At 49.0% G+C, this 72,089-nt stretch overlaps 5 non-coding genes across 5 annotated transcripts; all 5 read right to left on the bottom strand.

Moving 5' to 3' along the window:
• Positions 1-7,048: 7,048 nt before the first annotated feature.
• Trnaa-ggc (transfer RNA alanine (anticodon GGC)) lies at positions 7,049-7,121 on the bottom strand. The gene has a single exon. It is a non-coding gene; the product is annotated as a tRNA-Ala (tRNA).
• A 5,350-nt stretch (positions 7,122-12,471) lies between these two features.
• Positions 12,472-12,545, bottom strand: Trnat-agu (transfer RNA threonine (anticodon AGU)). Its single transcript has one exon. It is a non-coding gene; the product is annotated as a tRNA-Thr (tRNA).
• A 4,251-nt stretch (positions 12,546-16,796) lies between these two features.
• Positions 16,797-16,870, bottom strand: Trnat-agu (transfer RNA threonine (anticodon AGU)). Its single transcript has one exon. It is a non-coding gene; the product is annotated as a tRNA-Thr (tRNA).
• Positions 16,871-43,336: 26,466 nt separating this feature from the next.
• On the bottom strand, positions 43,337-43,409 carry Trnaa-ggc (transfer RNA alanine (anticodon GGC)). Its single transcript has one exon. It is a non-coding gene; the product is annotated as a tRNA-Ala (tRNA).
• A 10,977-nt stretch (positions 43,410-54,386) lies between these two features.
• On the bottom strand, positions 54,387-54,459 carry Trnaa-ggc (transfer RNA alanine (anticodon GGC)). The gene has a single exon. It is a non-coding gene; the product is annotated as a tRNA-Ala (tRNA).
• Between the last annotated feature and the right edge of the window lie 17,630 nt (positions 54,460-72,089).

A 72,089-nucleotide genomic window follows, 5' to 3' on the forward strand; every position in this document is an offset into this window, starting at 1 on the left:
GTTTCCGCGTCTCCATTGCACTGCGCATACTACGAAACGCTCCCCAAACTTGGCACTCACCCTCGCAGCCGACTTTTCCGACTTTCCACGACGCTCACGCAACGCTCACGCTAGTGACAGCATTATTTATAGTTCGGCGTCGCGCCAAAGCGAATGAGCACAATTCGCCTACGGCTTAGGCCGCCCTCCTAGTGTGGCTGCTCGGTGTCTGCAGGCAGCGAGGTTCTGCAAGCTTCCTGTGTTCGCACCTATGTCACCTGTGCTTGCTTGTCAGAGACAGACTATCGCAAAACATACAACTCACTCCATGAATTGATTGCTACGGCATCTGTTATCAGCAGTCACAACTAGCGACACCAGTAGCAGCTGACTGCACGCAAAGAATAGGAATGTGCAGTGGGATTTACGTGAACTCGGCGCAAGCTTGTATCTTCCTAGACACATCTGCTGGCTGTGAATTATTCCACTTGCATATCGAGGTGCGCATGTAGGTGTGTTAAAAATTCTGGAGGCACTAGGTATTGATCCCAGTACCTCTCGCATACTAGGCGAGCGCTATACCATCTGAGCTACGCCCGCCCCCCCGAAGACTGATGGTGCTACATACAGCCATATAGACGACACAGACCCTTGCACTCCCATTATTCAGCAGACAAACACTACTCTCTATGTATCCGTTAGGGTGCTTTCAGGTTTCGTGCATTCTGTATCAAATCGTAGTTGGCCACAATGAAAGTGGCACGTATAACGTCGAAAATAGAATTCGGACACCGCTCTGAGTGAGACCAACGTGTTGTCCACCCTCTAGACTTCAATGAGGTTAAGCCGCGATACCTAAGACAGAACTGCACTCGGTGACACCTCGATAACAGCCGGTCCCTCACTTACATCTTGCTCTCCTTACGTCAGTATACATCATATCAGTCTGTGACGCTGGCTTTGCAACATCTTGCGTGCCTTTAGGTTCGCCGCGACCAACACTTACCATGCACTGACCACAAAAAATGGAGGCGCCGCGGCTTGAACCCTGGACCTTTCACATGCCAAGCGAACGCTCTACCAACTGAGCTACGCCCCATGCACGAGCAAACTGCGCTATTCCCCATTCTTTGCGACTCAGATGCGCACGGACACGATGGTTGGTTGGTTTGTAGCGGTGAAGGGAGCAGAGTACAAAGGCGCGGACCCGTTCATATACACAAAAGTTCCAAGTAGTTTCGATGCTCTAGTATTACAAATGCAAATTCCGTCTGTTTTTAACGTCTTAAATTGAAAGAGCCGTCACAAATTGCTCCGTTTTCACTCATTGTAGACAATTATACAGCACCTGAGGTAACAAACACATCTCGAGCCCCATTGTGCACTACATTATTTATGCCAACTCAGTGCCTCGCTCTTTCCTACTGTCTACCAATCTTGTCGTCCAACTGCAAAACACTGGGCCACAACAAGTTTCCGCGTCTCCATTGCACTGCGCATACTACGAAACGCTCCCCAAACTTGGCACTCACCCTCGCAGCCGACTTTTCCGACTTTCCACGACGCTCACGCTAGTGACAGCATTATTTATAGTTCGACGTCGCGCCAAAGCGAATGAGTACATTTCGCCTACGGCTTAGGCCGCCCTCCTAGTGTGGCTGCTCGGTGTCTGCAGGCAGCGAGGGTCTGCAAGCTTCCTGTGTTCGCACCTATGTCACCTGTGCTTGCTTGTCAGAGACAGACTATCGCAAAACATACAACTCACTCCATGAATTGATTGCTACGGCATCTGTTATCAGCAGTCACAACTAGCAACACCAGTAGCAGCTGACTGCACGCAAAGAATAGGAATGTGCAGTGGGATTTACGTGAACTCGGCGCAAGGCAGATCTTTCCGACATAGGCTTGAGAATCTTACGGGAACACTTGTACTGTTTCTAAATTAAGTGTAGGCGTGGGAGGAGGGTGCTTCCTGCGCACTAATAACAGCACGCTTGTCAATTGTGGATGCTAATCATTCGCTTGTATCTTCCTAGACACATCTGCTGGTTGTGAATTATTCCACTTGCATATCAAGGTGCGCATGTAGGTGTGTTAAAAATTCTGGAGGCACTGGGTATTTATCCCAGTACCTCTCGGATACTAAGCGAGCGCTCTACCATCTGAGCTACGACCGCCCCCCCGAAGACTATTGGTGCTACATACAGCCATATAGACGACACAGACCCTTGCACTCCCATTATTCAGCAGACAAACACTACTCTCTATGTATCCGTTTGGGTGTCTTTCAGGTTTCGTGCATTCTGTATCGAATCGTAGTTGGCCAAAATGAAAGTGGCACGTATAACGTCGAAAATAGAATTCGGACACCGCTCTTAGTAAGACCAACGTGTTGTCCACCCTCTAGACTTCAATGAGGTTAAGCCGCGATACCTAAGACAGATCTGCACTCGATGACACCTCGATAACAGCCGGTCCCCACACTTACATCTTGCTCTCCTTACGTCAGTATACATCATATCAGTCTGTGACGCTGGCTTTGCAACATCTTGCGTGCCTTTAGGTTCGCCGCGACCAACACTTACCATGCACTGACCACAAAAAAAGGAGGCGCCGCCGCTTGAACCCTGGACCTTTCACATGCCAAGCGAACGCTCTACCAACTGAGCTACGCCCCATGCACGAGCAAACTGCGCTATTCCCTATTCTTTGCGACTCAGTTGCGCACGGACACGATGGTTGGTTGGTTTGTAGCGGTGAAGGGAGCAGAGTACAAAGGCGCGGACCCGTTCATATACACAAAAGTTCCAAGTAGTTTCGATGCTCTGGTATTACAAATGCAAATTCCGTCTGTTTTGTAACGTCTTAAATTGAAAGAGCCGTCACAAATTGCTCCGTTTTCACTCCTTGTCGACAATTATACAGCACCTGAGGTAACAAACACATCTCGAGCCCCATTGTGCACTACATTATTTATGCCAACTCAGTGCCTCGCTCTTTACTACTGTGTACCAATCTTGTCGTCCAACTGCAAAACACTGGGCCACAACAAGTTTCCGCGTCTCCATTGCACTGCGCATACTACGAAACGCTCCCCAAACTTGGCACTCACCCTCGCAGCCGACTTTTCCGACTTTCCACGACGCTCACGCTAGTGACAGCATTATTTATAGTTCGACGTCGCGCCAAAGCGAATGAGCACAATTCGCCTACGGCTTAGGCCGCCCTCCTAGTGTGGCTGCTCGGTGTCTGCAGGCAGCGAGGGTCTGCAAGCTTCCTGTGTTCGCACCTATGTCACCTGTGCTTGCTTGTCAGAGACAGACTATCGCAAAACATACAACTCACTCCATGAATTGATTGCTACGGCATCTGTTATCAGCAGTCACAACTAGCAACACCAGTAGCAGCTGACTGCACGCAAAGAATAGGAATGTGCAGTGGGATTTACGTGAACTCGGCGCAAGGCAGATCTTTCCGACATAGGCTTGAGAATCTTACGGGAACACTTGTACTGTTTCTAAATTAAGTGTAGGCGTGGGAGGAGGGTGCTTCCTGCGCACTAATAACAGCACGCTTGTCAATTGTGGATGCTAATCATTCGCTTGTATCTTCCTAGACACATCTGCTGGTTGTGAATTATTCCACTTGCATATCAAGGTGCGCATGTAGGTGTGTTAAAAATTCTGGAGGCACTGGGTATTTATCCCAGTACCTCTCGGATACTAAGCGAGCGCTCTACCATCTGAGCTACGACCGCCCCCCCGAAGACTATTGGTGCTACATACAGCCATATAGACGACACAGACCCTTGCACTCCCATTATTCAGCAGACAAACACTACTCTCTATGTATCCGTTTGGGTGTCTTTCAGGTTTCGTGCATTCTGTATCGAATCGTAGTTGGCCAAAATGAAAGTGGCACGTATAACGTCGAAAATAGAATTCGGACACCGCTCTTAGTAAGACCAACGTGTTGTCCACCCTCTAGACTTCAATGAGGTTAAGCCGCGATACCTAAGACAGATCTGCACTCGATGACACCTCGATAACAGCCGGTCCCCACACTTACATCTTGCTCTCCTTACGTCAGTATACATCATATCAGTCTGTGACGCTGGCTTTGCAACATCTTGCGTGCCTTTAGGTTCGCCGCGACCAACACTTACCATGCACTGACCACAAAAAAAGGAGGCGCCGCCGCTTGAACCCTGGACCTTTCACATGCCAAGCGAACGCTCTACCAACTGAGCTACGCCCCATGCACGAGCAAACTGCGCTATTCCCTATTCTTTGCGACTCAGTTGCGCACGGACACGATGGTTGGTTGGTTTGTAGCGGTGAAGGGAGCAGAGTACAAAGGCGCGGACCCGTTCATATACACAAAAGTTCCAAGTAGTTTCGATGCTCTGGTATTACAAATGCAAATTCCGTCTGTTTTGTAACGTCTTAAATTGAAAGAGCCGTCACAAATTGCTCCGTTTTCACTCCTTGTCGACAATTATACAGCACCTGAGGTAACAAACACATCTCGAGCCCCATTGTGCACTACATTATTTATGCCAACTCAGTGCCTCGCTCTTTACTACTGTGTACCAATCTTGTCGTCCAACTGCAAAACACTGGGCCACAACAAGTTTCCGCGTCTCCATTGCACTGCGCATACTACGAAACGCTCCCCAAACTTGGCACTCACCCTCGCAGCCGACTTTTCCGACTTTCCACGACGCTCACGCTAGTGACAGCATTATTTATAGTTCGACGTCGCGCCAAAGCGAATGAGCACAATTCGCCTACGGCTTAGGCCGCCCTCCTAGTGTGGCTGCTCGGTGTCTGCAGGCAGCGAGGGTCTGCAAGCTTCCTGTGTTCGCACCTATGTCACCTGTGCTTGCTTGTCAGAGACAGACTATCGCAAAACATACAACTCACTCCATGAATTGATTGCTACGGCATCTGTTATCAGCAGTCACAACTAGCAACACCAGTAGCAGCTGACTGCACGCAAAGAATAGGAATGTGCAGTGGGATTTACGTGAACTCGGCGCAAGCTTGTATCTTCCTAGACACATCTGCTGGCTGTGAATTATTCCACTTGCATATCGAGGTGCGCATGTAGGTGTGTTAAAAATTCTGGAGGCACTGGGTATTGATCCCAGTACCTCTCGCATACTAAGCGAGCGCTCTACCATCTGAGCTACGCCCGCCCCCCCGAAGACTGATGGTGCTACATACAGCCATATAGACGACACTGACCCTTGCACTCCCATTATTCAGCAGACAAACACTACTCTCTATGTATCCGTTAGGGTGCTTTCAGGTTTCGTGCATTCTGTATCGAATCGTAGTTGGCCACAATGAAAGTGGCACGTATAACGTCGAAAATAGAATTCGGACACCGCTCTGAGTAAGACCAACGTGTTGTCCACCCTCTAGACTTCAATGAGGTTAAGCCGCGATACCTAAGACAGAACTGCACTCGGTGACACCTCGATAACAGCCGGTCCCCACACTTACATCTTGCTCTCCTTACGTCAGTATACATCATATCAGTCTGTGACGCTGGCTTTGCAACATCTTGCGTGCCTTTAGGTTCGCCGCGACCAACACTTACCATGCACTGACCACAAAAAATGGAGGCGCCGCGGCTTGAACCCTGGACCTTTCACATGCCAAGCGAACGCTCTACCAACTGAGCTTCGCCCCATGCACGAGCAAACTGCGCTATTCCCCATTCTTTGCGACTCAGATGCGCACGGACACGATGGTTGGTTGGTTTGTAGCGGTGAAGGGAGCAGAGTACAAAGGCGCGGACCCGTTCATATACACAAAAGTTCCAAGTAGTTTCGATGCTCTAGTATTACAAATGCAAATTCCGTCTGTTTTTAACGTCTTAAATTGAAAGAGCCGTCACAAATTGCTCCGTTTTCACTCCTTGTAGACAATTATACAGCACCTGAGGTAACAAACACATTTCGAGCCCCATTGTGCACTACATTATTTATGCCAACTCAGTGCCTCGCTCTTTACTACTGTGTACCAATCTTGTCGTCCAACTGCAAAACACTGGGCCACAACAAGTTTCCGCGTCTCCATTGCACTGCGCATACTACGAAACGCTCCCCAAACTTGGCACTCACCCTCGCAGCCGAGTTTTCCGACTTTCCACGACGCTCACGCTAGTGACAGCATTATTTATAGTTCGACGTCGCGCCAAAGCGAATGAGTACATTTCGCCTACGGCTTAGGCCGCCCTCCTAGTGTGGCTGCTCGGTGTCTGCAGGCAGCGAGGGTCTGCAAGCTTCCTGTGTTCGCACCTATGTCACCTGTGCTTGCTTGTCAGAGACAGACTATCGCAAAACATACAACTCACTCCATGAATTGATTGCTACGGCATCTGTTATCAGCAGTCACAACTAGCAACACCAGTAGCAGCTGACTGCACGCAAAGAATAGGAATGTGCAGTGGGATTTACGTGAACTCGGCGCAAGCTTGTATCTTCCTAGACACATCTGCTGGCTGTGAATTATTCCACTTGCATATCAAGGTGCGCATGTAGGTGTGTTAAAAAGTCTGGAGGCACTGGGTATTGATCCCAGTACCTCTCGCATACTAAGCGAGCGCTCTACCATCTGAGCTACGCCCGCCCCCCCGAAGACTGATGGTGCTACATACAGCCATATAGACGACACAGCCCCCTTGCACTCCCATTATTCAGCAGTCAAACACTACTCTCTATGTATCCGTTAGGGTGCTTTCAGGTTTCGTGCATTCTGTATCGAATCGTAGTTGGCCACAATGAAAGTGGCACGTATAACGTCGAAAATAGAATTCGGACACCGCTCTGAGTAAGACCAACGTGTTGTCCACCCTCTAGACTTCAATGAGCTTAAGCCGCGATACCTAAGACAGTACTGCACTCGGTGACACCTCGATAACAGCCGGTCCCCACACTTACATCTTGCTCTCCTTACGTCAGTATACATCATATCAGTCTGTGACGCTGGCTTTGCAACATCTTGCGTGCCTTTAGGTTCGCCGCGACCAACACTTACCATGCACTGACCACAAAAAATGGAGGCGCCGCGGCTTGAACCCTGGACCTTTCACATGCCAAGCGAACGCTCTACCAACTGAGCTACGCCCCTTGCACGAGCAAACTGCGCTATTCCCCATTCTTTGCGACTCAGATGCGCACGGACACGATGGTTGGTTGGTTTGTAGCGGTGATGGGAGCAGAGTACAAAGGCGCGGACCCGTTCATATACACAAAAGTTCCAAGTAGTTTCGATGCTCTAGTATTACAAATGCAAATTCCGTCTGTTTTTAACGTCTTAAATTGAAAGAGCCGTCACAAATTGCTCCGTTTTCACTCCTTGTCGACAATTATACAGCACCTGAGGTAACAAACACATCTCGAGCCCCATTGTGCACTACATTATTTATGCCAACTCAGTGCCTCGCTCTTTACTACTGTGTACCAATCTTGTCGTCCAACTGCAAAACACTGGGCCACAACAAGTTTCCGCGTCTCCATTGCACTGCGCATACTACGAAACGCTCCCCAAACTTGGCACTCACCCTCGCAGCCGACATTTCCGACTTTCCACGACGCTCACGCTAGTGACAGCATTATTTATAGTTCGACGTCGCGCCAAAGCGAATGAGTACATTTCGCCTACGGCTTAGGCCGCCCTCCTAGTGTGGCTGCTCGGTGTCTGCAGGCAGCGAGGGTCTGCAAGCTTCCTGTGTTCGCACCTATGTCACCTGTGCTTGCTTGTCAGAGACAGACTATCGCAAAACATACAACTCACTCCATGAATTGATTGCTACGGCATCTGTTATCAGCAGTCACAACTAGCAACACCAGTTGCAGCTGACTGCACGCAAAGAATAGGAATGTGCAGTGGGATTTACGTGAACTCGGCGCAAGCTTGTATCTTCCTAGACACATCTGCTGGCTGTGAATTATTCCACTTGCATATCAAGGTGCGCATGTAGGTGTGTTAAAAATTATGGAGGCACTGGGTATTGATCCCAGTACCTCTCGCATACTAAGCGAGCGCTCTACCATCTGAGCTACGCCCGCCCCCCCGAAGGCTGATGGTGCTACATACAGCCATATAGACGACACAGACCCTTGCACTCCCATTATTCAGCAGACAAACACTACTCTCTATGTATCCGTTAGGGTGCTTTCAGGTTTCGTGCATTCTGTATCGAATCGTAGTTGGCCACAATGAAAGTGGCACGTATAACGTCGAAAATAGAATTCGGACACCGCTCTGAGTAAGACCAACGTGTTGTCCACCCTCTAGACTTCAATGAGGTTAAGCCGCGATACCTAAGACAGAACTGCACTCGGTGACACCTCGATAACAGCCGGTCCCCACACTTACATCTTGCTCTCCTTACGTCAGTATACATCATATCAGTCTGTGACGCTGGCTTTGCAACATCTTGCGTGCCTTTAGGTTCGCCGCGACCAACACTTACCATGCACTGACCACAAAAAATGGAGGCGCCGCGGCTTGAACCCTGGACCTTTCACATGCCAAGCGAACGCTCTACCAACTGAGCTACGCCCCATGCACGAGCAAACTGCGCTATTCCCCATTCTTTGCGACTCAGATGCGCACGGACACGATGGTTGGTTGGTTTGTAGCGGTGAAGGGAGCAGAGTACAAAGGCGCGGACCCGTTCATATACACAAAAGTTCCAAGTAGTTTCGATGCTCTAGTATTACAAATGCAAATTCCGTCTGTTTTTAACGTCTTAAATTGAAAGAGCCGTCACAAATTGCTCCGTTTTCACTCCTTGTCGACAATTATACAGCACCTGAGGTAACAAACACATCTCGAGCCCCATTGTGCACTACATTATTTATGCCAACTCAGTGCCTCGCTCTTTACTACTGTGTACCAATCTTGTCGTCCAACTGCAAAACACTGGGCCACAACAAGTTTCCGCGTCTCCATTGCACTGCGCATACTACGAAACGCTCCCCAAACTTGGCACTCACCCTCGCAGCCGACTTTTCCGACTTTCCACGACGCTCACGCTAGTGACAGCATTATTTATAGTTCGACGTCGCGCCAAAGCGAATGAGTACATTTCGCCTACGGCTTAGGCCGCCCTCCTAGTGTGGCTGCTCGGTGTCTGCAGGCAGCGAGGGTCTGCAAGCTTCCTGTGTTCGCACCTATGTCACCTGTGCTTGCTTGTCAGAGACAGACTATCGCAAAACATACAACTCACTCCATGAATTGATTGCTACGGCATCTGTTATCAGCAGTCACAACTAGCAACACCAGTAGCAGCTGACTGCACGCAAAGAATAGGAATGTGCAGTGGGATTTACGTGAACTCGGCGCAAGGCAGATCTTTCCGACATAGGCTTGAGAATCTTACGGGAACACTTGTACTGTTTCTAAATTAAGTGTAGGCGTGGGAGGAGGGTGCTTCCTGCGCACTAATAACAGCACGCTTGTCAATTGTGGATGCTAATCATTTGCTTGTATCTTCCTAGACACATCTGCTGGTTGTGAATTATTCCACTTGCATATCAAGGTGCGCATGTAGGTGTGTTAAAAATTCTGGAGGCACTGGGTATTGATCCCAGTACCTCTCGCATACTAAGCGAGCGCTCTACCATCTGAGCTACGACCGCCCCCCCGAAGACTATTGGTGCTACATACAGCCATATAGACGACACAGACCCTTGCACTCCCATTATTCAGCAGACAAACACTACTCTCTATGTATCCGTTTGGGTGTCTTTCAGGTTTCGTGCATTCTGTATCGAATCGTAGTTGGCCAAAATGAAAGTGGCACGTAAAACGTCGAAAATAGAATTCGGACACCGCTCTTAGTAAGACCAACGTGTTGTCCACCCTATAGACTTCAATGAGGTTAAGCCGCGATACCTAAGACAGATCTGCACTCGATGACTCCTCGATAACAGCCGGTCCCCACACTTACATCTTGCTCTCCTTACGTCAGTATACATCATATCAGTCTGTGACGCTGGCTTTGCAACATCTTGCGTGCCTTTAGGTTCGCCGCGACCAACACTTACCATGCACTGACCACAAAAAATGGAGGCGCCGCCGCTTGAACCCTGGACCTTTCACATGCCAAGCGAACGCTCTACCAACTGAGCTACGCCCCATGCACGAGCAAACTGCGCTATTCCCCATTCTTTGCGACTCAGATGCGCACGGACATTATGGTTGGTTGGTTTGTAGCGGTGAAGGGAGCAGAGTACAAAGGCGCGGACCCGTTCATATACCCAAAATTCCAAGTAGTTTCGATGCTCTGGTATTACAAATGCAAATTCCGTCTGTTTTTAACGTCTTAAATTGAAAGAGCCGTCACAAATTGCTCCGTTTTCACTCCTTGTCGACAATTATACAGCACCTGAGGTAACAAACACATCTCGAGCCCCATTGTGCACTACATTATTTATGCCAACTCAGTGCCTCGCTCTTTACTACTGTGTACCAATCTTGTCGTCCAACTGCAAAACACTGGGCCACAACAAGTTTCCGCGTCTCCATTGCACTGCGCATACTACGAAACGCTCCCCAAACTTGGCACTCACCCTCGCAGCCGACTTTTCCGACTTTCCACGACGCTCACGCAACGCTCACGCTAGTGACAGCATTATTTATAGTTAGACGTCGCGCCAAAGCGAATGAGCACAATTCGCCTACGGCTTAGGCCGCCCTCCTAGTGTGGCTGCTCGGTGTCTGCAGGCAGCGAGGGTCTGCAAGCTTCCTGTGTTCGCACCTATGTCACCTGTGCTTGCTTGTCAGAGACAGACTATCGCAAAACATACAACTCACTCCATGAATTGATTGCTACGGCATCTGTTATCAGCAGTCACAACTAGTAACACCAGTAGCAGCTGACTGCACGCAAAGAATAGGAATGTGCAGTGGGATTTACGTGAACTCGGCGCAAGCTTGTATCTTCCTAGACACATCTGCTGGCTGTGAATTATTCCACTTGCATATCAAGGTGCGCATGTAGGTGTGTTAAAAATTATGGAGGCACTGGGTACTGTTCCCAGTACCTAACGCATACTAAGCGAGCGCTCTACCATCTGAGCTAAGCCCGCCCCCCCGAAGGCTGATGGTGCTACATACAGCCATATAGACGACACAGACCCTTGCACTCCCATTATTCAGCAGACAAACACTACTCTCTATGTATCCGTTAGGGTGCTTTCAGGTTTCGTGCATTCTGTATCGAATCGTAGTTGGCCACAATGAAAGTGGCACGTATAACGTCGAAAATAGAATTCGGACACCGCTCTGAGTAAGACCAATGTGTTGTCCACCCTCTAGACTTCAATGAGGTAAAGCTGCGATACCTAAGACAGAACTGCACTCGGTGACACCTCGATAACAGCCGGTCCCCACACTTACATCTTGCTCTCCTTACGTCAGTATACATCATATCAGTCTGTGACGCTGGCTTTGCAACATCTTGCGTGCCTTTAGGTTCGCCGCGACTAACACTTACCATGCACTGACCACAAAAAATGGAGGCGCCGCGGCTTGAACACTGGACCTTTCACATGCCAAGCGAACGCTCTACCAACTGAGCTACGCTCCATGCACGAGCAAACTGCGCTAATCCCCATTATTTGCGACTCAGATGCGCACGGACACGATGGTTGGTTGGTTTGTAGCGGTGAAGGGAGCAGAGTACAAAGGCGCGGACCCGTTCATATACACAAAAGTTCCAAGTAGTTTCGATGCTCTGGTATTACAAATGCAAATTCCGTCTGTTTTTAACGTCTTAAATTCAAAGAGCCGTCACAAATTGCTCCGTTTTCACTCCTTGTCGACAATTATACAGCACCTGAGGTAACAAACACATCTCGAGCCCCATTGTGCACTACATTATTTATGCCAACTCAGTGCCTCGCTCTTTACTACTGTGTACCAATCTTGTCGTCCAGCTGCAAAACACTGGGCCACAACAAGTTTCCGCGTCTCCATTGCACTGCGCATACTACGAAACGCTCCCCAAACTTGGCACTCACCCTCGCAGCCGACTTTTCCGACTTTCCACGACGCTCACGCAACGCTCACGCTAGTGACAGCATTATTTATAGTTAGACGTCGCGCCAAAGCGAATGAGCACAATTCGCCTACGGCTTAGGCCGCCCTCCTAGTGTGGCTGCTCGGTGTCTGCAGGCAGCGAGGGTCTGCAAGCTTCCTGTGTTCGCACCTATGTCACCTGTGCTTGCTTGTCAGAGACAGACTATCGCAAAACATACAACTCACTCCATGAATTGATTGCTACGGCATCTGTTATCAGCAGTCACAACTAGTAACACCAGTAGCAGCTGACTGCACGCAAAGAATAGGAATGTGCAGTGGGATTTACGTGAACTCGGCGCAAGCTTGTATCTTCCTAGACACATCTGCTGGCTGTGAATTATTCCACTTGCATATCAAGGTGCGCATGTAGGTGTGTTAAAATTTATGGCGGCACTGGGTATTGATCCCAGTACCTCTCGCATACTAAGCGAGCGCTCTACCATCTGAGCTACGCCCGCCCCCCCCGAAGGCTTATGGTGCTACATACAGCCATATAGACGACACAGACCCTTGCACTCCCATTATTCAGCAGACAAACACTACTCTCTATGTATCTGTTAGGGTGCTTTCAGGTTTCGTGCATTCTGTATCGAATCGTAGTTGGCCACAATGAAAGTGGCACGTATAACGTCGAAAATAGAATTCGGACACCGCTCTGAGTAAGACCAACGTGTTGTCCACCCTCTAGACTTCAATGAGGTTAAGCCGCGATACCTAAGACAGAACTGCACTCGGTGACACCTCGATAACAGCCGGTCCCCACACTTACATCTTGCTCTCCTTACGTCAGTATACATCATATCAGTCTGTGACGCTGGCTTTGCAACATCTTGCGTGCCTTTAGGTTCGCCGCGACCAACACTTACCATGCACTGACCACAAAAAATGGAGGCGCCGCCGCTTGAACCCTGGACCTTTCACATGCCAAGCGAACGCTCTACCAACTGAGCTACGCCCCATGCACGAGCATACTGCGCTATTCCCCATTCTTTGCGACTCAGATGCGCACGGACACGATGGTTGGTTGGTTTGTAGCGGTGAAGGGAGCAAAGTACAAAGGCGCGGACCCGTTCATATACACAAAAGTTCCAAGTAGTTTCGATGCTCTGGTATTACAAATGCAAATTCCGTATGTTTTTAACGTCTTAAATTGAAAGAGCCGTCACAAATTGCTCCGTTTTCACTCCTTGTCGACAATTATACAGCACCTGAGGTAACAAACACATCTCGAGCCCCATTGTGCACTACATTATTTATGCCAACTCAGTGCCTCGCTCTTTACTACTGTGTACCAATCTTGTCGTCCAACTGCAAAACACTGGGCCACAACAAGTTTCCGCGTCTCCATTGCACTGCGCATACTACGAAACGCTCCCCAAACTTGGCACTCACCCTCGCAGCCGACTTTTCCGACTTTCCACGACGCTCACGCTAGTGACAGCATTATTTATAGTTCGACGTCGCGCCAAAGCGAATGAGCACATTTCGCCTACGGCTTAGGCCGCCCTCCTAGTGTGGCTGCTCGGTGTCTGCAGGCAGCGAGGGTCTGCAAGCTTCCTGTGTTCGCACCTATGTCACCTGTGCTTGCTTGTCAGAGACAGACTATCGCAAAACATACAACTCACTCCATGAATTGATTGCTACGGCATCTGTTATCAGCAGTCACAACTAGCAACACCAGTAGCAGCTGACTGCACGCAAAGAATAGGAATGTGCAGTGGGATTTACGTGAACTCGGCGCAAGCTTGTATCTTCCTAGACACATCTACTGGCTGTGAATTATTCCACTTGCATATCAAGGTGCGCATGTAGGTGTGTTAAAAATTATGGAGGCACTGGGTACTGTTCCCAGTACCAAACGCATACTAAGCGAGCGCTCTACCATCTGAGCTACGCCCGCCCCCCCGAAAGCTGATGGTGCTACATACAGCCATATAGACGACACAGACCCTTGCACTCCCATTATTCAGCAGACAAACACTACTCTCTATGTATCTGTTAGGGTGCTTTCAGGTTTCGTGCATTCTGTATCGAATCGTAGTTGGCCACAATGAAAGTGGCACGTATAACGTCGAAAATAGAATTCGGACACCGCTCTGAGTAAGACCAACGTGTTGTCCACCCTCTAGACTTCAATGAGGTTAAGCCGCGATACCTAAGACAGAACTGCACTCGGTGACACCTCGATAACAGCCGGTCCCCACACTTACATCTTGCTCTCCTTACGTCAGTATACATCATATCAGTCTGTGACGCTGGCTTTGCAACATCTTGCGTGCCTTTAGGTTCGCCGCGACCAACACTTACCATGCACTGACCACAAAAAATGGAGGCGCCGCCGCTTGAACACTGGACCTTTCACAGGCCAAGCGAACGCTCTACCAACTGAGCTACGCCCCATGCACGAGCAAACTGCGCTATTCCCCATTATTTGCGACTCAGATGCGCACGGACACGATGGTTGGTTGGTTTGTAGCGGTGAAGGGAGCAGAGTACAAAGGCGCGGACCCGTTCATATACACAAAAGTTCCAAGTAGTTTCGATGCTCTGGTATTACAAATGCAAATTCCGTCTGTTTTTAACGTCTTAAATTGAAAGAGCCGTCACAAATTGCTCCGTTTTCACTCCTTGTCGACAATTATACAGCACCTGAGGTAACAAACACATCTCGAGCCCCATTGTGCACTACATTATTTATGCCAACTCAGTGCCTCGCTCTTTACTACTGTGTACCAATCTTGTCGTCCAACTGCAAAACACTGGGCCACAACAAGTTTCCGCGTCTCCATTGCACTGCGCATACTACGAAACGCTCCCCAAACTTGGCACTCACCCTCGCAGCCGACTTTTCCGACTTTCCACGACGCTCACGCTAGTGACAGCATTATTTATAGTTCGACGTCGCGCCAAAGCGAATGAGCACAATTCGCCTACGGCTTAGGCCGCACACCTAGTGTGGCTGCTCGGTGTCTGCAGGCAGCGAGGGTCTGCAAGCTTCCTGTGTTCGCACCTATGTCACCTGTGCTTGCTTGTCAGAGACAGACTATCGCAAAACATACAACTCACTCCATGAATTGATTGCTACGGCATCTGTTATCAGCAGTCACAACTAGCCACACCAGTAGCAGCTGACTGCACGCAAAGAGTAGGAATGTGCAGTGGGATTTACGTGAACTCGGCGCAAGCTTGTATCTTCCTAGACACATCTGCTGGCTGTGAATTATTCCACTTGCATATCAAGGTGCGCATGTAGGTGTGTTAAAATTTATGGAGGCACTGGGTATTGATCCCAGTACCTCTCGCATACTAAGCGAGCGCTCTACCATCTGAGCTACGACCGCCCCCCCCGAAGACTATTGGTGCTACATACAGCCATATAGACGACACAGACCCTTGCACTCCCATTATTCAGCAGACAAACACTACTCTCTATGTATCCGTTTGGGTGTCTTTCAGGTTTCGTGCATTCTGTATCGAATCGTAGTTGGCCAAAATGAAAGTGGCACGTATAACGTCGAAAATAGAATTCGGACACCGCTCTTAGTAAGACCAACGTGTTGTCCACCCTCTAGACTTCAATGAGGTTAAGCCGCGATACCTAAGACAGATCTGCACTCGATGACTCCTCGATAACAGCCGGTCCCCACACTTACATCTTGCTCTCCTTACGTCAGTATACATCATATCAGTCTGTGACGCTGGCTTTGCAACATCTTGCGTGCCTTTAGGTTCGCCGCGACCAACACTTACCATGCACTGACCACAAAAAATGGAGGCGCCGCCGCTTGAACCCTGGACCTTTCACATGCCAAGCGAACGCTCTACCAACTGAGCTACGCCCCATGCACGAGCAAACTGCGCTATTCCCCATTCTTTGCGACTCAGATGCGCACGGACACTATGGTTGGTTGGTTTGTAGCGGTGAAGGGAGCAGAGTACAAAGGCGCGGACCCGTTCATATACCCAAAATTCCAAGTAGTTTCGATGCTCTGGTATTACAAATGCAAATTCCGTCTGTTTTTAACGTCTTAAATTCAAAGAGCCGTCACAAATTGCTCCGTTTTCACTCCTTGTCGACAATTATACAGCACCTGAGGTAACAAACACATCTCGAGCCCCATTGTGCACTACATTATTTATGCCAACTCAGTGCCTCGCTCTTTACTACTGTGTACCAATCTTGTCGTCCAACTGCAAAACACTGGGCCACAACAAGTTTCCGCGTCTCCATTGCACTGCGCATACTACGAAACGCTCCCCAAACTTGGCACTCACCCTCGCAGCCGACTTTTCCGACTTTCCACGACGCTCACGCTAGTGACAGCATTATTTATAGTTCGACGTCGCGCCAAAGCGAATGAGCACAATTCGCCTACGGCTTAGGCCGCCCTCCTAGTGTGGCTGCTCGGTGTCTGCAGGCAGCGAGGGTCTGCAAGCTTCCTGTGTTCGCACCTATGTCACCTGTGCTTGCTTGTCAGAGACAGACTATCGCAAAACATACAACTCACTCCATGAATTGATTGCTACGGCATCTGTTATCAGCAGTCACAACTAGTAACACCAGTAGCAGCTGACTGCACGCAAAGAATAGGAATGTGCAGTGGGATTTACGTGAACTCGGCGCAAGCTTGTATCTTCCTAGACACATCTGCTGGCTGTGAATTATTCCACTTGCATATCAAGGTGCGCATGTAGGTGTGTTAAAATTTATGGCGGCACTGGGTATTGATCCCAGTACCTCTCGCATACTAAGCGAGCGCTCTACCATCTGAGCTACGCCCGCCCCCCCGAAGGCTTATGGTGCTACATACAGCCATATAGACGACACAGACCCTTGCACTCCCATTATTCAGCAGACAAACACTACTCTCTATGTATCTGTTAGGGTGCTTTCAGGTTTCGTGCATTCTGTATCGAATCGTAGTTGGCCACAATGAAAGTGGCACGTATAACGTCGAAAATAGAATTCGGACACCGCTCTGAGTAAGACCAACGTGTTGTCCACCCTCTAGACTTCAATGAGGTTAAGCCGCGATACCTAAGACAGAACTGCACTCGGTGACACCTCGATAACAGCCGGTCCCCACACTTACATCTTGCTCTCCTTACGTCAGTATACATCATATCAGTCTGTGACGCTGGCTTTGCAACATCTTGCGTGCCTTTAGGTTCGCCGCGACCAACACTTACCATGCACTGACCACAAAAAATGGAGGCGCCACGGCTTGAACCCTGGACCTTTCACATGCCAAGCGAACGCTCTACCAACTGAGCTACGCCCCATGCACGAGCAAACTGCGCTATTCCCCATTATTTGCGACTCAGATGCGCACGGACACGATGGTTGGTTGGTTTGTAGCGGTGAAGGGAACAGAGTACAAAGGCGCGGACCCGTTCATATACACAAAAGTTCCAAGTAGTTTCGATGCTCTGGTATTACAAATGCAAATTCCGTCTGTTTTTAACGTCTTAAATTGAAAGAGCAGTCACAAATTGCTCCGTTTTCACTCCTTGTCGACAATTATACAGCACCTGAGGTAACAAACACATCTCGAGCCCCATTGTGCACTACATTATTTATGCCAACTCAGTGCCTCGCTCTTTACTACTGTGTACCAATCTTGTCGTCCAACTGCAAAACACTGGGCCACAACAAGTTTCCGCGTCTCCATTGCACTGCGCATACTACGAAACGCTCCCCAAACTTGGCACTCACCCTCGCAGCCGACTTTTCCGACTTTCCACGACGCTCACGCAACGCTCACGCTAGTGACAGCATTATTTATAGTTCGACGTCGCGCCAAAGCGAATGAGCACATTTCGCCTACGGCTTAGGCCGCCCTCCTAGTGTGGCTGCTCGGTGTCTGCAGGCAGCGAGGGTCTGCAAGCTTCCTGTGTTCGCACCTATGTCACCTGTGCTTGCTTGTCAGAGACAGACTATCGCAAAACATACAACTCACTCCATGAATTGATTGCTACGGCATCTGTTATCAGCAGTCACAACTAGCCACACCAGTAGCAGCTGACTGCACGCAAAGAATAGGAATGTGCAGTGGGATTTACGTGAACTCGGCGCAAGCTTGTATCTTCCTAGACACATCTGCTGGCTGTGAATTATTCCACTTGCATATCAAGGTGCGCATGTAGGTGTGTTAAAATTTATGGAGGCACTGGGTATTGATCCCAGTACCTCTCGCATACTAAGCGAGCGCTCTACCATCTGAGCTACGCCGGCCCCCCCGAAGGCTGATGGTGCTACATACAGCCATATAGACGACACAGACCCTTGCACTCCCATTATTCAGCAGACAAACACTACTCTCTATGTATCTGTTAGGGTGCTTTCAGGTTTCGTGCATTCTGTATCGAATCGTAGTTGGCCACAATGAAAGTGGCACGTATAACGTCGAAAATAGAATTCGGACACCGCTCTGAGTAAGACCAACGTGTTGTCCACCCTCTAGACTTCAATGAGGTAAAGCCGCGATACCTAAGACAGAACTGCACTCGGTGACACCTCGATAACAGCCGGTCCCCACACTTACATCTTGCTCTCCTTACGTCAGTATACATCATATCAGTCTGTGACGCTGGCTTTGCAACATCTTGCGTGCCTTTAGGTTCGCCGCGACCAACACTTACCATGCACTGACCACAAAAAATGGAGGCGCCACGGCTTGAACCCTGGACCTTTCACATGCCAAGCGAACGCTCTACCAACTGAGCTACGCCCCATGCACGAGCAAACTGCGCTATTCCCCATTCTTTGCGACTCAGATGCGCACGGACACGACGGTTGGTTGGTTTGTAGCGGTGAAGGGAGCAGAGTACAAAGGCGCGGACCCGTTCATATACACAAAAGTTCCAAGTAGTTTCGATGCTCTGGTATTACAAATGCAAATTCCGTATGTTTTTAACGTCTTAAATTGAAAGAGCCGTCACAAATTGCTCCGTTTTCACTCCTTGTCGACAATTATACAGCACCTGAGGTAACAAACACATCTCGAGCCCCATTGTGCACTACATTATTTATGCCAACTCAGTGCCTCGCTCTTTACTACTGTGTACCAATCTTGTCGTCCAACTGCAAAACACTGGGCCACAACAAGTTTCCGCGTCTCCATTGCACTGCGCATACTACGAAACGCTCCCCAAACTTGGCACTCACCCTCGCAGCCGACTTTTCCGACTTTCCACGACGCTCACGCAACGCTCACGCTAGTGACAGCATTATTTATAGTTCGACGTCGCGCCAAAGCGAATGAGCACAATTCGCCTACGGCTTAGGCCGCACACCTAGTGTGGCTGCTCGGTGTCTGCAGGCAGCGAGGGTCTGCAAGCTTCCTGTGTTCGCACCTATGTCACCTGTGCTTGCTTGTCAGAGACAGACTATCGCAAAACATACAACTCACTCCATGAATTGATTGCTACGGCATCTGTTATCAGCAGTCACAACTAGCAACACCAGTAGCAGCTGACTGCACGCAAAGAGTAGGAATGTGCAGTGGGATTTACGTGAACTCGGCGCAAGCTTGTATCTTCCTAGACACTTGCATATCAAGGTGCGCATGTAGGTGTGTTAAAATTTATGGAGGCACTGGGTATTGATCCCAGTACCTCTCGCATACTAAGCGAGCGCTCTACCATCTGAGCTACGCCCGCCTCCCCGAAGGCTGATGGTGCTACATACAGCCATATAGACGACACAGACCCTTGCACTCCCATTATTCAGCAGACAAACACTACTCTCTATGTATCTGTTAGGGTGCTTTCAGGTTTCGTGCATTCTGTATCGAATCGTAGTTGGCCACAATGAAAGTGGCACGTATAACGTCGAAAATAGAATTCGGACACCGCTCTGAGTAAGACCAACGTGTTGTCCACCCTCTAGACTTCAATGAGGTTAAGCCGCGATACCTAAGACAGAACTGCACTCGGTGACACCTCGATAACAGCCGGTCCCCACACTTACATCTTGCTCTCCTTACGTCAGTATACATCATATCAGTCTGTGACGCTGGCTTTGCAACATCTTGCGTGCCTTTAGGTTCGCCGCGACCAACACTTACCATGCACTGACCACAAAAAATGGAGGCGCCGCGGCTTGAACCCTGGACCTTTCACATGCCAAGCGAACGCTCTACCAACCGAGCTACGCCCCATGCACGAGCAAACTGCGCTATTCCCCATTATTTGCGACTCAGATGCGCACGGACACGATGGTTGGTTGGTTTGTAGCGGTGAAGGGAGCAGAGTACAAAGGCGCGGACCCGTTCATATACACAAAAGTTCCAAGTAGTTTCGATGCTCTGGTATTACAAATGCAAATTCCGTCTGTTTTTAACGTCTTAAATTGAAAGAGCCGTCACAAATTGCTCCGTTTTCACTCCTTGTCGACAATTATACAGCACCTGAGGTAACAAACACATCTCGAGCCCCATTGTGCACTACATTATTTATGCCAACTCAGTGCCTCGCTCTTTACTACTGTGTACCAATCTTGTCGTCCAACTGCAAAACACTGGGCCACAACAAGTTTCCGCGTCTCCATTGCACTGCGCATACTACGAAACGCTCCCCAAACTTGGCACTCACCCTCGCAGCCGACTTTTCCGACTTTCCACGACGCTCACGCAACGCTCACGCTAGTGACAGCATTATTTATAGTTCGACGTCGCGCCAAAGCGAATGAGCACAATTCGCCTACGGCTTAGGCCGCCCTCCTAGTGTGGCTGCTCGGTGTCTGCAGGCAGCGAGGGTCTGCAAGCTTCCTGTGTTCGCACCTATGTCACCTGTGCTTGCTTGTCAGAGACAGACTATCGCAAAACATACAACTCACTCCATGAATTTATTGCTACGGCATCTGTTATCAGCAGTCACAACTAGCCACACCAGTAGCAGCTGACTGCACGCAAAGAATAGGAATGTGCAGTGGGTTTACGTGAACTCGGCGCAAGCTTGTATCTTCCTAGACACATCTGCTGGCTGTGAATTATTCCACTTGCATATCAAGGTGCGCATGTAGGTGTGTTAAAAATTCTGGAGGCACTGGGTATTGATACCAGTACCTCTCACATACTAAGCGAGCGCTCTACCATCTGAGCTACGCCCGCCCCCCGAAGACTAATGGTGCTACATACAGCCATATAGACGACACAGACCCTTGCACTCCCATTATTCAGCAGACAAACACTACTCTCTATGTATCTGTTAGGGTGTCTTTCAGGTTTCGTGCATTCTGTATCGAATCGTAGTTGGCCAAAATGAAAGTGGCACGTATAACGTCGAAAATAGAATTCGGACACCGCTCTTAGTAAGACCAACGTGTTGTCCACCCTCTAGACTTCAATGAGGTTAAGCCGCGATACTTAAGACAGATCTGCACTCGATGACACCTCGATAACAGCCGGTCCCCACACTTACATCTTGCTCTCCTTACGTCAGTATACATCATATCAGTCTGTGACGCTGGCTTTGCAACATCTTGCGTGCCTTTAGGTTCGCCGCGACCAACACTTACCATGCACTGACCACAAAAAATGTAGGACCCCGCCGCTTGAACGCTGGACCTTTCACATGCCAAGCGAACGCTCTACCAACTGAGCTACGCCCCATGCACGAGCAAACTGCGCTATTCCCCATTCTTTGCGACTCAGATGCGCACGGACACGATGGTTGGTTGGTTTGTAGCGGTGAAGGGAGCAGAGTACAAAGGCGCGGACCCGTTCATATACACAAAAGTTCCAAGTAGTTTCGATGCTCTGGTATTACAAATGCAAATTCCGTCTGTTTTTAACGTCTTAAATTGAAAGAGCCGTCAGAAATTGCTCCGTTTTCACTCCTTGTCGACAATTATACAGCACCTGAGGTAACAAACACATCTCGAGCCCCATTGTGCACTACATTATTTATGCCAACTCAGTGCCTCGCTCTTTACTACTGTGTACCAATCTTGTCGTCCAACTGCAAAACACTGGGCCACAACAAGTCTCCGCATCTCCATTGCACTGCGCATACTACGAAACGCTCCCCAAACTTGGCACTCACCCTCGCAGCCGACTTTTCCGACTTTCCACGACGCTCACGCAACGCTCACGCTAGTGACAGCATTATTTATAGTTCGACGTCGCGCCAAAGCGAATGAGTACATTTCGCCTACGGTTTAGGCCGCCCTCCTAGTGTGGCAGATCTTTCCGACATAGGCTTGAGAATCTTACGGGAACACTTGTACTGTTTCTAAATTAAGTGTAGGCGTGGGAGGAGGGTGCTTCCTGCGCACTAATAACAGCACGCTTGTCAATTGTGGACGCTAATCATTCGCTTGTATCTTCCTAGACACATCTGCTGGTTGTGAATTATTCCACTTGCATATCAAGGTGCGCATGTAGGTGTGTTAAAAATTCTGGAGGCACTGGGTATTGATCCCAGTACCTCTCGCATACTAAGCGAGCGCTCTACCATCTGAGCTACGCCCGCCCCCCCGACGACTAATGGTGCTACATACAGCCATATAGACGACACAGACCCTAGCACTCCCATTATTCAGCAGACAAACACTACTCTCTATGTATCCGTTTGGGTGTCTTTCAGGTTTCGTGCATTCTGTATCGAATCGTAGTTGGCCAAAATGAAAGTGGCACGTATAACGTCGAAAATAGAATTCGGACACCGCTCTTAGTAAGACCAACGTGTTGTCCACCCTCTAGACTTCAATGAGATTAAGCCGCGATACTTAAGACAGATCTGCACTCGATGACACCTCGATAACAGCCGGTCCCCACACTTACATCTTGCTCTCCTTACGTCAGTATACATCATATCAGTCTGTGACGCTGGCTTTGCAACATCTTGCGTGCCTTTAGGTTCGCCGCGACCAACACTTACCATGCACTGACCACAAAAAATGGAGGACCCCGCCGCTTGAACCCTGGACCTTTCACATGCCAAGCGAACGCTCTACCAACTGAGCTACGCCCCATGCACGAGCAAACTGCGCTATTCCCCATTCTTTGCGACTCAGATGCGCACGGACACGATGGTTGGTTGGTTTGTAGCGGTGAAGGGAGCAGAGTACAAAGGCGCGGACCCGTTCATATACACAAAAGTTCCAAGTAGTTTCGATGCTCTGGTATTACAAATGCAAATTCCGTCTGTTTTTAACGTCTTAAATTGAAAGAGCCGTCAGAAATTGCTCCGTTTTCACTCCTTGTCGACAATTATACAGCACCTGAGGTAACAAACACATCTCGAGCCCCATTGTGCACTACATTATTTATGCCAACTCAGTGCCTCGCTCTTTACTACTGTGTACCAATCTTGTCGTCCAACTGCAAAACACTGGGCCACAACAAGTCTCCGCGTCTCCATTGCACTGCGCATACTACGAAACGCTCCCCAAACTTGGCACTCACCCTCGCAGCCGACTTTTCCGACTTTCCACGACGCTCACGCTAGTGACAGCATTATTTATAGTTCGACGTCGCGCCAAAGCGAATGATTACATTTCGCCTACGGTTTAGGCCGCCCTCCTAGTGTGGCTGCTCGGTGTCTGCAGGCAGCGAGGGTCTGCAAGCTTCCTGTGTTCGCACCTATGTCACCTGTGCTTGCTTGTCAGAGACAGACTATCGCAAAACATACAACTCACTCCATGAATTGATTGCTACGGCATCTGTTATCAGCAGTCACAACTAGCAACACCAGTAGCAGCTGACTGCACGCAAAGAATAGGAATGTGCAGTGGGATTTACGTGAACTCGGCGCAAGGCAGATCTTTCCGACATAGGCTTGAGAATCTTACGGGAACACTTGTACTGGTTCTAAATTAACTGTAGGCGTGGGAGGAGGGTGCTTCCTGCGCACTAATAACAGCACGCTTGTCAATTGTGGACGCTAATCATTCGCTTGTATCTTCCTAGACACATCTGCTGGTTGTGAATTATTCCACTTGCATATCAAGGTGCGCATGTAGGTGTGTTAAAAATTCTGGAGGCACTGGGTATTGATCCCAGTACCTCTCGCATACTAAGCGAGCGCTCTACCATCTGAGCTACGCCCGCCCCCCCCCCCCCCCCCCCCCCCGAAGACTGATGGTGCTACATACAGCCATATAGACGACACAGACCCTTGCACTCCCATTATTCAGCAGACAAACACTACTCTCTATGTATCCGTTAGGGTGCTTTCAGGTTTCGTGCATTCTGTATCGAATCGTAGTTGGCCACAATGAAAGTGGCACGTATAACGTCGACAATAGAATTCGGACACCGCTCTGAGTAAGACCAACGTGTTGTCCACCCTCTAGACTTCAATGAGGTTAAGCCGCGATACCTAAGACAGAACTGCACTCGGTGACACCTCGATAACAGCCGGTCCCCACACTTACATCTTGCTCTCCTTACGTCAGTATACATCATATCAGTCTGTGACGCTGGCTTTGCAACATCTTGCGTGCCTTTAGGTTCGCCGCGACCAACACTTACCATGCACTGACCACAAAAAATGGAGGCGCCGCGGCTTGAACCCTGGACCTTTCACATGCCAAGCGAACGCTCTACCAACTGAGCTACGCCCCATGCACGAGCAAACTGCGCTATTCCCCATTCTTTGCGACTCAGATGCGCACGGACACGATGGTTGGTTGGTTTGTAGCGGTGAAGGGAGCAGAGTACAAAGGCGCGGACCCGTTCATATACACAAAAGTTCCAAGTAGTTTCGCTGCTCTGGTATTACAAATGCAAATTCCGTCTGTTTTTAACGTCTTAAATTGAAAGAGCCGTCACAAATTGCTCCGTTTTCACTCCTTGTCGACAATTATACAGCACCTGAGGTAACAAACACATCTCGAGCCCCATTGTGCACTACATTATTTATGCCAACTCAGTGCCTCGCTCTTTACTACTGTGTACCAATCTTGTCGTCCAACTGCAAAACACTGGGCCACAACAAGTCTCCGCGTCTCCATTGCACTGCGCATACTACGAAACGCTCCCCAAACTTGGCACTCACCCTCGCAGCCGACTTTTCCGACTTTCCACGACGCTCACGCTAGTGACAGCATTATTTATAGTTCGACGTCGCGCCAAAGCGAATGATTACATTTCGCCTACGGTTTAGGCCGCCCTCCTAGTGTGGCTGCTCGGTGTCTGCAGGCAGCGAGGGTCTGCAAGCTTCCTGTGTTCGCACCTATGTCACCTGTGCTTGCTTGTCAGAGACAGACTATCGCAAAACATACAACTCACTCCATGAATTGATTGCTACGGCATCTGTTATCAGCAGTCACAACTAGCAACACCAGTAGCAGCTGACTGCACGCAAAGAATAGGAATGTGCAGTGGGATTTACGTGAACTCGGCGCAAGGCAGATCTTTCCGACATAGGCTTGAGAATCTTACGGGAACACTTGTACTGGTTCTAAATTAAGTGTAGGCGTGGGAGGAGGGTGCTTCCTGCGCACTAATAACAGCACGCTTGTCAATTGTGGACGCTAATCATTCGCTTGTATCTTCCTAGACACATCTGCTGGTTGTGAATTATTCCACTTGCATATCAAGGTGCGCATGTAGGTGTGTTAAAAATTCTGGAGGCACTGGGTATTGATCGCAGTACCTCTCGCATACTAAGCGAGCGCTATACCATCTGAGCTACGCCCGCCCACCCGAAGACTAATGGTGCTACATACAGCCATATAGACGACACAGACCCTTGCACTCCCATTATTCAGCAGACAAACACTACTCTCTATGTATCCGTTAGGGTGTCTTTCAGGTTTCGTGCATTCTGTATTGAATCGTAGTTGGCCACAATGAAAGTGGCACGTATAACGTCGAAAATAGAATTCGGACACCGCTCTGAGTAAGACCAACGTGTTGTCCACCCTCTAGACTTCAATGAGGTTAAGCCGCGATACCTAAGACAGATCTGCACTCGATGACACCTCGATAACAGCCGGTCCCCACACTTACATCTTGCTCTCCTTACGTCAGTATACATCATATCAGTCTGTGACGCTGGCTTTGCAACATCTTGCGTGCCTTTAGGATCGCCGCAACATCTTGCGTGCCTTTAGGTTCGCCACGACCAACACTTACCATGCACTGACCACAAAAAATGGAAGCGCCGCGGCTTGAACCCTGGACCTTTCACATGCCAAGCGAACGCTCTACCAACTGAGCTACGCCCCATGCACGAGCAAACTGCGCTATTCCCCATTCTTTGCGACTCAGATGCGCACGGACACGATGGTTGGTTGGTTTGTAGCGGTGAAGGGAGCAGAGTACAAAGGCGCGGACACGTTCATATACAAAAACGTTCCAAGTAGTTTCGATGCTCTAGTATTACAAATGCAAATTCCGTCTGTTTTTAACGTCTTAAATTGAAAGAGCCGTCACAAATTGCTCCGTTTTCACTCATTGTAGACAATTATACAGCACCTGAGGTAACAAACACTTCTCGAGCGCCATTGTGCACTACATTATTTATGCCAACTCAGTGCCTCGCTCTTTACTACTGTGTACCAATCTTGTCGTCCAACTGCAAAACATTGGGCCACAACAAGTTTCCGCGTCTCCATTGCACTGCACATACTACGAAACGCTCCCCAAACTTGGCACTCACCCTCGCAGCCGACTTTTCCGACTTTCCACGACGCTCACGCTAGTGACAGCATTATTTATAGTTCGACGTCGCGCCAAAGCGAATGAGTACATTTCGCCTACGGCTTAGGCCGCCCTCCTAGTGTGGCTGCTCGGTGTCTGCAGGCAGCGAGGGTCTGCAAGCTTCCTGTGTTCGCACCTATGTCACCTGTGCTTGCTTGTCAGAGACAGACTATCGCAAAATATACAACTCACTCCATGAATTGATTGCTACGGCATCTGTTATCAGCAGTCACAACTAGTAACACCAGTAGCAGCTGACTGCACGCAAAGAATAGGAATGTGCAGTGGGATTTACGTGAACTCGGCGCAAGGCAGATCTTTCCGACATAGGCTTGAGAATCTTACGGGAACACTTGTACTGTTTCTAAATTAAGTGTAGGCGTGGGAGGAGGGTGCTTCCTGCGCACTAATAACAGCACGCTTGTCAATTGTGGATGCTAATCATTCGCTTGTATCTTCCTAGACACATCTGCTGGTTGTGAATTATTCCACTTGCATATCAAGGTGCGCATGTAGGTGTGTTAAAAATTCTGGAGGCACTGGGTATTGATCGCAGTACCTCTCGCATACTAAGCGAGCGCTCTACCATCTGAGCTACGCCCGCCCACCCCCGAAGACTAATGGTGCTACATACAGCCATATAGACGACACAGACCCTTGCACTCCCATTATTCAGCAGACAAACACTACTCTCTATGTATCCGTTTGGGTGTCTTTCAGGTTTCGTGCATTCTGTATCGAATCGTAGTTGGCCAAAATGAAAGTGGCACGTATAACGTCGAAAATAGAATTCGGACACCGCTCTTAGTAAGACCAACGTGTTGTCCACCCTCTAGACTTCAATGAGGTTAAGCCGCGATACCTAAGACAGATCTGCACTCGATGACACCTCGATAACAGCCGGTCCCCACACTTACATCTTGCTCTCCTTACGTCACTATACATCATATCAGTCTGTGACGCTGGCTTTGCAACATCTTGCGTGCCTTTAGGTTCGCCACGACCAACACTTACCATGCACTGACCACAAAAAATGGAGACGCCGCCGCTTGAACCCTGGACCTTTCACATGCCAAGCGAACGCTCTACCAACTGAGCTACGCCCCATGCACGAGCAAACTGCGCTATTCCCCATTCTTTGCGACTCAGATGCGCACGGACACGATGGTTGGTTGGTTTGTAGCGGTGAAGGGAGCAGAGTACAAAGGCGCGGACCCGTTCATATACACAAAAGTTCCAAGTAGTTTCGATGCTCTGGTATTACAAATGCAAATTCCGTCTTTTTTTAACGTCTTAAATTGAAAGAGCCGTCACAAATTGCTCTGTTTTCACTCCTTGTCGACAATTATACAGCACCTGAGGTAACAAACACATTTCGAGCCCCATTGTGCACTACATTATTTATGCCAACTCAGTGCCTCGCTCTTTACTACTGTGTACCAATCTTGTCGTCCAACTGCAAAACACTGGGCCACAACAAGTTTCCGCGTCTCCATTGCACTGCGCATACTACGAAACGCTCCCCAAACTTGGCACTCACCCTCGCAGCCGACTTTTCCGACTTTCCACGACGCTCACGCAACGCTCACGCTAGTGACAGCATTATTTATAGTTCGACGTCGCGCCAAAGCGAATGAGCACAATTCGCCTACGGCTTAGGCCGCCCTCCTAGTGTGGCTGCTCGGTGTCTGCAGGCAGCGAGGGTCTGCAAGCTTCCTGTGTTCGCACCTATGTCACCTGTGCTTGCTTGTCAGAGACAGACTATCGCAAAACATACAACTCACTCCATGAATTGATTGCTACGGCATCTGTTATCAGCAGTCACAACTAACAACACCAGTAGCAGCTGACTGCACGCAAAGAATAGGAATGTGCAGTGGGATTTACGTGAACTCGGCGCAAGCTTGTATCTTCCTAGACACATCTGCTGGTTGTGAATTATTCCACTTGCATATCAAGGTGCGCATGTAGGTGTGTTAAAAATTCTGGAGGCACTGGGTATTGATCGCAGTACCTCTCGCATACTAAGCGAGCGCTCTACCATCTGAGCTACGCCCGCCCGCCCCCGAAGACTAATGATGCTACATACAGCCATATAGACGTCACAGACCCTTGCACTCCCATTATTCAGCAGACAAACACTACTCTCTATGTATCCGTTTGGGTGTCTTTCAGGTTTCGTGCATTCTGTATCGAATCGTAGTTGGCCAAAATGAAAGTGGCACGTATAACGTCGAAAATAGAATTCGGACACCGCTCTTAGTAAGACCAACGTGTTGTCCACCCTCTAGACTTCAATGAGGTTAAGCCGCGATACCTAAGACAGATCTGCACTCGATGACACCTCGATAACAGCCGGTCCCCACACTTACATCTTGCTCTCCTTACGTCAGTATACATCATATCAGTCTGTGACGCTGGCTTTGCAACTTCTTGCGTGCCTTTAGGATCGCCGCAACATCTTGCGTGCCTTTAGGTTCGCCACGACCAACACTTACCATGCACTGACCACAAAAAATGGAGGCGCCGCGGCTTGAACCCTGGACCTTCCACATGCCAAGCGAACGCTCTACCAACTGAGCTACGCCCCATGCACGTGCAAACTGCGCTATTCCCCATTGTTTGCGACTCAGATGCGCACGGACACGATGGTTGGTTGGTTTGTAGCGGTGAAGGGAGCAGAGTACAAAGGCGCGGACCCGTTCATATACACAAAAGTTCCAAGTAGTTTCGCTGCTCTGGTATTACAAATGCAAATTCCGTCTGTTTTTAACGTCTTAAATTGAAAGAGCCGTCACAAATTGCTCCGTTTTCACTCCTTGTCGACAATTATACAGCACCTGAGGTAACAAACACATCTCGAGCCCCATTGTGCACTACATTATTTATGCCAACTCAGTGCCTCGCTCTTTACTACTGTGTACCAAACTTGTCGTCCAACTGCAAAACACTGGGCCACAACAAGTCTCCGCGTCTCCATTGCACTGCGCATACTACGAAACGCTCCCCAAACTTGGCACTCACCCTCGCAGCCGACTTTTCCGACTTTCCACGACGCTCACGCTAGTGACAGCATTATTTATAGTTCGACGTCGCGCCAAAGCGAATGATTACATTTCGCCTACGGTTTAGCCCGCCCTCCTAGTGTGGCTGCTCGGTGTCTGCAGGCAGCGAGGGTCTGCAAGCTTCCTGTGTTCGCACCTATGTCACCTGTGCTTGCTTGTCAGAGACAGACTATCGCAAAACATACAACTCACTCCATGAATTGATTGCTACGGCATCTGTTATCAGCAGTCACAACTAGCAACACCAGTAGCAGCTGACTGCACGCAAAGAATAGGAATGTGCAGTGGGATTTACGTGAACTCGGCGCAAGGCAGATCTTTCCGACATAGGCTTGAGAATCTTACGGGAACACTTGTACTGTTTCTAAATTAAGTGTAGGCGTGGGAGGAGGGTGCTTCCTGCGCACTAATAACAGCACGCTTGTCAATTGTGGACGCTAATCATTCGCTTGTATCTTCCTAGACACATCTGCTGGTTGTGAATTATTCCACTTGCATATCAAGGTGCGCATGTAGGTGTGTTAAAAATTCTGGAGGCACTGGGTATTGATCCCAGTACCTCTCGCATACTAAGCGAGCGCTCTACCATCTGAGCTACGCCCGCCTCCCCCCCCCCCCCCCCCCCCGAAGACTAATGTTGCTACATACAGCCATATAGACGACACAGACCATTGCACTCCCATTATTCAGCAGACAAACACTACTCTCTATGTATCCGTTTGGGTGTCTTTCAGGTTTCGTGCATTCTGTATCGAATCGTAGTTGGCCAAAATGAAAGTGACACGTATAACGTCGAAAATAGAATTCGGACACCGCTCTTAGAAAGACCAACGTGTTGTCCACCCTCTAGACTTCAATGAGGTTAAGCCGCGATACCTAAGACAGATCTGCACTCGATGACACCTCGATAACAGCCGGTCCCCACACTTACGTCTTGCTCTCCTTACGTCAGTATACATCATATCAGTCTGTGACGCTGGCTTTGCAACTTCTTGCGTGCCTTTAGGATCGCCGCAACATCTTGCGTGCCTTTAGGTTCGCCACGACCAACACTTACCATGCACTGACCACAAAAAATGGAGGCGCCGCGGCTTGAACCCTGGACCTTCCACATGCCAAGCAAACGCTCTACCAACTGAGCTACGCCCCATGCACGAGCAAACTGCGCTATTCCCCATTCTGTGCGACTCAGATGCGCACGGACACGATGGTTGGTTGGTTTGTAGCGGTGAAGGGAGCAGAGTACAAAGGCGCGGACCCGTTCATATACACAAAAGTTCCAAGTAGTTTCGATGCTCTAGTATTACAAATGCAAATTCCGTCTGTTTTTAACGTCTTAAATTGAAAGAGCCGTCACAAATTTGCTCCGTTTTCACTCATTGTAGACAATTATACAGCACCTGAGGTAACAAACACATCTCGAGCCCCATTGTGCACTACATTATTTATGCCAACTCAGTGCCTCGCTCTTTACTACTATGTACCAATCTTGTCGTCCAACTGCAAAACACTGGGCCACAACAAGTTTCCGCGTCTCCATTGCACTGCACATATTACGAAACGCTCCCCAAACTTGGCACTCACTATCGCAGCCGACTTTTCTGACTTTCCACGACGCTCACGCTAGTGACAGCATTATTTATAGTTCGACGTCGCGCCAAAGCGAATGAGTACATTTCGCCTACGGCTTAGGCCGCCCTCCTAGTGTGGCGGCTCGGTGTCTGCAGGCAGCGAGGGTCTGCAAGCTTCCTGTGTTCGCACCTATGTCACCTGTGCTTGCTTGTCAGAGACAGACTATCGCAAAACATACAACTCACTCCATGAATTGATTGCTACGGCATCTGTTATCAGCAGTCACAACTAGTAACACCAGTAGCAGCTGACTGCACGCAAAGAATAGGAATGTGCAGTGGGATTTACGTGAACTCGGCGCAAGGCAGATCTTTCCGACATAGGCTTGAGAATCTTACGGGAACACTTGTACTGTTTCTAAATTAAGTGTAGGCGTGGGAGGAGGGTGCTTCCTGCGCACTAATAACAGCACGCTTGTCAATTGTGGATGCTAATCATTCGCTTGTATCTTCCTAGACACATCTGCTGGTTGTGAATTATTCCACTTGCATATCAAGGTGCGCATGTAGGTGTGTTAAAAATTCTGGAGGCACTGGGTATTGATCCCAGTACCTCTCGCATACTAAGCGAGCGCTCTACCATCTGAGCTACGCCCGCCCCCCCGAAGACTGATAGTGCTACATACAGCCATATAGACGACACAGACCCTTGCACTCCCATTATTCAGCAGACAAACACTACTCTCTATGTATCCGTTAGGGTGCTTTCAGGTTTCGTGCATTCTGTATCGAATCGTAGTTGGCCACAATGAAAGTGGCACGTATAACGTCGAAAATAGAATTCGGACACCGCTCTGAGTAAGACCAACGTGTTGTCCACCCTCTAGACTTCAATGAGGTTAAGCCGCGATACCTAAGACAGAACTGCACTCGGTGACACCTCGATAACAGCCGGTCCCCACACTTACATCTTGCTCTCCTTACGTCAGTATACATCATATCAGTCTGTGACGCTGGCTTTGCAACATCTTGCGTGCCTTTAGGTTCGCCGCGACCAACACTTACCATGCACTGACCACAAAAAATGGAGGCGCCGCCGCTTGAACCCTGGACCTTTGACATGCCAAGCGAACGCTCTACCAACTGAGCTACGCCCCATGCACGAGCAAACTGCGCTATTCCCCATTGTTTGCGACTCAGATGCGCACGGACACGATGGTTGGTTGGTTTGTAGCGGTGAAGGGAGCAGAGTACAAAGGCGCGGACCCGTTCATATACACAAAAGTTCCAAGTAGTTTCGATGCTCTGGTATTACAAATGCAAATTCCGTCTGTTTTTTACGTCTTAAATTGAAAGAGCCGTCACAAATTGCTCCTTTTTCACTCATTGTAGACAATTATACAGCACCTGAGGTAACAAACACATCTCGAGCCCCATTGTGCACTACATTATTTATGCCAACTCAGTGCCTCGCTCTTTACTACTGTGTACCAATCTTGTCGTCCAACTGCAAAACACTGGGCCACAACAAGTTTCCGCGTCTCCATTGCACTGCGCATACTACGAAACGCTCCCCAAACTTGGCACTCACCCTCGCAGCCGACTTTTCCGACTTTCCACGACGCTCACGCTAGTGACAGCATTATTTATTGTTCGATTTCGCGCCAAAGCGAATGAGCACAATTCGCCTACGGCTTAGGCCGCCCTCCTAGTGTGGCTGCTCGGTGTCTGCAGGCAGCGAGGGTCTGCAAGCTTCCTGTGTTCGCACCTATGTCACCTGTGCTTGCTTGTCAGAGACAGACTATCGCAAAACATACAACTCACTCCATGAATTGATTGCTACGGCATCTGTTATCAGCAGTCATAACTAACAACACCAGTAGCAGCTGACTGCACGCAAAGAATAGGAATGTGCAGTGGGATTTACGTGAACTCGGCGCAAGCTTGTATCTTCCTAGACACATCTGCTGGCTGTGAATTATTCCACTTGCATATCAAGGTGCGCATGTAGGTGTGTTAAAAATTCTGGAGGCACTGGGTATTGATCGCAGTACCTCTCGCATACTAAGCGAGCGCTCTACCATCTGAGCTACGCCCGCCCCCCCGAAGTCTGATAGTGCTACATACAGCCATATAGACGACACAGACCCTTGCACTCCCATTATTCAGCAGACAAACACTACTCTCTATGTATCCGTTAGGGTGCTTTCAGGTTTCGTGCATTCTGTATCGAATCGTAGTTGGCCACAATGAAAGTGGCACGTATAACGTCGAAAATAGAATTCGGACACCGCTCTGAGTAAGACCAACGTGTTGTCCACCCTCTAGACTTCAATGAGGTTAAGCCGCGATACCTAAGACAGAACTGCACTCGGTGACACCTCGATAACAGCCGGTCCCCACACTTACATCTTGCTCTCCTTACGTCAGTATACATCATATCAGTCTGTGACGCTGGCTTTGCAACTTCTTGCGTGCCTTTAGGATCGCCGCAACATCTTGCGTGCCTTTAGGTTCGCCACGACCAACACTTACCATGCACTGACCACAAAAAATGGAGGCGCCGCGGCTTGAACCCTGGACCTTCCACATGCCAAGCGAACGCTCTACCAACTGAGCTACGCCCCATGCACGAGCACACTGCGCTATTCCCCATTCTGTGCGACTCAGATGCGCACGGACACGATGGTTGGTTGGTTTGTAGCGGTGAAGGGAGCAGAGTACAAAGGCGCGGACCCGTTCATATACACAAAAGTTCCAAGTAGTTTCGATGCTCTAGTATTACAAATGCAAATTCCGTCTGTTTTTAACGTCTTAAATTGAAAGAGCCGTCACAAATTGCTCCGTTTTCACTCATTGTAGACAATTATACAGCACCTGAGGTAACAAACACATCTCGAGCCCCATTGTGCACTACATTATTTATGCCAACTCAGTGCCTCGCTCTTTACTACTGTGTACCAATCTTGTCGTCCAACTGCAAAACACTGGGCCACAACAAGTTTCCGCGTCTCCATTGCACTGCACATACTACGAAACGCTCCCCAAACTTGGCACTCACCCTCGCAGCCGACTTTTCCGACTTTCCACGACGCTCACGCTAGTGACAGCATTATTTATAGTTCGACGTCGCGCCAAAGCGAATGAGTACATTTCGCCTACGGCTTAGGCCGCCCTCCTAGTGTGGCTGCTCGGTGTCTGCAGGCAGCGAGGGTCTGCAAGCTTCCTGTGTTCGCACCTATGTCACCTGTGCTTGCTTGTCAGAGACAGACTATCGCAAAACATACAACTCACTCCATGAATTGATTGCTACGGCATCTGTTATCAGCAGTCACAACTAGCAACACCAGTAGCAGCTGACTGCACGCAAAGAATAGGAATGTGCAGTGGGATTTACGTGAACTCGGCGCAAGGCAGATCTTTCCGACATAGGCTTGAGAATCTTACGGGAACACTTGTACTGTTTCTAAATTAAGTGTAGGCGTGGGAGGAGGGTGCTTCCTGCGCACTAATAACAGCACGCTTGTCAATTGTGGATGCTAATCATTCGCTTGTATCTTCCTAGACACATCTGCTGGTTGTGAATTATTCCACTTGCATATCAAGGTGCGCATGTAGGTGTGTTAAAAATTCTGGAGGCACTGGGTATTGATCGCAGTACCTCTCGCATACTAAGCGAGCGCTCTACCATCTGAGCTACGCCCGCCCACCCCCGAAGACTAATGGTGCTACATACAGCCATATAGACGACACAGACCCTTGCACTCCCATTATTCAGCAGACAAACACTACTCTCTATGTATCCGTTTGGGTGTCTTTCAGGTTTCGTGCATTCTGTATCGAATCGTAGTTGGCCAAAATGAAAGTGGCACGTATAACGTCGAAAATAGAATTCGGACACCGCTCTTAGTAAGACCAACGTGTTGTCCACCCTCTAGACTTCAATGAGGTTAAGCCGCGATACCTAAGACAGATCTGCACTCGATGACACCTCGATAACAGCCGGTCCCCACACTTACATCTTGCTCTCCTTACGTCACTATACATCATATCAGTCTGTGACGCTGGCTTTGCAACATCTTGCGTGCCTTTAGGTTCGCCGCGACCAACACTTACCATGCACTGACCACAAAAAATGGAGACGCCGCCGCTTGAACCCTGGACCTTTCACATGCCAAGCGAACGCTCTACCAACTGAGCTACGCCCCATGCACGAGCAAACTGCGCTATTCCCCATTCTTTGCGACTCAGATGCGCACGGACACGATGGTTGGTTGGTTTGTAGCGGTGAAGGGAGCAGAGTACAAAGGCGCGGACCCGTTCATATACACAAAAGTTCCAAGTAGTTTCGATGCTCTGGTATTACAAATGCAAATTCCGTCTGTTTTTAACGTCTTAAATTGAAAGAGCCGTCACAAATTGCTCTGTTTTCACTCCTTGTCGACAATTATACAGCACCTGAGGTAACAAACACATTTCGAGCCCCATTGTGCACTACATTATTTATGCCAACTCAGTGCCTCGCTCTTTACTACTGTGTACCAATCTTGTCGTCCAACTGCAAAACACTGGGCCACAACAAGTTTCCGCGTCTCCATTGCACTGCGCATACTACGAAACGCTCCCCAAACTTGGCACTCACCCTCGCAGCCGACTTTTCCGACTTTCCACGACGCTCACGCTAGTGACAGCATTATTTATAGTTCGACGTCGCGCCAAAGCGAATGATTACATTTCGCCTACGGTTTAGCCCGCCCTCCTAGTGTGGCTGCTCGGTGTCTGCAGGCAGCGAGGGTCTGCAAGCTTCCTGTGTTCGCACCTATGTCACCTGTGCTTGCTTGTCAGAGACAGACTATCGCAAAACATACAACTCACTCCATGAATTGATTGCTACGGCATCTGTTATCAGCAGTCACAACTAGCAACACCAGTAGCAGCTGACTGCACGCAAAGAATAGGAATGTGCAGTGGGATTTACGTGAACTCGGCGCAAGGCAGATCTTTCCGACATAGGCTTGAGAATCTTACGGGAACACTTGTACTGTTTCTAAATTAAGTGTAGGCGTGGGAGGAGGGTGCTTCCTGCGCACTAATAACAGCACGCTTGTCAATTGTGGACGCTAATCATTCGCTTGTATCTTCCTAGACACATCTGCTGGTTGTGAATTATTCCACTTGCATATCAAGGTGCGCATGTAGGTGTGTTAAAAATTCTGGAGGCACTGGGTATTGATCCCAGTACCTCTCGCATACTAAGCGAGCGCTCTACCATCTGAGCTACGCCCGCCTCCCCCCCCCCCCCCCCCCGAAGACTAATGTTGCTACATACAGCCATATAGACGACACAGACCATTGCACTCCCATTATTCAGCAGACAAACACTACTCTCTATGTATCCGTTTGGGTGTCTTTCAGGTTTCGTGCATTCTGTATCGAATCGTAGTTGGCCAAAATGAAAGTGACACGTATAACGTCGAAAATAGAATTCGGACACCGCTCTTAGAAAGACCAACGTGTTGTCCACCCTCTAGACTTCAATGAGGTTAAGCCGCGATACCTAAGACAGATCTGCACTCGATGACACCTCGATAACAGCCGGTCCCCACACTTACGTCTTGCTCTCCTTACGTCAGTATACATCATATCAGTCTGTGACGCTGGCTTTGCAACTTCTTGCGTGCCTTTAGGATCGCCGCAACATCTTGCGTGCCTTTAGGTTCGCCACGACCAACACTTACCATGCACTGACCACAAAAAATGGAGGCGCCGCGGCTTGAACCCTGGACCTTCCACATGCCAAGCAAACGCTCTACCAACTGAGCTACGCCCCATGCACGAGCAAACTGCGCTATTCCCCATTCTGTGCGACTCAGATGCGCACGGACACGATGGTTGGTTGGTTTGTAGCGGTGAAGGGAGCAGAGTACAAAGGCGCGGACCCGTTCATATACACAAAAGTTCCAAGTAGTTTCGATGCTCTAGTATTACAAATGCAAATTCCGTCTGTTTTTAACGTCTTAAATTGAAAGAGCCGTCACAAATTTGCTCCGTTTTCACTCATTGTAGACAATTATACAGCACCTGAGGTAACAAACACATCTCGAGCCCCATTGTGCACTACATTATTTATGCCAACTCAGTGCCTCGCTCTTTACTACTATGTACCAATCTTGTCGTCCAACTGCAAAACACTGGGCCACAACAAGTTTCCGCGTCTCCATTGCACTGCACATAATACGAAACGCTCCCCAAACTTGGCACTCACTATCGCAGCCGACTTTTCTGACTTTCCACGACGCTCACGCTAGTGACAGCATTATTTATAGTTCGACGTCGCGCCAAAGCGAATGAGTACATTTCGCCTACGGCTTAGGCCGCCCTCCTAGTGTGGCGGCTCGGTGTCTGCAGGCAGCGAGGGTCTGCAAGCTTCCTGTGTTCGCACCTATGTCACCTGTGCTTGCTTGTCAGAGACAGACTATCGCAAAACATACAACTCACTCCATGAATTGATTGCTACGGCATCTGTTATCAGCAGTCACAACTAGTAACACCAGTAGCAGCTGACTGCACGCAAAGAATAGGAATGTGCAGTGGGATTTACGTGAACTCGGCGCAAGGCAGATCTTTCCGACATAGGCTTGAGAATCTTACGGGAACACTTGTACTGTTTCTAAATTAAGTGTAGGCGTGGGAGGAGGGTGCTTCCTGCGCACTAATAACAGCACGCTTGTCAATTGTGGATGCTAATCATTCGCTTGTATCTTCCTAGACACATCTGCTGGTTGTGAATTATTCCACTTGCATATCAAGGTGCGCATGTAGGTGTGTTAAAAATTCTGGAGGCACTGGGTATTGATCCCAGTACCTCTCGCATACTAAGCGAGCGCTCTACCATCTGAGCTACGCCCGCCCCCCCGAAGACTGATAGTGCTACATACAGCCATATAGACGACACAGACCCTTGCACTCCCATTATTCAGCAGACAAACACTACTCTCTATGTATCCGTTAGGGTGCTTTCAGGTTTCGTGCATTCTGTATCGAATCGTAGTTGGCCACAATGAAAGTGGCACGTATAACGTCGAAAATAGAATTCGGACACCGCTCTGAGTAAGACCAACGTGTTGTCCACCCTCTAGACTTCAATGAGGTTAAGCCGCGATACCTAAGACAGAACTGCACTCGGTGACACCTCGATAACAGCCGGTCCCCACACTTACATCTTGCTCTCCTTACGTCAGTATACATCATATCAGTCTGTGACGCTGGCTTTGCAACATCTTGCGTGCCTTTAGGTTCGCCGCGACCAACACTTACCATGCACTGACCACAAAAAATGGAGGCGCCGCCGCTTGAACCCTGGACCTTTCACATGCCAAGCGAACGCTCTACCAACTGAGCTACGCCCCATGCACGAGCAAACTGCGCTATTCCCCATTGTTTGCGACTCAGATGCGCACGGACACGATGGTTGGTTGGTTTGTAGCGGTGAAGGGAGCAGAGTACAAAGGCGCGGACCCGTTCATATACACAAAAGTTCCAAGTAGTTTCGATGCTCTGGTATTACAAATGCAAATTCCGTCTGTTTTTAACGTCTTAAATTGAAAGAGCCGTCACAAATTGCTCCTTTTTCACTCATTGTAGACAATTATACAGCACCTGAGGTAACAAACACATCTCGAGCCCCATTGTGCACTACATTATTTATGCCAACTCAGTGCCTCGCTCTTTACTACTGTGTACCAATCTTGTCGTCCAACTGCAAAACACTGGGCCACAACAAGTTTCCGCGTCTCCATTGCACTGCGCATACTACGAAACGCTCCCCAAACTTGGCACTCACCCTCGCAGCCGACTTTTCCGACTTTCCACGACGCTCACGCTAGTGACAGCATTATTTATTGTTCGATTTCGCGCCAAAGCGAATGAGCACAATTCGCCTACGGCTTAGGCCGCCCTCCTAGTGTGGCTGCTCGGTGTCTGCAGGCAGCGAGGGTCTGCAAGCTTCCTGTGTTCGCACCTATGTCACCTGTGCTTGCTTGTCAGAGACAGACTATCGCAAAACATACAACTCACTCCATGAATTGATTGCTACGGCATCTGTTATCAGCAGTCACAACTAGCAACACCAGTAGCAGCTGACTGCACGCAAAGAATAGGAATGTGCAGTGGGATTTACGTGAACTCGGCGCAAGGCAGATCTTTCCGACATAGGCTTGAGAATCTTACGGGAACACTTGTACTGTTTCTAAATTAAGTGTAGGCGTGGGAGGAGGGTGCTTCCTGCGCACTAATAACAGCACGCTTGTCAATTGTGGATGCTAATCATTCGCTTGTATCTTCCTAGACACATCTGCTGGTTGTGAATTATTCCACTTGCATATCAAGGTGCGCATGTAGGTGTGTTAAAAATTCTGGAGGCACTGGGTATTGATCGCAGTACCTCTCGCATACTAAGCGAGCGCTCTACCATCTGAGCTACGCCCGCCCACCCCCGAAGACTAATGGTGCTACATACAGCCATATAGACGACACAGACCCTTGCACTCCCATTATTCAGCAGACAAACACTACTCTCTATGTATCCGTTTGGGTGTCTTTCAGGTTTCGTGCATTCTGTATCGAATCGTAGTTGGCCAAAATGAAAGTGGCACGTATAACGTCGAAAATAGAATTCGGACACCGCTCTTAGTAAGACCAACGTGTTGTCCACCCTCTAGACTTCAATGAGGTTAAGCCGCGATACCTAAGACAGATCTGCACTCGATGACACCTCGATAACAGCCGGTCCCCACACTTACATCTTGCTCTCCTTACGTCAGTATACATCATATCAGTCTGTGACGCTGGCTTTGCAACATCTTGCGTGCCTTTAGGTTCGCCGCGACCAACACTTACCATGCACTGACCACAAAAAATGGAGACGCCGCCGCTTGAACCCTGGACCTTTCACATGCCAAGCGAACGCTCTACCAACTGAGCTACGCCCCATGCACGAGCAAACTGCGCTATTCCCCATTCTTTGCGACTCAGATGCGCACGGACACGATGGTTGGTTGGTTTGTAGCGGTGAAGGGAGCAGAGTACAAAGGCGCGGACCCGTTCATATACACAAAAGTTCCAAGTAGTTTCGATGCTCTGGTATTACAAATGCAAATTCCGTCTGTTTTTAACGTCTTAAATTGAAAGAGCCGTCACAAATTGCTCTGTTTTCACTCCTTGTCGACAATTATACAGCACCTGAGGTAACAAACACATTTCGAGCCCCATTGTGCACTACATTATTTATGCCAACTCAGTGCCTCGCTCTTTACTACTGTGTACCAATCTTGTCGTCCAACTGCAAAACACTGGGCCACAACAAGTTTCCGCGTCTCCATTGCACTGCGCATACTACGAAACGCTCCCCAAACTTGGCACTCACCCTCGCAGCCGACTTTTCCGACTTTCCACGACGCTCACGCAACGCTCACGCTAGTGACAGCATTATTTATAGTTAGACGTCGCGCCAAAGCGAATGAGCACAATTCGCCTACGGCTTAGGCCGCCCTCCTAGTGTGGCTGCTCGGTGTCTGCAGGCAGCGAGGGTCTGCAAGCTTCCTGTGTTCGCACCTATGTCACCTGTGCTTGCTTGTCAGAGACAGACTATCGCAAAACATACAACTCACTCCATGAATTGATTGCTACGGCATCTGTTATCAGCAGTCACAACTAACAACACCAGTAGCAGCTGACTGCACGCAAAGAATAGGAATGTGCAGTGGGATTTACGTGAACTCGGCGCATGCTTGTATCTTCCTAGACACATCTGCTGGCTGTGAATTATTCCACTTGCATATCAAGGTGCGCATGCAGGTGTGTTAAAAATTCTGGAGGCACTGTTTATTGATCCCAGTACCTCTCGCATACTAAGCGAGCACTCTACCATCTGTGCTACGCCCGCCCCCCCGAAGACTGATGGTGCTACATACAGCCATATAGACGACACAGACCCTTGCACTCCCATTATTCAGCAGACAAACACTACTCTCTATGTATCCGTTAGGGTGCTTTCAGGTTTCGTGCATTCTGTATCGAATCGTAGTTGGCCACAATGAAAGTGGCACGTATAACGTCGAAAATAGAATTCGGACACCGCTCTGAGTAAGACCAACGTGTTGTCCACCCTCTAGACTTCAATGAGGTTAAGCCGCGATACCTAAGACAGAACTGCACTCGGTGACACCTCGATAACAGCCGGTCCCCACACTTACATCTTGCTCTCCTTACGTCAGTATACATCATATCAGTCTGTGACGCTGGCTTTGCAACATCTTGCGTGCCTTTAGGTTCGCCGCGACCAACACTTACCATGCACTGACCACAAAAAATGGAGGCGCCGCGGCTTGAACCCTGGACCTTTCACATGCCAAGCGAACGCTCTACCAACTGAGCTACGCCCCATGCACGAGCAAACTGCGCTATTCCCCATTGTTTGCGACTCAGATGCGCACGGACACGATGGTTGGTTGGTTTGTAGCGGTGAAGGGAGCAGAGTACAAAGGCGCGGACCCGTTCATATACACAAAAGTTCCAAGTAGTTTCGCTGCTCTGGTATTACAAATGCAAATTCCGTCTGTTTTTAACGTCTTAAATTGAAAGAGCCGTCACAAATTGCTCCGTTTTCACTCCTTGTCGACAATTATACAGCACCTGAGGTAACAAACACATCTCGAGCCCCATTGTGCACTACATTATTTATGCCAACTCAGTGCCTCGCTCTTTACTACTGTGTACCAATCTTGTCGTCCAACTGCAAAACACTGGGCCACAACAAGTTTCCGCGTCTCCATTGCACTGCGCATACTACGAAACGCTCCCCAAACTTGGCACTCACCCTCGCAGCCGACTTTTCCGACTTTCCACGACGCTCACGCAACGCTCACGCTAGTGACAGCATTATTTATAGTTCGACGTCGCGCCAAAGCGAATGAGCACATTTCGCCTACGGCTTAGGCCGCCCTCCTAGTGTGGCTGCTCGGTGTCTGCAGGCAGCGAGGGTCTGCAAGCTTCCTGTGTTCGCACCTATGTCACCTGTGCTTGCTTGTCAGAGACAGACTACCGCAAAACATACAACTCACTCCATGAATTGATTGCTACGGCATCTGTTATCAGCAGTCACAACTAACAACACCAGTAGCAGCTGACTGCATGCAAAGAATAGGAATGTGCAGTGGAATTTACGTGAACTCAGCGCAAGGCAGATCTTTCCGACATAGGCTTGAGAATCTTACAGGAACACTTGTACTGTTTCTAAATTAAGTGTAGGCGTGGGAGGAGGGTGCTTCCTGCGCACTAATAACAGCACGCTTGTCAATTGTGGATGCTAATCATTCGCTTGTATCTTCCTAGACACATCTGCTGGTTGTGAATTATTCCACTTGCATGGCAAGGTACGCATGTAGGTGTGTTAAAAATTCTGGAGGCACTGGTTATTGATCCCAGTTCCTGTCGCATACTAAGCGGGCGCTCTACCATCTGAGCTACGCCCGCCGCCCCGAAGACTAATGGTGCTACATACAGCCATATAGACGACACAGACCCTTGCACTCCCATTATTCAGCAGACAAACACTACTCTCTATGTATCCGTTAGGGTGTCTTTCAGGTTTCGTGCATTATGTATCGAATCGTAGTTGGCCACAATGAAAGTGGCACGTATAACGTCGATAATAGAATTCGGACACCGCTCTGAGTAAGACCAACGTGTTGTCCACCCTCTAGACTTCAATGAGGTTAAGCCGCGATACCTAAGACAGATCTGCACTCGATGACACCTCGATAACAGCCGGTCCCCACACTTACATCTTGCTCTCCTTACGTCAGTATACATCATATCAGTCTGTGACGCTGGCTTTGCAACATCTTGCGTGCCTTTAGGTTCGCCGCGATCAACACTTACCATGCACTGACAACAAAATACTGTGGCGCCGCGGCTTGAACCCTGGACCTTTCACATGCCAAGCGAACGCTCTACCAACTGAGCTACGCCCCATGCACGAGCAAACTGCGCTATTCCCCATTCTTTGCGACTCAGATGCGCACGGACACGATGGTTGGTTGGTTTGTAGCGGTGAAGGGAGCAGAGTACAAAGGCGCGGACCCGTTCATATACACAAAAGTTCCAAGTAGTTTCGATGCTCTGGTATTACAAATGCAAATTCCGTCTGTTTTTAACGTCTTAAATTGAAAGAGCCGTCACAAATTGCTCCGTTTTCACTCCTTGACGACAATCATACAGCACCTGAGGTAACAAACACATCTCGAGCCCCATTGTGCACTCCATTATTCATGCCAACTCAGTGCCTCGCTCTTTACTACTGTGTACCAATCTTGTCGTCCAACTGCAAAACACTGGGCCACAATAAGTTTCCGCGTCTCCATTGCACTGCGCATACTACGAAACGCTCCCCAAACTTGGCACTCACCCTCGCAGCCGACTTTTCCGACTTTCCACGACGCTCACGCTAGTGACAGCATTATTTATAGTTCGACGTCGCGCCAAAGCGAATGAGCACATTTCGCCTACGGCTTAGGCCGCCCTCCTAGTGTGGCTGCTCGGTGTCTGCAGGCAGCGAGGGTCTGCAAGCTTCCTGTGTTCGCACCTATGTCACCTGTGCTTGCTTGTCAGAGACAGACTACCGCAAAACATACAACTCACTCCATGAATTGATTGCTACGGCATCTGTTATCAGCAGTCACAACTAACAACACCAGTAGCAGCTGACTGCATGCAAAGAATAGGAATGTGCAGTGGAATTTACGTGAACTCAGCGCAAGGCAGATCTTTCCGACATAGGCTTGAGAATCTTACAGGAACACTTGTACTGTTTCTAAATTAAGTGTAGGCGTGGGAGGAGGGTGCTTCCTGCTCACTAATAACAGCACGCTTGTCAATTGTGGATGCTAATAATTCGCTTGTATCTTCCTAGACACATCTGCTGGTTGTGAATTATTCCACTTGCATGGCAAGGTACGCATGTAGGTGTGTTAAAAATCCTGGAGGCACTGGGTATTGATCCCAGTTCCTCTCGCATACTAAGCGAGCGCTCTACCATCTGAGCTACGCCCGCCGCCCCGAAGACTAATGGTGCTACATACAGCCATATAGACGACACAGACCCTTGCACTCCCATTATTCAGCAGACAAACACTACTCTCTATGTATCCGTTATGGTGTCTTTCAGGTTTCGTGCATTATGTATCGAATCGTAGTTGGCCACAATGAAAGTGGCACGTATAACGTCGATAATAGAATTCGGACACCGCTCTGAGTAAGACCAACGTGTTGTCCACCCTCTAGACTTCAATGAGGTTAAGCCGCGATACCTAAGACAGATCTGCACTCGATGACACCTCGATAACAGCCGGTCCCCACACTTACATCTTGCTCTCCTTACGTCAGTATACATCATATCAGTCTGTGACGCTGGCTTTGCAACATCTTGCGTGCCTTTAGGTTCGCCGCGATCAACACTTACCATGCACTGACAACAAAATATGGAGGCGCCGCGGCTTGAACCCTCGACCTTTCACATGCCAAGCGAACGCTCTACCAACTGAGCTACGCCCCATGCACGAGCAAACTGCGCTATTCCCCATTCTTTGCGACTCAGATGCGCACGGACACGATGGTTGGTTGGTTTGTAGCGGTGAAGGGAGCAGAGTACAAAGGCGCGGACCCGTTCATATAGACAAAAGTTCCAAGTAGTTTCGATGCTCTGGTATTACAAATGCAAATTCCGTCTGTTTTTAACGTCTTAAATTCAAAGAGCCGTCACAAATTGCTCCGTTTTCACTCCTTGACGACAATCATACAGCACCTGAGGTAACAAACACATCTCGAGCCCCATTGTGCACTCCATTATTCATGCCAACTCAGTGCCTCGCTCTTTACTACTGTGTACCAATCTTGTCGTCCAACTGCAAAACACTGGGCCACAACAAGTTTCCGCGTCTCCATTGCACTGCGCATACTACGAAACGCTCCCCAAACTTGGCACTCACCCTCGCAGCCGACTTTTCCGACTTTCCACGACGCTCACGCTAGTGACAGCATTATTTATAGTTCGACGTCGCGCCAAAGCGAATGAGCACAATTCGCCTACGGCTTAGGCCGCCCTCCAAGTGTGGCTGCTCGGTGTCTGCAGGCAGCGATGGTCTGCAAGCTTCCTGTGTTCGCACCTATGTCACCTGTGCTTGCTTGTCAGAGACAGACTATCGCAAAACATACAACTCACTCCATGAATTGATTGCTACGGCATCTGTTATCAGCAGTCACAACTAACAACACCAGTAGCAGCTGACTGCACGCAAAGAATAGGAATGTGCAGTGGGATTTACGTGAACTCGGCGCAAGGCAGATCTTTCCGACATAGGCTTGAGAATCTTACGGGAACACTTGTACTGTTTCTAAATTAAGTGTAGGCGTGGGAGGAGGGTGCTTCCTGCGCACTAATAACAGCACGCTTGTCAATTGTGGATGCTAATCATTCGCTTGTATCTTCCTAGACACATCTGCTGGTTGTGAATTATTCCACTTGCATATCAAGGTGCGCATGTAGGTGTGTTAAAAATTCTGGAGGCACTGGGTATTGATCCCAGTACCTCTCGCATACTAAGCGAGCGCTCTACCATCTGAGCTACGCCCGCCCCCCGAAGACTAATGGTGCTACATACAGCCATATAGACGACACAGACCCTTGCACTCCCATTATTCAGCAGACAAACACTACTCTCTATGTATCCGTTTGGGTGTCTTTCAGGTTTCGTGCATTCTGTATCGAATCGTAGTTGGCCAAAATGAAAGTGGCACGTATAACGTCGAAAATAGAATTCGGACACCGCTCTTAGTAAGACCAACGTGTTGTCCACCCTCTAGACTTCAATGAGGTTAAGCCGCGATACCTAAGACAGATCTGCACTCGATGACACCTCGATAACAGCCGGTCCCCACACTTACATCTTGCTCTCCTTACGTCAGTATACATCATATCAGTCTGTGACGCTGGCTTTGCAACATCTTGCGTGCCTTTAGGTTCGCCGCGACCAACACTTACCATGCACTGACCACAAAAAATGGAGGCGCCGCCGCTTGAACCCTGGACCTTTCACATGCCAAGCGAACGCTCTACCAACTGAGCTACGCCCCATGCACGAGCAAACTGCGCTATTCCCCATTCTTTGCGACTCAGATGCGCACGGACACGATGGTTGGTTGGTTTGTAGCGGTGAAGGGAGCAGAGTACAAAGGCGCGGACCCGTTCATATACACAAAAGTTCCAAGTAGTTTCGATGCTCTGGTATTACAAATGCAAATTCCGTCTGTTTTTAACGTCTTAAATTGAAAGAGCCGTCACAAATTGCTCCGTTTTCACTCCTTGACGACAATCATACAGCACCTGAGGTAACAAACACATCTCGAGCCCCATTGTGCACTCCATTATTCATGCCAACTCAGTGCCTCGCTCTTTACTACTGTGTACCAATCTTGTCGTCCAACTGCAAAACACTGGGCCACAATAAGTTTCCGCGTCTCCATTGCACTGCGCATACTACGAAACGCTCCCCAAACTTGGCACTCACCCTCGCAGCCGACTTTTCCGACTTTCCACGACGCTCACGCTAGTGACAGCATTATTTATAGTTCGACGTCGCGCCAAAGCGAATGAGCACATTTCGCCTACGGCTTAGGCCGCCCTCCTAGTGTGGCTGCTCGGTGTCTGCAGGCAGCGAGGGTCTGCAAGCTTCCTGTGTTCGCACCTATGTCACCTGTGCTTGCTTGTCAGAGACAGACTACCGCAAAACATACAACTCACTCCATGAATTGATTGCTACGGCATCTGTTATCAGCAGTCACAACTAACAACACCAGTAGCAGCTGACTGCATGCAAAGAATAGGAATGTGCAGTGGAATTTACGTGAACTCAGCGCAAGGCAGATCTTTCCGACATAGGCTTGAGAATCTTACAGGAACACTTGTACTGTTTCTAAATTAAGTGTAGGCGTGGGAGGAGGGTGCTTCCTGCGCACTAATAACAGCACGCTTGTCAATTGTGGATGCTAATAATTCGCTTGTATCTTCCTAGACACATCTGCTGGTTGTGAATTATTCCACTTGCATGGCAAGGTACGCATGTAGGTGTGTTAAAAATCCTGGAGGCACTGGGTATTGATCCCAGTTCCTCTCGCATACTAAGCGAGCGCTCTACCATCTGAGCTACGCCCGCCGCCCCGAAGACTAATGGTGCTACATACAGCCATATAGACGACACAGACCCTTGCACTCCCATTATTCAGCAGACAAACACTACTCTCTATGTATCCGTTATGGTGTCTTTCAGGTTTCGTGCATTATGTATCGAATCGTAGTTGGCCACAATGAAAGTGGCACGTATAACGTCGATAATAGAATTCGGACACCGCTCTGAGTAAGACCAACGTGTTGTCCACCCTCTAGACTTCAATGAGGTTAAGCCGCGATACCTAAGACAGATCTGCACTCGATGACACCTCGATAACAGCCGGTCCCCACACTTACATCTTGCTCTCCTTACGTCAGTATACATCATATCAGTCTGTGACGCTGGCTTTGCAACATCTTGCGTGCCTTTAGGTTCGCCGCGATCAACACTTACCATGCACTGACAACAAAATATGGAGGCGCCGCGGCTTGAACCCTCGACCTTTCACATGCCAAGCGAACGCTCTACCAACTGAGCTACGCCCCATGCACGAGCAAACTGCGCTATTCCCCATTCTTTGCGACTCAGATGCGCACGGACACGATGGTTGGTTGGTTTGTAGCGGTGAAGGGAGCAGAGTACAAAGGCGCGGACCCGTTCATATAGACAAAAGTTCCAAGTAGTTTCGATGCTCTGGTATTACAAATGCAAATTCCGTCTGTTTTTAACGTCTTAAATTCAAAGAGCCGTCACAAATTGCTCCGTTTTCACTCCTTGACGACAATCATACAGCACCTGAGGTAACAAACACATCTCGAGCCCCATTGTGCACTCCATTATTCATGCCAACTCAGTGCCTCGCTCTTTACTACTGTGTACCAATCTTGTCGTCCAACTGCAAAACACTGGGCCACAACAAGTTTCCGCGTCTCCATTGCACTGCGCATACTACGAAACGCTCCCCAAACTTGGCACTCACCCTCGCAGCCGACTTTTCCGACTTTCCACGACGCTCACGCTAGTGACAGCATTATTTATAGTTCGACGTCGCGCCAAAGCGAATGAGCACAATTCGCCTACGGCTTAGGCCGCCCTCCAAGTGTGGCTGCTCGGTGTCTGCAGGCAGCGATGGTCTGCAAGCTTCCTGTGTTCGCACCTATGTCACCTGTGCTTGCTTGTCAGAGACAGACTATCGCAAAACATACAACTCACTCCATGAATTGATTGCTACGGCATCTGTTATCAGCAGTCACAACTAACAACACCAGTAGCAGCTGACTGCACGCAAAGAATAGGAATGTGCAGTGGGATTTACGTGAACTCGGCGCAAGGCAGATCTTTCCGACATAGGCTTGAGAATCTTACGGGAACACTTGTACTGTTTCTAAATTAAGTGTAGGCGTGGGAGGAGGGTGCTTCCTGCGCACTAATAACAGCACGCTTGTCAATTGTGGATGCTAATCATTCGCTTGTATCTTCCTAGACACATCTGCTGGTTGTGAATTATTCCACTTGCATATCAAGGTGCGCATGTAGGTGTGTTAAAAATTCTGGAGGCACTGGGTATTGATCCCAGTACCTCTCGCATACTAAGCGAGCGCTCTACCATCTGAGCTACGCCCGCCCCCCGAAGACTAATGGTGCTACATACAGCCATATAGACGACACAGACCCTTGCACTCCCATTATTCAGCAGACAAACACTACTCTCTATGTATCCGTTTGGGTGTCTTTCAGGTTTCGTGCATTCTGTATCGAATCGTAGTTGGCCAAAATGAAAGTGGCACGTATAACGTCGAAAATAGAATTCGGACACCGCTCTTAGTAAGACCAACGTGTTGTCCACCCTCTAGACTTCAATGAGGTTAAGCCGCGATACCTAAGACAGATCTGCACTCGATGACACCTCGATAACAGCCGGTCCCCACACTTACATCTTGCTCTCCTTACGTCAGTATACATCATATCAGTCTGTGACGCTGGCTTTGCAACATCTTGCGTGCCTTTAGGTTCGCCGCGACCAACACTTACCATGCACTGACCACAAAAAATGGAGGCGCCGCCGCTTGAACCCTGGACCTTTCACATGCCAAGCGAACGCTCTACCAACTGAGCTACGCCCCATGCACGAGCAAACTGCGCTATTCCCCATTCTTTGCGACTCAGATGCGCACGGACACGATGGTTGGTTGGTTTGTAGCGGTGAAGGGAGCAGAGTACAAAGGCGCGGACCCGTTCATATACACAAAAGTTCCAAGTAGTTTCGATGCTCTGGTATTACAAATGCAAATTCCGTCTGTTTTTAACGTCTTAAATTGAAAGAGCCGTCACAAATTGCTCCGTTTTCACTCCTTGACGACAATCATACAGCACCTGAGGTAACAAACACATCTCGAGCCCCATTGTGCACTCCATTATTCATGCCAACTCAGTGCCTCGCTCTTTACTACTGTGTACCAATCTTGTCGTCCAACTGCAAAACACTGGGCCACAATAAGTTTCCGCGTCTCCATTGCACTGCGCATACTACGAAACGCTCCCCAAACTTGGCACTCACCCTCGCAGCCGACTTTTCCGACTTTCCACGACGCTCACGCTAGTGACAGCATTATTTATAGTTCGACGTCGCGCCAAAGCGAATGAGCACATTTCGCCTACGGCTTAGGCCGCCCTCCTAGTGTGGCTGCTCGGTGTCTGCAGGCAGCGAGGGTCTGCAAGCTTCCTGTGTTCGCACCTATGTCACCTGTGCTTGCTTGTCAGAGACAGACTACCGCAAAACATACAACTCACTCCATGAATTGATTGCTACGGCATCTGTTATCAGCAGTCACAACTAACAACACCAGTAGCAGCTGACTGCATGCAAAGAATAGGAATGTGCAGTGGAATTTACGTGAACTCAGCGCAAGGCAGATCTTTCCGACATAGGCTTGAGAATCTTACAGGAACACTTGTACTGTTTCTAAATTAAGTGTAGGCGTGGGAGGAGGGTGCTTCCTGCGCACTAATAACAGCACGCTTGTCAATTGTGGATGCTAATAATTCGCTTGTATCTTCCTAGACACATCTGCTGGTTGTGAATTATTCCACTTGCATGGCAAGGTACGCATGTAGGTGTGTTAAAAATCCTGGAGGCACTGGGTATTGATCCCAGTTCCTCTCGCATACTAAGCGAGCGCTCTACCATCTGAGCTACGCCCGCCGCCCCGAAGACTAATGGTGCTACATACAGCCATATAGACGACACAGACCCTTGCACTCCCATTATTCAGCAGACAAACACTACTCTCTATGTATCCGTTATGGTGTCTTTCAGGTTTCGTGCATTATGTATCGAATCGTAGTTGGCCACAATGAAAGTGGCACGTATAACGTCGATAATAGAATTCGGACACCGCTCTGAGTAAGACCAACGTGTTGTCCACCCTCTAGACTTCAATGAGGTTAAGCCGCGATACCTAAGACAGATCTGCACTCGATGACACCTCGATAACAGCCGGTCCCCACACTTACATCTTGCTCTCGTTACGTCAGTATACATCATATCAGTCTGTGACGCTGGCTTTGCAACATCTTGCGTGCCTTTAGGTTCGCCGCGATCAACACTTACCATGCACTGACAACAAAATATGGAGGCGCCGCGGCTTGAACCCTCGACCTTTCACATGCCAAGCGAACGCTCTACCAACTGAGCTACGCCCCATGCACGAGCAAACTGCGCTATTCCCCATTCTTTGCGACTCAGATGCGCACGGACACGATGGTTGGTTGGTTTGTAGCGGTGAAGGGAGCAGAGTACAAAGGCGCGGACCCGTTCATATAGACAAAAGTTCCAAGTAGTTTCGATGCTCTGGTATTACAAATGCAAATTCCGTCTGTTTTTAACGTCTTAAATTCAAAGAGCCGTCACAAATTGCTCCGTTTTCACTCCTTGACGACAATCATACAGCACCTGAGGTAACAAACACATCTCGAGCCCCATTGTGCACTCCATTATTCATGCCAACTCAGTGCCTCGCTCTTTACTACTGTGTACCAATCTTGTCGTCCAACTGCAAAACACTGGGCCACAACAAGTTTCCGCGTCTCCATTGCACTGCGCATACTACGAAACGCTCCCCAAACTTGGCACTCACCCTCGCAGCCGACTTTTCCGACTTTCCACGACGCTCACGCTAGTGACAGCATTATTTATAGTTCGACGTCGCGCCAAAGCGAATGAGCAAAATTCGCCTACGGCTTAGGCCGCCCTCCAAGTGTGGCTGCTCGGTGTCTGCAGGCAGCGATGGTCTGCAAGCTTCCTGTGTTCGCACCTATGTCACCTGTGCTTGCTTGTCAGAGACAGACTATCGCAAAACATACAACTCACTCCATGAATTGATTGCTACGGCATCTGTTATCAGCAGTCACAACTAACAACACCAGTAGCAGCTGACTGCACGCAAAGAATAGGAATGTGCAGTGGGATTTACGTGAACTCGGCGCAAGGCAGATCTTTCCGACATAGGCTTGAGAATCTTACGGGAACACTTGTACTGTTTCTAAATTAAGTGTAGGCGTGGGAGGAGGGTGCTTCCTGCGCACTAATAACAGCACGCTTGTCAATTGTGGATGCTAATCATTCGCTTGTATCTTCCTAGACACATCTGCTGGTTGTGAATTATTCCACTTGCATATCAAGGTGCGCATGTAGGTGTGTTAAAAATTCTGGAGGCACTGGGTATTGATCCCAGTACCTCTCGCATACTAAGCGAGCGCTCTACCATCTGAGCTACGCCCGCCCCCCGAAGACTAATGGTGCTACATACAGCCATATAGACGACACAGACCCTTGCACTCCCATTATTCAGCAGACAAACACTACTCTCTCTGTATCCGTTTGGGTGTCTTTCAGGTTTCGTGCATTCTGTATCGAATCGTAGTTGGCCAAAATGAAAGTGGCACGTATAACGTCGAAAATAGAATTCGGACACCGCTCTTAGTAAGACCAACGTGTTGTCCACCCTCTAGACTTCAATGAGGTTAAGCCGCGATACCTAAGACAGATCTGCACTCGATGACACCTCGATAACAGCCGGTCCCCACACTTACATCTTGCTCTCCTTACGTCAGTATACATCATATAAGTCTGTGACGCTGGCTTTGCAACATCTTGCGTGCCTTTAGGTTCGCCGCGACCAACACTTACCATGCACTGACCACAAAAAATGGAGGCGCCGCCGCTTGAACCCTGGACCTTTCACATGCCAAGCGAACGCTCTACCAACTGAGCTACGCCCCATGCACGAGCAAACTGCGCTATTCCCCATTCTTTGCGACTCAGATGCGCACGGACACGATGGTTGGTTGGTTTGTAGCGGTGAAGGGAGCAGAGTACAAAGGCGCGGACCCGTTCATATACACAAAAGTTCCAAGTAGTTTCGATGCTCTGGTATTACAAATGCAAATTCCGTCTGTTTTTAACGTCTTAAATTGAAAGAGCCGTCACAAATTGCTCCGTTTTCACTCCTTGTCGACAATTATACAGCACCTGAGGTAACAAACACATCTCGAGCCCCATTGTGCACTACATTATTTATGCCAACTCAGTGCCTCGCTCTTTACTACTGTGTACCAATCTTGTCGTCCAACTGCAAAACACTGGGCCACAACAAGTTTCCGCGTCTCCATTGCACTGCGCATACTACGAAACGCTCCCCAAACTTGGCACTCACCCTCGCAGCCGACTTTTCCGACTTTCCACGACGCTCACGCTAGTGACAGCATTATTTATAGTTCGACGTCGCGCCAAAGCGAATGAGCACATTTCGCCTACGGCTTAGGCCGCCCTCCTAGTGTGTCTGCTCGGTGTCTGCAGGCAGCGAGGGTCTGCAAGCTTCCTGTGTTCGCACCTATGTCACCTGTGCTTGCTTGTCAGAGACAGACTACCGCAAAACATACAACTCACTCCATGAATTGATTGCTACGGCATCTGTTATCAGCAGTCACAACTAACAACACCAGTAGCAGCTGACTGCATGCAAAGAATAGGCATGTGCAGTGGAATTTACGTGAACTCAGCGCAAGGCAGATCTTTCCGACATAGGCTTGAGAATCTTACAGGAACACTTGTACTGTTTCTAAATTAAGTGTAGGCGTGGGAGGAGGGTGCTTCCTGCGCACTAATAACAGCACGCTTGTCAATTGTGGATGCTAATCATTCGCTTGTATCTTCCTAGACACATCTGCTGGTTGTGAAATATTCCACTTGCATGGCAAGGTACGCATGTAGGTGTGTTAAAAATTCTGGAGGCACTGGTTATTGATCCCAGTTCCTGTCGCATACTAAGCGGGCGCTCTACCATCTGAGCTACGCCCGCCGCCCCGAAGACTAATGGTGCTACATACAGCCATATAGACGACACAGACCCTTGCACTCCCATTATTCAGCAGACAAACACTACTCTCTATGTATCCGTTAGGGTGTCTTTCAGGTTTCGTGCATTATGTATCCAATCGTAGTTGGCCACAATGAAAGTGGCACGTATAACGTCGATAATAGAATTCGGACACCGCTCTGAGTAAGACCAACGTGTTGTCCACCCTCTAGACTTCAATGAGGTTAAGCCGCGATACCTAAGACAGATCTGCACTCGATGACACCTCGATAACAGCCGGTCCCCACACTTACATCTTGCTCTCCTTACGTCAGTATACATCATATCAGTCTGTGACGCTGGCTTTGCAACATCTTGCGTGCCTTTAGGTTCGCCGCGATCAACACTTACCATGCACTGACAACAAAATACTGTGGCGCCGCGGCTTGAACCCTGGACCTTTCACTTGCCAAGCGAACGCTCTACCAACTGAGCTACGCCCCATGCACGAGCATACTGCGCTATTCCCCATTCTTTGCGACTCAGATGCGCACGGACACGATGGTTGGTTGGTTTGTAGCGGTGAAGGGAGCAGAGTACAAAGGCGCGGACCCGTTCATATACACAAAAGTTCCAAGTAGTTTCGATGCTCTGGTATTACAAATGCAAATTCCGTCTGTTTTTAACGTCTTAAATTCAAAGAGCCGTCACAAATTGCTCCGTTTTCACTCCTTGACGACAATCATACAGCACCTGAGGTAACAAACACATCTCGAGCCCCATTGTGCACTCCATTATTCATGCCAACTCAGTGCCTCGCTCTTTACTACTGTGTACCAATCTTGTCGTCCAACTGCAAAACACTGAGCCACAATAAGTTTCCGCGTCTCCATTGCACTGCGCATACTACGAAACGCTCCCCAAACTTGGCACTCACCCTCGCAGCCGACTTTTCCGACTTTCCACGACGCTCACGCTAGTGACAGCATTATTTATAGTTCGACGTCGCGCCAAAGCGAATGAGCACATTTCGCCTACGGCTTAGGCCGCCCTCCTAGTGTGGCTGCTCGGTGTCTGCAGGCAGCGAGGGTCTGCAAGCTTCCTGTGTTCGCACCTATGTCACCTGTGCTTGCTTGTCAGAGACAGACTACCGCAAAACATACAACTCACTCCATGAATTGATTGCTACGGCATCTGTTATCAGCAGTCACAACTAACAACACCAGTAGCAGCTGACTGCATGCAAAGAATAGGAATGTGCAGTGGAATTTACGTGAACTCAGCGCAAGGCAGATCTTTCCGACATAGGCTTGAGAATCTTACAGGAACACTTGTACTGTTTCTAAATTAAGTGTAGGCGTGGGAGGAGGGTGCTTCCTGCGCACTAATAACAGCACGCTTGTCAATTGTGGATGCTAATAATTCGCTTGTATCTTCCTAGACACATCTGCTGGTTGTGAATTATTCCACTTGCATGGCAAGGTACGCATGTAGGTGTGTTAAAAATTCTGGAGGCACTGGGTATTGATCCCAGTTCCTCTCGCATACTAAGCGAGCGCTATACCATCTGAGCTACGCCCGCCCACCCGAAGACTAATGGTGCTACATACAGCCATATAGACGACACAGACCCTTGCACTCCCATTATTCAGCAGACAAACACTACTCTCTATGTATCCGTTAGGGTGTCCTTCAGGTTTCGTGCATTATGTATCGAATCGTAGTTGGCCACAATGAAAGTGGCACGTATAACGTCGATAATAGAATTCGGACACCGCTCTGAGTAAGACCAACGTGTTGTCCACCCTCTAGACTTCAATGAGGTTAAGCCGCGATACCTAAGACAGATCTGCACTCGATGACACCTCGATAACAGCCGGTCCCCACACTTACATCTTGCTCTCGTTACGTCAGTATACATCATATCAGTCTGTGACGCTGGCTTTGCAACATCTTGCGTGCCTTTAGGTTCGCAGCGATCAACACTTACCATGCACTGACAACAAAATATGGAGGCGCCGCGGCTTGAACCCTAGACCTTTCACATGCCAAGCGAACGCTCTACCAACTGAGCTACGCCCCATGCACGAGCAAACTGCGCTATTCCCTATTCTTTGCGACTCAGATGCGCACGGACACGATGGTTGGTAGGTTTGTAGCGGTGAAGGGAGCAGAGTACAAAGGCGCGGACCCGTTCATATACACAAAAGTTCCAAGTAGTTTCGATGCTCTGGTATTACAAATGCAAATTCCGTCTGTTTTTAACGTCTTAAATTCAAAGAGCCGTCACAAATTGCTCCGTTTTCACTCCTTGACGACAATCATACAGCACCTGAGGTAACAAACACATCTCGAGCCCCATTGTGCACTCAATTATTCATGCCAACTCAGTGCCTCGCTCTTTACTACTGTGTACCAATCTTGTCGTCCAACTGCAAAACACTGGGCCACAATAAGTTTCCGCGTCTCCATTGCACTGCGCATACTACGAAACGCTCCCCAAACTTGGCACTCACCCTCGCAGCCGACTTTTCCGACTTTCCACGACGCTCACGCTAGTGACAGCATTATTTATAGTTCGACGTCGCGCCAAAGCGAATGAGCACATTTCGCCTACGGCTTAGGCCGCCCTTCTAGTGTGGCTGCTCGGTGTCTGCAGGCAGCGAGGGTCTGCAAGCTTCCTGTGTTCGCACCTATGTCACCTGTGCTTGCTTGTCAGAGACAGACTACCGCAAAACATACAACTCACTCCATGAATTGATTGCTACGGCATCTGTTATCAGCAGTCACAACTAGCAACACCAGTAGCAGCTGACTGCATGCAAAGAATAGGAATGTGCAGTGGGATTTACGTGAACTCAGCGCAAGGCAGATCTTTCCGACATAGGCTTGAGAATCTTACGGGAACACTTGTACTGTTTCTAAATTAAGTGTAGGCGTGGGAGGAGGGTGCTTCCTGCGCACTAATAACAGCACGCTTGTCAATTGTGGATGCTAATAATTCGCTTGTATCTTCCTAGACACATCTGCTGGTTGTGAATTATTCCACTTGCATGGCAAGGTGCGCATGTAGGTGTGTTAAAAATTCTGGAAGCACTGGGTATTGATCCCAGTTCCTCTCGCATACTAAGCGAGCGCTCTACCATCTGAGCTACGCCCGCCGCCCCGAAGAGTAATGGTGCTACATACAGCCATATAGACGACACAGACCCTTGCACTCCCATTATTCAGCAGACAAACACTACTCTCTATGTATCCGTTAGGGTGTCTTTCAGGTTTCGTGCGTTATGTATCGAATCGTAGTTGGCCACAATGAAAGTGGCACGTATAACGTCGAAAATAGAATTCGGACACCGCTCTGAGTAAGACCAACGTGTTGTCCACCCTCTAGACTTCAATGAGGTTAAGCCGCGATACCTAAGACAGATCTGCACTCGATGACACCTCGATAACAGCCGGTCCCCACACTTACATCTTGCTCTCCTTACGTCAGTATACATCATATCAGTCTGTGACGCTGGCTTTGCAACATCTTGCGTGCCTTTAGGTTCGCCGCGACCAACACTTACCATGCACTGACCACAAAAAATGGAGACGCCGCCGCTTGAACCCTGGACCTTTCACATGCCAAGCGAACGCTCTACCAACTGAGCTACGCCCCATGCACGAGCAAACTGCGCTATTCCCCATTCTTTGCGACTCAGATGCGCACGGACACGATGGTTGGTTGGTTTGTAGCGGTGAAGGGAGCAGAGTACAAAGGCGCGGACCCGTTCATATACACAAAAGTTCCAAGTAGTTTCGATGCTCTGGTATTACAAATGCAAATTCCGTCTGTTTTTAACGTCTTAAATTCAAAGAGCCGTCACAAATTGCTCCGTTTTCACTCCTTGACGACAATCATACAGCACCTGAGGTAACAAACACATCTCGAGCCCCATTGTGCACTCCATTATTCATGCCAACTCAGTGCCTCGCTCTTTACTACTGTGTACCAATCTTGTCGTCCAACTGCAAAACACTGGGCCACAATAAGTTTCCGCGTCTCCATTGCACTGCGCATACTACGAAACGCTCCCCAAACTTGGCACTCACCCTCGCAGCCGACTTTTCCGACTTTCCACGACGCTCACGCTAGTGACAGCATTATTTATAGTTCGACGTCGCGCCAAAGCGAATGAGCACATTTCGCCTACGGCTTAGGCCGCCCTCCTAGTGTGGCTGCTCGGTGTCTGCAGGCAGCGAGGGTCTGCAAACTTCCTGTGTTCGCACCTATGTCACCTGTGCTTGCTTGTCAGAGACAGACTATCGCAAAACATACAACTCACTCCATGAATTGATTGCTACGGCATCTGTTATCAGCAGTCACAACTAGCAACACCAGTAGCAGCTGACTGCATGCAAAGAATAGGAATGTGCAGTGGGATTTACGTGAACTCAGCGCAAGGCAGATCTTTCCGACATAGGCTTGAGAATCTTACGGGAACACTTGTACTGTTTCTAAATTAAGTGTAGGCGTGGGAGGAGGGTGCTTCCTGCGCACTAATAACAGCACGCTTGTCAATTGTGGATGCTAATAATTCGCTTGTATCTTCCTAGACACATCTGCTGGTTGTGAATTATTCCACTTGCATGGCAAGGTACGCATGTAGGTGTGTTAAAAATTCTGGAGGCACTGGGTATTGATCCCAGTTCCTCTCGCATACTAAGCGAGCGCTATACCATCTGAGCTACGCCCGCCCACCCGAAGACTAATGGTGCTACATACAGCCATATAGACGACACAGACCCTTGCACTCCCATTATTCAGCAGACAAACACTACTCTCTATGTATCCGTTAGGGTGTCTTTCAGGTTTCGTGCATTATGTATCGAATCGTAGTTGGCCACAATGAAAGTGGCACGTATAACGTCGATAATAGAATTCGGACACCGCTCTGAGTAAGACCAACGTGTTGTCCACCCTCTAGACTTCAATGAGGTTAAGCCGCGATACCTAAGACAGATCTGCACTCGATGACACCTCGATAACAGCCGGTCCCCACACTTACATCTTGCTCTCGTTACGTCAGTATACATCATATCAGTCTGTGACGCTGGCTTTGCAACATCTTGCGTGCCTTTAGGTTCGCCGCGATCAACACTTACCATGCACTGACAACAAAATATGGAGGCGCCGCGGCTTGAACCCTGGACCTTTCACATGCCAAGCGAACGCTCTACCAACTGAGCTACGCCCCATGCACGAGCAAACTGCGCTATTCCCCATTCTTTGCGACTCAGATGCGCACGGACACGATGGTTGGTAGGTTTGTAGCGGTGAAGGGAGCAGAGTACAAAGGCGCGGACCCGTTCATATACACAAAAGTTCCAAGTAGTTTCGATGCTCTGGTATTACAAATGCAAATTCCGTCTGTTTTTAACGTCTTAAATTCAAAGAGCCGTCACAAATTGCTCCGTTTTCACTCCTTGACGACAATCATACAGCACCTGAGGTAACAAACACATCTCGAGCCCCATTGTGCACTCAATTATTCATGCCAACTCAGTGCCTCGCTCTTTACTACTGTGTACCAATCTTGTCGTCCAACTGCAAAACACTGGGCCACAATAAGTTTCCGCGTCTCCATTGCACTGCGCATACTACGAAACGCTCCCCAAACTTGGCACTCACCCTCGCAGCCGACTTTTCCGACTTTCCACGACGCTCACGCAACGCTCACGCTAGTGACAGCATTATTTATAGTTCGACGTCGCGCCAAAGCGAATGAGCACATTTCGCCTACGGCTTAGGCCGCCCTCCTAGTGTGGCTGCTCGGTGTCTGCAGGCAGCGAGGGTCTGCAAGCTTCCTGTGTTCGCACCTATGTCACCTGTGCTTGCTTGTCAGAGACAGACTATCGCAAAACATACAACTCACTCCATGAATTGATTGCTACGGCATCTGTTATCAGCAGTCACAACTAGCAACACCAGTAGCAGCTGACTGCATGCAAAGAATAGGAATGTGCAGTGGAATTTACGTGAACTCAGCGCAAGGCAGATCTTTCCGACATAGGCTTGAGAATCTTACAGGAACACTTGTACTGTTTCTAAATTAAGTGTAGGCGTGGGAGGAGGGTGCTTCCTGCGCACTAATAACAGCACGCTTGTCAATTTTGGATGCTAATAATTCGCTTGTATCTTCCTAGACACATCTGCTGGTTGTGAATTATTCCACTTGCATGGCAAGGTACGCATGTAGGTGTGTTAAAAATTCTGGAGGCACTGGGTATTGATCCCAGTTCCTCTCGCATACTAAGCGAGCGCTATACCATCTGAGCTACGCCCGCCGCCCCGAAGACTAATGGTGCTACATACAGCCATATAGACGACACAGACCCTTGCACTCCCATTATTCAGCAGACAAACACTACTCTCTATGTATCCGTTAGGGTGTCTTTCAGGTTTCGTGCATTATGTATCGAATCGTAGTTGGCCACAATGAAAGTGGCACGTATAACGTCGATAATAGAATTCGGACACCGCTCTGAGTAAGACCAACGTGTTGTCCACCCTCTAGACTTCAATGAGGTTAAGCCGCGATACCTAAGACAGATCTGCACTCGATGACACCTCGATAACAGCCGGTCCCCACACTTACATCTTGCTCTCGTTACGTCAGTATACATCATATCAGTCTGTGACGCTGGCTTTGCAACATCTTGCGTGCCTTTAGGTTCGACGCGATCAACACTTACCATGCACTGACAACAAAATATGGAGGCGCCGCGGCTTGAACCCTGGACCTTTCACATGCCAAGCGAACGCTCTACCAACTGAGCTACGCCCCATGCACGAGCTAACTGCGCTATTCCCCATTCTTTGCGACTCAGATGCGCACGGACACGATGGTTGGTTGGTTTGTAGCGGTGAAGGGAGCAGAGTACAAAGGCGCGGACCCGTTCATATACACAAAAGTTCCAAGTAGTTTCGATGCTCTGGTATTACAAATGCAAATTCCGTCTGTTTTTAACGTCTTAAATTCAAAGAGCCGTCACAAATTGCTCCGTTTTCACTCCTTGACGACAATCATACTGCACCTGAGGTAACAAACACATCTCGAGCCCCATTGTGCACTCCATTATTCATGCCAACTCAGTGCCTCGCTCTTTACTACTGTGTACCAATCTTGTCGTCCAACTGCAAAACACTGGGCCACAATACGTTTCCGCGTCTCCATTGCACTGCGCATACTACGAAACGCTCCCCAAACTTGGCACTCACCCTCGCAGCCGACTTTTCCGACTTTCCACGACGCTCACGCTAGTGACAGCATTATTTATAGTTCGACGTCGCGCCAAAGCGAATGAGCACATTTCGCCTACGGCTTAGGCCGCCCTCCTAGTGTGGCTGCTCGGTGTCTGCAGGCAGCGAGGGTCTGCAAACTTCCTGTGTTCGCACCTATGTCACCTGTGCTTGCTTGTCAGAGACAGACTATCGCAAAACATACAACTCACTCCATGAATTGATTGCTACGGCATCTGTTATCAGCAGTCACAACTAGCAACACCAGTAGCAGCTGACTGCATGCAAAGAATAGGAATGTGCAGTGGGATTTACGTGAACTCAGCGCAAGGCAGATCTTTCCGACATAGGCTTGAGAATCTTACGGGAACACTTGTACTGTTTCTAAATTAAGTGTAGGCGTGGGAGGAGGGTGCTTCCTGCGCACTAATAACAGCACGCTTGTCAATTGTGGATGCTAATCATTCGCTTGTATCTTCCTAGACACATCTGCTGGTTGTGAATTATTCCACTTGCATGGCAAGGTACGCATGTAGGTGTGTTAAAAATTCTGGAGGCACTGGGTATTGATCCCAGTTCCTCTCGCATACTAAGCGAGCGCTATACCATCTGAGCTACGCCCGCCCACCCGAAGACTAATGATGCTACATACAGCCATATAGACGACACAGACCCTTGCACTCCCATTATTCAGCAGACAAACACTACTCTCTATGTATCAGTTAGGGTGTCTTTCAGGTTTCGTGCATTATGTATCGAATCGTAGTTGGCCACAATGAAAGTGGCACGTATAACGTCGATAATAGAATTCGGACACCGCTCTGAGTAAGACCAACGTGTTGTCCACCCTCTAGACTTCAATGAGGTTAAGCCGCGATACCTAAGACAGATCTGCACTCGATGACACCTCGATAACAGCCGGTCCCCACACTTACATCTTGCTCTCGTTACGTCAGTATACATCATATCAGTCTGTGACGCTGGCTTTGCAACATCTTGCGTGCCTTTAGGTTCGCCGCGATCAACACTTACCATGCACTGACAACAAAATATGGAGGCGCCGCGGCTTGAACCCTGGACCTTTCACATGCCAAGCGAACGCTCTACCAACTGAGCTACGCCCCATGCACGAGCAAACTGCGCTATTCCCCATTCTTTGCGACTCAGATGCGCACGGACACGATGGTTGGTAGGTTTGTAGCGGTGAAGGGAGCAGAGTACAAAGGCGCGGACCCGTTCATATACACAAAAGTTCCAAGTAGTTTCGATGCTCTGGTATTACAAATGCAAATTCCGTCTGTTTTTAACGTCTTAAATTCAAAGAGCCGTCACAAATTGCTCCGTTTTCACTCCTTGACGACAATCATACAGCACCTGAGGTAACAAACACATCTCGAGCCCCATTGTGCACTCAATTATTCATGCCAACTCAGTGCCTCGCTCTTTACTACTGTGTACCAATCTTGTCGTCCAACTGCAAAACACTGGGCCACAATAAGTTTCCGCGTCTCCATTGCACTGCGCATACTACGAAACGCTCCCCAAACTTGGCACTCACCCTCGCAGCCGACTTTTCCGACTTTCCACGACGCTCACGCAACGCTCACGCTAGTGACAGCATTATTTATAGTTCGACGTCGCGCCAAAGCGAATGAGCACATTTCGCCTACGGCTTAGGCCGCCCTCCTAGTGTGGCTGCTCGGTGTCTGCAGGCAGCGAGGGTCTGCAAGCTTCCTGTGTTTGCACCTATGTCACCTGTGCTTGCTTGTCAGAGACAGACTATCGCAAAACATACAACTCACTCCATGAATTGATTGCTACGGCATCTGTTATCAGCAGTCACAACTAGCAACACCAGTAGCAGCTGACTGCATGCAAAGAATAGGAATGTGCAGTGGAATTTACGTGAACTCAGCGCAAGGCAGATCTTTCCGACATAGGCTTGAGAATCTTACAGGAACACTTGTACTGTTTCTAAATTAAGTGTAGGCGTGGGAGGAGGGTGCTTCCTGCGCACTAATAACAGCACGCTTGTCAATTTTGGATGCTAATAATTCGCTTGTATCTTCCTAGACACATCTGCTGGTTGTGAATTATTCCACTTGCATGGCAAGTTGCGCATGTAGGTGTGTTAAAAATTCTGGAGGCACTGGGTATTGATCCCAGTTCCTCTCGCATACTAAGCGAGCGCTATACCATCTGAGCTACGCCCGCCGCCCCGAAGACTAATGGTGCTACATACAGCCATATAGACGACACAGACCCTTGCACTCCCATTATTCAGCAGACAAACACTACTCTCTATGTATCCGTTAGGGTGTCTTTCAGGTTTCGTGCATTATGTATCGAATCGTAGTTGGCCACAATGAAAGTGGCACGTATAACGTCGATAATAGAATTCGGACACCGCTCTGAGTAAGACCAACGTGTTGTCCACCCTCTAGACTTCAATGAGGTTAAGCCGCGATACCTAAGACAGATCTGCACTCGATGACACGTCGATAACAGCCGGTCCCCACACTTACATCTTGCTCTCGTTACGTCAGTATACATCATATCAGTCTGTGACGCTGGCTTTGCAACATCTTGCGTGCCTTTAGGTTCGACGCGATCAACACTTACCATGCACTGACAACAAAATATGGAGGCGCCGCGGCTTGAACCCTGGACCTTTCACATGCCAAGCGAACGCTCTACCAACTGAGCTACGCCCCATGCACGAGCTAACTGCGCTATTCCCCATTCTTTGCGACTCAGATGCGCACGGACACGATGGTTGGTTGGTTTGTAGCGGTGAAGGGAGCAGAGTACAAAGGCGCGGACCCGTTCATATACACAAAAGTTCCAAGTAGTTTCGATGCTCTGGTATTACAAATGCAAATTCCGTCTGTTTTTAACGTCTTAAATTCAAAGAGCCGTCACAAATTGCTCCGTTTTCACTCCTTGACGACAATCATACTGCACCTGAGGTAACAAACACATCTCGAGCCCCATTGTGCACTCCATTATTCATGCCAACTCAGTGCCTCGCTCTTTACTACTGTGTACCAATCTTGTCGTCCAACTGCAAAACACTGGGCCACAATACGTTTCCGCGTCTCCATTGCACTGCGCATACTACGAAACGCTCCCCAAACTTGGCACTCACCCTCGCAGCCGACTTTTCCGACTTTCCACGACGCTCACGCAACGCTCACGCTAGTGACAGCATTATTTATAGTTCGACGTCGCGCCAAAGCGAATGAGCACATTTCGCCTACGGCTTAGGCCGCCCTCCTAGTGTGGCTGCTCGGTGTCTGCAGGCAGCGAGTGTCTGCAAGCTTCCTGTGTTCGCACCTATGTCACCTGTGCTTGCTTGTCAGAGACAGACTACCGCAAAACATACAACTCACTCCATGAATTGATTGCTACGGCATCTGTTATCAGCAGTCACAACTAGCAACACCAGTAGCAGCTGACTGCGTGCAAAGAATAGGAATGTGCAGTGGGATTTACGTGAACTCAGCGCAAGGCAGATCTTTCCGACATAGGCTTGAGAATCTTACGGGAACACTTGTACTGTTTCTAAATTAAGTGTAGGCGTGGGAGGAGGGTGCTTCCTGCGCACTAATAACAGCACGCTTGTCAATTGTGGATGCTAATAATTCGCTTGTATCTTCCTAGACACATCTGCTGGTTGTGAATTATTCCACTTGCATATCAAGGTGCGCATGTAGGTGTGTTAAAAATTCTGGAAGCACTGGGTATTGATCCCAGTTCCTCTCGCATACTAAGCGAGCGCTCTACCATCTGAGCTACGCCCGCCGCCCCGAAGACTAATGGTGCTACATACAGCCATATAGACGACATAGACCCTTGCACTCCCATTATTCAGCAGACAAACACTACTCTCTATGTATCCGTTAGGGTGTCTTTCAGGTTTCGTGCATTATGTATCGAATCGTAGTTGGCCACAATGAAAGTGGCACGTATAACGTCGAAAATAGAATTCGGACACCGCTCTGAGTAAGACCAACGTGTTGTCCACCCTCTAGACTTCAATGAGGTTAAGCCGCGATACCTAAGACAGATCTGCACTCGATGACACCTCGATAACAGCCGGTCCCCACACTTACATCTTGCTCTCCTTACGTCAGTATACATCATATCAGTCTGTGACGCTGGCTTTGCAACATCTTGCGTGCCTTTAGGTTCGCCGCGATCAACACTTACCATGCACTGACCACAAAATATGGAGGCGCCGCGGCTTGAACCCTGGACCTTTCACATGCTAAGCGAACGCTCTACCAACTGAGCTACGCCCCAGGCACGAGCAAACTGCGCTATTCCCCATTCTTTGCGACTCAGATGCGCACGGACACGATGGTTGGTTGGTTTGTAGCGGTGAAGGGAGCAGAGTACAAAGGCGCGGACCCGTTCATATACACAAAAGTTCCAAGTAGTTTCGATGCTCTGGTATTACAAATGCAAATTCCGTCTGTTTTTAACGTCTTAAATTCAAAGAGCCGTCACAAATTGCTCCGTTTTCACTCCTTGACGACAATCATACAGCACCTGAGGTAACAAACACATCTCGAGCCCCATTGTGCACTCCATTATTCATGCCAACTCAGTGCCTCGCTCTTTACTACTGTGTACCAATCTTGTCGTCCAACTGCAAAACACTGGGCCACAATAAGTTTCCGCGTCTCCATTGCACTGCGCATACTACGAAACGCTCCCCAAACTTGGCACTCACCCTCGCAGCCGACTTTTCAGACTTTCCACGACGCTCACGCAACGCTCACGCTAGTGACAGCATTATTTATAGTTCGACGTCGCGCCAAAGCGAATGAGCACAATTCGCCTACGGCTTAGGCCGCCCTCCTAGTGTGGCTGCTCGGTGTCTGCAGGCAGCGAGGGTCTGCAAGCTTCCTGTGTTCGCACCTATGTCACCTGTGCTTGCTTGTCAGAGACAGACTACCGCAAAACATACAACTCACTCCATGAATTGATTGCTACGGCATCTGTTATCAGCAGTCACAACTAGCAACACCAGTAGCAGCTGACTGCATGCAAAGAATAGGAATGTGCAGTGGGATTTACGTGAACTCAGCGCAAGGCAGATTTTTCCGACATAGGCTTGAGAATCTTACGGGAACACTTGTACTGTTTCTAAATTAAGTGTAGGCGTGGGAGGAGGGTGCTTCCTGCGCACTAATAACAGCACGCTTGTCAATTGTGGATGCTAATAATTCGCTTGTATCTTCCTAGACACATCTGCTGGTTGTGAATTATTCCACTTGCATATCAAGGTGCGCATGTAGGTGTGTTAAAAATTCTGGAAGCACTGGGTATTGATCCCAGTTCCTCTCGCATACTAAGCGAGCGCTCTACCATCTGAGCTACGCCCGCCGCCCCGAAGACTAATGGTGCTACATACAGCCATATAGACGACACAGACCCTTGCACTCCCATTATTCAGCAGACAAACACTACTCTCTATGTATCCGTTAGGGTGTCTTTCAGGTTTCGTGCATTATGTATCGAATCGTAGTTGGCCACAATGAAAGTGGCACGTATAACGTCGAAAATAGAATTCGGACACCGCTCTGAGTAAGACCAACGTGTTGTCCACCCTCTAGACTTCAATGAGGTTAAGCCGCGATACCTAAGACAGATCTGCACTCGATGACACCTCGATAACAGCCGGTCCCCACACTTACATCTTGCTCTCGTTACGTCAGTATACATCATATCAGTCTGTGACGCTGGCTTTGCAACATCTTGCGTGCCTTTAGGTTCGCCGCGATCAACACTTACCATGCACTGACCACAAAATATGGAGGCGCCGCGGCTTGAACCCTGGACCTTTCACATGCTAAGCGAACGCTCTACCAACTGAGCTACGCCCCATGCACGAGCAAACTGCGCTATTCCCCATTCTTTGCGACTCAGATGCGCACGGACACGATGGTTGGTTGGTTTGTAGCGGTGAAGGGAGCAGAGTACAAAGGCGCGGACCCGTTCATATACACAAAAGTTCCAAGTAGTTTCGATGCTCTGGTATTACAAATGCAAATTCCGTCTGTTTTTAACGTCTTAAATTCAAAGAGCCGTCACAAATTGCTCCGTTTTCACTCCCTGACGACAATCATACAGCACCTGAGGTAACAAACACATCTCGAGCCCCATTGTGCACTCCATTATTCATGCCAACTCAGTGCCTCGCTCTTTACTACTGTGTACCAATCTTGTCGTCCAACTGCAAAACACTGGGCCACAATAAGTTTCCGCGTCTCCATTGCACTGCGCATACTACGAAACGCTCCCCAAACATGGCACTCACCCTCGCAGCCGACTTTTCCGACTTTCCACGACGCTCACGCTAGTGACAGCATTATTTATAGTTCGACGTCGCGCCAAAGCGAATGAGCACATTTCGCCTACGGCTTAGGCCGCCCTCCTAGTGTGTCTGCTCGGTGTCTGCAGGCAGCGAGGGTCTGCAAGCTTCCTGTGTTCACACCTATGTCACCTGTGCTTGCTTGTCAGAGACAGACTATCGCAAAACATACAACTCACTCCATGAATTGATTGCTACGGCATCTGTTATCAGCAGTCACAACGAGCAACACCAGTAGCAGCTGACTGCATGCAAAGAATAGGAATGTGCAGTGGGATTTACGTGAACTCAGCGCAAGGCAGATCTTTCCGACATAGGCTTAAGAATCTTACAGGAACACTTGTACTGTTTCTAAATTAAGTGTAGGCGTGGGAGGAGGGTGCTTCCTGCGCACCAATAACAGCACGCTTGTCAATTGTGGATGCTAATAATTCGCTTGTATCTTCCTAGACACATCTGCTGGTTGTGAATTATTCCACTTGCATGGCAAGGTACGCATGTAGGTGTGTTAAAAATTCTGGAGGCACTGGGTATTGATCCCAGTTCCTCTCGCATACTAAGCGAGCGCTCTACCATCTGAGCTTCGCCCGCCGCCCCGAACACTAACGGTGCTACATACAGCCATATAGACGACACAGACCCTTGCACTCCCATTATTCAGCAGACAAACACTACTCTCTATGTATCCGTTAGGGTGTCTTTCAGGTTTCGTGCATTATGTATCGAATCGTAGTTGGCCACAATGAAAGTGGCACGTATAACGTCGATAATAGAATTCGGACACCGCTCTGAGTAAGACCAACGTGTTGTCCACCCTCTAGACTTCAATGAGGTTAAGCCGCGATACCTAAGACAGATCTGCACTCGATGACACCTCGATAACAGCCGGTCCCCACACTTACATCTTGCTCTCCTTACGTCAGTATACATCATATCAGTCTGTGACGCTGGCTTTGCAACATCTTGCGTGCCTTTAGGTTCGCCGCGATCAACACTTACCATGCACTGACAACAAAATATGGAGGCGCCGCGGCTTGAACCCTGAACCTTTCACATGCCAAGCGAACGCTCTACCAACTGAGCTACGCCCCACGCACGAGCAAACTGCGCTATTCCCCAATCTTTGCGACTCAGATGCGCACGGACACGATGGTTGGTTGGTTTGTAGCGGTGAAGGGAGCAGAGTACAAAGGCGCGGACCCGTTCATATACACAAAAGTTCCAAGTAGTTTCGATGCTCTGGTATTACAAATGAAAATTCCGTCTGTTTTTAACGTCTTAAATTGAAAGAGCCGTCACAAATTGCTCCGTTTTCACTCCTTGACGACAATCATACAGCACCTGAGGTAACAAACACATCTCGAGCCCCATTGTGCACTCCATTATTCATGCCAACTCAGTGCCTCGCTCTTTACTACTGTGTACCAATCTTGTCGTCCAACTGCAAAACACTGGGCCACAATAAGTTTCCGCGTCTCCATTGCACTGCGCATACTACGAAACGCTCCCCAAACTTGGCACTCACCCTCGCAGCCGACTTCTCCGACTTTCCACGACGCTCACGCTAGTGACAGCATTATTTATAGTTCGACGTCGCGCCAAAGCGAATGAGCACATTTCGCCTACGGCTTAGGCCGCCCTCCTAGTGTGGCTGCTTGGAGTCTGCAGGCAGCGAGGGTCTGCAAGCTTCCTGTGTTCGCACCTATGTCACCTGTGCTTGCTTGTCAGAGACAGACTACCGCAAAACATACAACTCACTCCATGAATTGATTGCTACGGCATCTGTTATCAGCAGTCACAACTAACAACACCAGTAGCAGCTGACTGCATGCAAAGAATAGGAATGTGCAGTGGAATTTACGTGAACTCAGCGCAAGGCAGATCTTTCCGACATAGGCTTGAGAATCTTACAGGAACACTTGTACTGTTTCTAAATTAAGTGTAGGCGTGGGAGGAGGGTGCTTCCTGCGCACTAATAACAGCACGCTTGTCAATTGTGGATGCTAATCATTCGCTTGTATCTTCCTAGACACATCTGCTGGTTGTGAATTATTCCACTTGCATGGCAAGTTGCGCATGTAGGTGTGTTAAAAATTCTGGAAGCACTGGGTATTGATCCCAGTTCCTCTCGCATACTAAGCGAGCGCTCTACCATCTGAGATACGCCCGCCACCCCGAAGACTAATGGTGCTACATACAGCCATATAGACGACACAGACCCTTGCACTCCCATTATTCAGCAGACAAACACTACTCTCTATGTATCCGTTAGGGTGTCTTTCAGGTTTCGTGCATTATGTATCGAATCGTAGTTGGCCACAATGAAAGTGGCACGTATAACGTCGAAAATAGAATTCGGACACCGCTCTGAGTAAGACCAACGTGTTGTCCACCCTCTAGACTTCAATGAGGTTAAGCCGCGATACCTAAGACAGATCTGCACTCGATGACACCTCGATAACAGCCGGTCCCCACACTTACATCTTGCTCTCCTTACGTCAGTATACATCATATCAGTCTGTGACGCTGGCTTTGCAACATCTTGCGTGCCTTTAGGTTCGCCGCGATCAACACTTACCATGCACTGACCACAAAATATAGAGGCGCCGCGGCTTGAACCCTGGACCTTTCACATGCCAAGCGAACGCTCTACCAACTGAGCTACGCCCCAGGCACGAGCAAACTGCGCTATTCCCCATTCTTTGCGACTCAGATGCGCACGGACACGATGGTTGGTTGGTTTGTAGCGGTGAAGGGAGCAGAGTACAAAGGCGCGGACCCGTTCATATACACAAAAGTTCCAAGTAGTTTCGATGCTCTGGTATTACAAATGCAAATTCCGTCTGTTTTTAACGTCTTAAATTCAAAGAGCCGTCACAAATTGCTCCGTTTTCACTCCTTGACGACAATCATACAGCACCTGAGGTAACAAACACATCTCGAGCCCCATTGTGCACTCCATTATTCATGCCAACTCAGTGCCTCGCTCTTTACTACTGTGTACCAATCTTGTCGTCCAACTGCAAAACACTGGGCCACAATAAGTTTCCGCGTCTCCATTGCACTGCGCATACTACGAAACGCTCCCCAAACTTGGCACTCACCCTCGCAGCCGACTTTTCAGACTTTCCACGACGCTCACGCTAGTGACAGCATTATTTATAGTTCGACGTCGCGCCAAAGCGAATGAGCACATTTCGCCTACGGCTTAGGCCGCCCTCCTAGTGTGGCTGCTCGGTGTCTGCAGGCAGCGAGTGTCTGCAAGCTTCCTGTGTTCGCACCTATGTCACCTGTGCTTGCTTGTCAGAGACAGAGTACCGCAAAACATACAACTCACTCCATGAATTGATTGCTACGGCATCTGTTATCAGCAGTCACAACTAACAACACCAGTAGCAGCTGACTGCATGCAAAGAATAGGAATGTGCAGTGGAATTTACGTGAACTCAGCGCAAGGCAGATCTTTCCGACATAGGCTTGAGAATCTTACAGGAACACTTGTACTGTTTGAAAATTAAGTGTAGGCGTGGGAGGAGGGTGCTTCCTGCGCACTAATAACAGCACGCTTGTCAATTGTGGATGCTAATCATTCGCTTGTATCTTCCTAGACACATCTGCTGGTTGTGAATTATTCCACTTGCATGGCAAGGTGCGCATGTAGGTGTGTTAAAAATTCTGGAGGCACTGGGTATTGATCCCAGTTCCTCTCGCAGACTAAGCGAGCGCTCTACCATCTGAGCTACGCACGCCGCCCCGAAGACTAATGGTGCTACACACAGCCATATAGACGACACAGACCCTTGCACTCCCATTATTCAGCAGACAAACACTACTCTCTATGTATCCTTTAGGGTGTCTTTCAGGTTTCGTGCATTATGTATCGAATCGTAGTTGGCCACAATGAAAGTGGCACGTATAACGTCGAAAATAGAATTCGGACACCGCTCTGAGTAAGACCAACGTGTTGTCCACCCTCTAGACTTCAATGAGGTTAAGCCGCGATACCTAAGACAGATCTGCACTCGATGACACCTCGATAACAGCCGGTCCCCACACTTACATCTTGCTCTCCTTACGTCAGTATACATCATATCAGTCTGTGACGCTGGCTTTGCAACATCTTGCGTGCCTTTAGGTTCGCCGCGATCAACACTTACCATGCACTGACCACAAAAAGTGGAGGCGCCGCGGTTTGAACCCTGGACCTTTCACATGCCAAGCGAACGCTCTACCAACTGAGCTACGCCGCAGGTACGAGGAAACTGCGCTATTCCCCATTCTTTGCGACTCAGATGCGCACGGACACGATGGTTGGTTGGTTTGTAGCGGTGAAGGGAGCAGAGTACAAAGGCGCGGACCCGTTCATATACACAAAAGTTCCAAGTAGTTTCGATGCTCTGGTATTACAAATGCAAATTCCGTCTGTTTTTAACGTCTTAAATTCAAAGAGCCGTCACAAATTGCTCC

Source organism: Schistocerca gregaria, chromosome 9, assembly GCF_023897955.1.
Source record: "Schistocerca gregaria isolate iqSchGreg1 chromosome 9, iqSchGreg1.2, whole genome shotgun sequence".
Lineage (NCBI taxonomy): Eukaryota > Metazoa > Arthropoda > Insecta > Orthoptera > Acrididae > Schistocerca > Schistocerca gregaria.